Below are 72,089 nucleotides of genomic sequence, written 5' to 3' on the forward strand. Positions count from 1 at the left end.
TGTCCCCCACCCCCATTCCCACTCCCAGTAAAATTCGACAAGCCTATATTCTCCCTAGAGGAAGAAGGCATTGTCCCTGGGAGGTTCCCAGGTCCCCGGTCATTAGAAGAAATCTCCAGGTCTGTCCCAGCACAGTACTTCCCTGTAGCAGGATACTGTGCCCTTCCTGGAGCTGGGCTGACTTTGCCCTAAGGTTACATTTCTACACAAAGAAGCCTTTAAGGGTGCTGTTGCAGGCCTCCACACTGGAGGTTTATGTCTGTCAATCCTAGAAAAAAAAGGAGGCTGTCATAAAACTGCAGGAGCCAGCAGTGGGGAATTATAACGCCAGGATCAGAGGAGGTCTGCCTCACAGCCCCACTAGATGCTGAGGCTGGCCTCTCTGAGGATGGAGAACAATAAAGCGGAAGGAATTGAAGTCAATTGGCCGCTGGATTGCATTAGCAGGACTCAGAGAAGGGGCACTTGCTAAGGGTGGTGCCTGGATTCTTGGCCGCTGCCCTTGTGCCAACTAAGCTGGGAGATCCAGAGTCTGAGGGAATGAGAAAAGTTCACCCAAGTCCAACAAGTTGGGGAGGCCTGCGACGTGCAGACACCCAAATTGGAGACTGTGTGTGCTGCAGCCATTGCAGCTCGAAGTGTAATTTAGTTGATTTACGGCTAATATGTGCAAATATTAATTAAGGTTTCAGTGAGTGACCATGATAGGCAGAAAAACAGGAAATACATCAGAAGGTGTGCTGGAACACTTTGCAAAGAAAACAGGAGGAAAAGCAAAAGTAGTGGCCTCTGGCAACTGGGCAAAGAGAGTATTGGGGGAGTCTCAAAGTGGACCTGCCTGGTGGAAGGCATGGAGGTGGGGGAGGTGTTGTAGAGAATAGAGAAGAGAATAGCTGAGACTAGAGAGGGCATCACTGACACCTGCCCAGCAGCTCTGCAGCCTTGAATTTGGCAGTGTGGTCCCGATGCCTGCATGGAAGGCTTGTTGGACCCAGCTTGAGAGCTTCCTAAAATATCCTTGGGCCTGATGCAATATCACTTTGTGATGGCACTGCATTGCGATGTGGTGACAGGATAACCTGGTGGTGGAGAGGGAAGGCCTTTTATGTCTTCATATAATTTCATCTGAGAGAGGCCAAATGAGTCCAGCACTCCCAAAGGAGAATAGGTGGGTTAGAAGACTGGTTAAGCTCTCTGATGTGGAAGGAAGAGAGTTCCCATCCACCCACCCCCACGACAGAAGGCTAGATGCCTGGGAGATGCTAGTTAGGAGAAGGGAAACTCCGGAGGACAACCCCAAGGGGCCTCTCAGCAGTTCACAGGGGCTCTAAAATGCTAAGGGAAGGAAGGGCGGTGTTAAAATCAGCCTTCACCCCGGAGAAGGCAGCACAAAAGAACAGGGCAGCTTCCCCCTAGAATATGCCCTCTGAGTAAGGGAAAAGGAGTTGGACTGAGAAAGGACAGACCACACAGGCCTGGTGTGGAGAAAGCCACCAGGAGCTCCAGCACTCTCCAAGGTTTGGCCTAGGTCATCTCCAAATAAAAACAGTTTGCCTAGCTCTAGGCAAGCCCTTGTTCTGCATAATGATTTGAATTTTAAAATGTGACTTTAAACCTTGCAAACGAATGCAACTCTTTTCTCCCTCCCCCAGGCCATTCTACCTTTCTTAGAGGGCCAGAGGTGGATCAGAGGGAGGAGGGTTTAAAATTTTAGCCCCTTTACCAAAACATGGAAAGTGTCAACCACTAACTCTCCCGCCATCCCCGCCCCCAATGCTCAAAGTGTTCAAAACTAAAAGCTACAGCATCTTTTCAGCAAGTAATCAGCACAAGTTGAAAGGCACATGCTGTTGCATTTCTGATCAGATTGTATGTTAAGCAAGAAAATATACCCCCACCCCAATCCTTTTTGGCTAAATGCATGTCTGTTTAAAGAAGCCACCAGGCAGTGCCTCTCACTTTGTCTTGGCAGGGCACAACCATCAGACGAAGTGGGAGGAAGAAACATTAACTTCAACAGCTGTTTCTTGACCCCGGCTGTCAGTCTTCCCAAGAATAAATTTTGGAGAGTCCTATTTGAAACAAAGAGGGAGTTTTGGGGGAGAGAAAAGTTGGTTGGTTCCAGGGCGGCCGCCCAAAGAAGCAGGGAACAAGATGTTTGCAGTTACCACGCAGCCTGCAAGCCTCTGCCGGGTGCAGGGATGGAGCAAAGTAACTTGAAAGCTCCCCTCTCGGCGCCCTGTGCCTGCAGCTTCCCCCCCTAACGCGCGCCCAGATCCAGCGCCGGTGGTAGGAGCCGTAGCTCGACTACAGTAATTCCCCAGCTCGGGCGGCTTGAAACTGCTCGGGCTGAATAGCATTTGCTGTTCCGTCCTGCGGCCGCCTCCCGCCGCGGCTGCCGCGCTCCCTGCAAAGCAGCTCTCATTATCCCGGAAGTTGTGCTGACACAGTCTCGCTGCCACCAGAAGTTTGTCAACATCAAACTTCTCCTGTGTGGGGTACGTTCACCTTCCACGAGTATTTAATCGAGCCAACAAGCAAACAAACAAACCCAAATAAACCTGCCCGTGATGTTATGGTCTTTTTTTTTTTCTTTCTTTCTTTCCTGGAAAGCTGGAGCTGTTAGGAATGTGCTGGTGGGGTCTGAGAGTGCCTGTGGGGTTGGTTGGGGGCGGGGGTGGGCGGGTGGCGATAAGGGGGACGGCCCCCCGGGTAGGGAGTGAGGAAGGGGCAGCGAAGGCGGCAGGCGGGCAGCTAGAGCTGGGGGCGAGGAGGGGGCTGGGGCTAGGGGCCGGCGAGTAGGTCCTGCAGCCTCTTGGCTGCCGCTTGTTTGGAGGGTGTACGGACAGGGGCGAAGGTGGCTTTGGGTCCCCCGACCCCGCAACAAAGGTTATTTGGAAGTGATGGCGAGGCAAAGCTGGGAGGGCCGGGACGCCCACTGTGCTCTCCACAGTCCTGCAGGACATTTCTGCAGACATCTCACGGCATCTTTCGGAATAAAGGGCATTGGGGTCATAAAATGTATTCTGAGACTTAAATTGCAACATGAAAAAAAATCCATAGGATTGGAGGGCTGGGATATACCATCATTTCTGTCTTTGAGAGGTCTGTTCTGATACCTTGATTAAGACCATTTGGTCTAAGCTTAACTGACTCCCTCAGCCAGGTCTCGGCATTTAGTTCAAGTTGCAGCAACACAGTTTGATGTTTGTGGTTTCCAGTTGCTCGCCTGCTGAGATGCTCCAGGTGCTCCCCCAGCGCCTGGGGACTCTGATTAACCCTTTCCATTCCATGGTTTTACCCGGACAGGGTCAATCCCGCTCAGATGCTGGAGAGGACAAGGTCGGCCTTGCAGAGTTGAGACACAGGCATTCATGAAGTGGTGCTACTTGGGGGCCACAGGCTTTTGTGAAGGAGCTGGAACTTCAGACACTGAGAATAACTTTGTATCTGCTTTGGAAAGCCACTTGTACTGCACTGAAACAGGGGAGAACAGAAAGGGGGTTGCGGTAATGCCCCACGTGATGTCAAGGCAGATGGGGCGGCTGAGAGAGTTCAGTATCTGTCCACTTGTGGGTGCAGCAACACTCTTCTTTACTCTTCAAAAATAAGTCGGAGTGAGTAAATATCTCTGAAGAGATTAATATTACTCATTATCCCACTATGATATTGTGGGAGTGGGGAGGCAGGTTTCATCCATTTAGGAAGCCAGGAGCTGAATCTTCTCTTCTTGTTGGTCATCTGTTAGTGACTATGTTTTTAGAAAAATTAGGTCTACCGTCATGTATCTTCAATAACAAGAAGCAAGATGCTTTCCCCTCTTTTTCAAACTGCCCTAAACTGGAAAATTGTACTAGTCCCAAGGGGCCAGCTTACCTTAAACAAAAAACAAATCTGAAGAAAATGTAACCGGGGCGTTTCTTGAAACTGGAAGGTACTTTGGACAAACAGAAATCAAAGAGATTCAAATACAGCAATAGAGCAGGCAGTCCTTAAAAGCGCGCGCGTCTGTGCACGCGCGCACACACACACGCACACACGGTGGTGGGGGGTGGTGGGGGTGGTGGCAGGGAGGAGAGAAATGTGTTTTTTGCAAGTTTTGCTATTCACTACAGTAAAATTTTCCCCTTGGCCATGTCTCAAAAATTTCCCTTAATTATTTATTCAGACTCCTGTTCTTCGGGTGGTATTTCTATTTACTTATTTTCTTATAGTCCACAAAGTACTACTCCACATATTGGACCTCAGTGTGGACAGGTGAATGAAGGACATGTGGAGAATTCTATTTCCAACTCCATGTCCATGAATTATTTGCCCTGGTTGTTAATCTGTCATAGTGTAAAAAGCCTGATTTACAAAGACTGGAGGACTTTTGCAGAACAAGGTATTGTATGGTTCCTATGGTTGGGCTTATTTACAAATAAACCTATTTTGCATTTCTGTCTGAAATTTCCTACTTGCACAAGGATAATTTTCAGAGTTTTCAGTTTCTAGTTCCGGAATGGGAGTGGGAAGCATGAGGAAACAATTTCTTTTTACAGTGATGTGAGCTCTGTGCTCATCTGGATTTAGTTACTTCATAAGGTAAATATCACTAAATGTGCATGGGGATCTTCAGAGATCTAAGGTGCTGGACGGGTGAAAATAGTCTACCGTGAAATGCTGAAGAATGTCAAACAACTGAATTCATTTGCAGAACTAATTGGGTCAACTATGGTATTCTTTAAAGTGGAGATTAATCTGAAAAATTTGTAAAGTATTTTCAGTCTAATTTCGGTTGCATTTAGGTTATTTTAGTCAGCATGATTTTTAGAATTTTATCCTAGAAATTCAATTAAAACAGATCTTTCTGAAAAATATATACTTTCCAGTGAATAATGTCCACTAATGAAAACGTAGGTTTTGAATTTCATGCTAATTACATTTTTAAATAATGAAGTTCTTGTCATTATTTTTATTTAAAGGCAAAATATCTGCATAGATAATAGCCAAAGCTAACCAAACTGCTTTAAAAATTAATGAATATTAATGAAGTTCAGGAATAGCACAATACTGCCCCTGCCTGCCTCAGGAAAACAAATGTATTGACTTCATTCTCCTAAAATAACAACCTTTAGTTATTGATGGTTTAAATAATTTTATTGCTAAAAAGATGGTAGATAATACAATTTTTGCAATTCATAAGACGTGGCCCTGTTGAATACACTAAGATCTTCCCCCGAACTAAGGGTTTTATCACTTTACATATCTGAGTGCTATTTCTTTTCATTAATTTGCTATCTTAACATATATCTTAACATTTTTCTAAGTTTTCCTCCTCCCTCGTTTTAGTAGTTCACATGAGCGACTCAGAGTTTTCAGGCCTTCTTCTATATTTGGTATATAGATAATAGCATCATTAGTCAGCGCTTTCATTCATCTAAATTTGTCTAAGCATATTGGAAGCTGCCCATGAAATTTTCCAATGAAAGTGACAAATGGATGTCAATCAAGTGGCCCCACCCATTTCAACCTTGTTTTGTATGATGTGTGAATGTTTGTGTATATTTCTTCCATAAAGATAGGCTAGGCTATTTTTTGATCTGGACATCTGCCTGCTAAGGCAAGTTTCCCAGGCAGATCACTGGTTGGCATTAGACTAAATTTGCAAAATTTAACACCAAATAAATGACAAAAGAAAAGAAATAGTATATGAAATTAAATAATGGCAGAATTCATTCCCTTAAGATAATTTTTGATGCTCTAAATTTCAAGATTCTACAGTTTTACTTTAAATGAATTTGTAATGAGAAAGGTAAAATCATTTCAAGTAAGCCAGCAAATTTGGGTCAAAATGAAAGCAGTTCTGTGAGAGACAGAGATACCTGCTTCCTATAGGGCTGTTAGGGGTTTTCTGTCTACTAAAATATATATGTATTTTAGTACCTATGCATACTATATTCTCTCTCGCTCGCTCTCTGTGTGTGTGTGTGTGTATTTGTATTATGCTATATTCATGCTCTATTTCTATTTTCCTTCTTTGTTTTTAATAACCAGTCCAATCTCTAATGCTATTTTTTGGGTGAATGTGCTTATTAGGACTTGCTGCCAGTTTTAATCTGAGATTACTTTGACTGCACTTGAAATCTGTTGCTGTTTTATAACCTGTAACATGTTTTTACATGTTTGGGAGTGCTACTGCTGCTGCTGTAAAAAATTCTGTGTAGAAATTATAATGAGTTTATGTATTTAGCCAAAAAGTACCGTATGCTAAGATGAGACAGGAAAGATTCTAAAATCCTAAATGGGCTAGTAAACCCTTGATAATAATTGTAGTTTTATGGATAAAAATATCTTTAACGTTTTCATACAACATAGAATAGGCTTTTTTCCCTCAAGTTGTTATAGAATTTCTTTGTCCATAAGGAATATTAAAGAAAAGTTTATCATTTGAAGTTATTCTATTTGGGAATGCTTTGGAGTGAAGCTAATCTTTACACCCAGGACCACAGATTGCAATTTCATTTACCATTATCCATGGCAGGATGTTTAATTTTACTCCTGTGACCCAAAGAATTTTTAGTGACTTTTTAAAAGTGGAATGTGGAAAGTATCTCCAGCTCATTGCAAATGTGGGAATTAGATAAATAATGCTCTAAATGACCATTTATTCTATGACTTGTTATTATAATAAGTAGACATGAAAAAAGTTAACTAAACTGTGGGTTTAAAAGTTGAGAATATCTTTTGACTGTGGCTATAGTCAGTCATCATGGCAATTACATTTTAGCGTTTCATGATTTCTTTGGTCCACAATTGTTTTTCTTTCTGAATGTGCTGTATATAAAGGTAAAATTGAGATTTTTTTTCTAATGGCTTATTCTGCAAGTTAAACTTGTTTTCTAAAAACCTAATCAGACATCTCTTTCTGTTTATATGGAAATAAAAAATCCTGAATTAGGAAAAGAACCTGGTTCTCTTGCTTATGATTTTGGAAACAGCAAAATTTTTTAATATATAGATTTATGTTATAGGGATAAATGCCTTTTTATGGTGGGCGGTGGGGAGTACGGGAAGAAGCCTTGGTTTCGTTAATAAACAATACCAACCTGGCTTGGAACTACTACTAAGAATTAGATATGGAAGGGATCAAGATGTTCTGACTTAAATTTCCAGTAACATGTGCGATGGCCACCCACCTAGTGGCAAAATAATATGTTTACTTTCCTACAATTTTCTGAATGCATCCTACTTTGGAAATTTACATATGGTGGAAATCTCTGTGTTTAGGAGCCTGGTGAGGGAAATCTGACCTGCCAGGATTCTCCAGCCTTACCAGCCTTCCCCCTAGCTGGTGGTTCCTTCTGTTATGCCACATGCCTGATTCTTCTCCTCCAGTCTGTATCCTGTAGTGTGCCCCCATCAGGCCTCCTCTGGCAGAGCACAGATAACAGGTTCAGCCTCACAAGCTCTTTCAAGATAAAATTAGCCAGGTTTATTTCCGCCCCCACCCCCAAAAAACTGTTTTTAGTCAAAGGATCTTAAGGATGAAGAAGTTCTAGAAGAGGCCTGTAAGCGGAGGCTGTTTTCAGATTGTGGTTCCTGGAGAACCCACAGCCCGGGGCCCAGAAGCTCTTTACAATATTTTATGACCACTGGAGGGCTTCAGAAGGAATCCCTAAATGCCTTTCAAAGTCCCAGAACCCTTCCCATTTAGCCCGTGCTTGAAACCATACTGCGCCATTCCCATGACGAGGGCATGAAGAAGATTTTGGGTAGGCTTGGAAAAATGACAAGGATGGATGTGTCCCATCTCACTGTTCCAAGGAGAAGATTGGAGGACAGGCAGCTGAAGGGACAGACACCCTCTCCAGACACTTGACAACTCCTGGGCAGTGAGCCAAGCAGTGGGCCTAGCACTGGGCACAGCTCCAGAGGCCGGGCCTATGCCCAGGGCACTCAGTGATTTAAAGCTGGCAAAAGAGAACACTCCTGTCGGCAGGAAACTGCATTGAACAGATTGGGAAAGAGCAAAAACAGGCTGCCCAGGACGCTGTCTCCCTGGACTCAGTTTTCAGTTGTCAGCGGCAACCTGGGGTAGAGCAGATTCTGCATTTCCTCCTGCCTAGGAAGCTGGTGGAGGTGGGACCAAGTCCAGGGAGTATGCAGCACGTGAGGACCCAGCACAGGGAGGCACAGAGGAGACGCCTGGCACATACCCCACTGGGGAGAAACATTGGCGTGGCAAAGTCATCAATTCAGTATTTTCCAGGCTAGCTTTGCCTGGGCTCTGGAGTGCCCTTTGAAAATGAGTGTTGGGATAAGAACAGGGTTTTCCCTGTGAGTCTCGATGCTTTATAATTTCTGTAAAATGTTAGCACTTCCTTGCCCAGGGATTTATCTCAGAAAGTGTCTTTAAGAGAGTAAGAGGAAGAACAGGATTTTCTCAGCCTTTTATTTCCTTTCTGCTTTTTAGTGCTTACCCTAATTTTATAAGAAAAAGAAAAATTGAAGGCTAGGAGAAATCCCCCCTCCTGTTGCTATAGCATACTCGTGCTTTTGATGTGCCAAACCACTGCGGCTATTTCTCAAAGGTTAAATGTTGGAAAGTCAGTCCTACTTCCCTACTTCTAGAGGAAGGCAAAATAGTTAGTTTCAGAGAATTCTGGACCTGGGGGAACCTGGGCATTGGGTTGGAGCCAAGAGAACATGAGAGAGAATGAAACTTTGGATTTGCAGAAATCCAAATGGGCTTCAGGTTAATAGTGGGGGATTTGAGCTGATGGCTCACATAATTAACAGGGGGAAAAAACCTCCAGATTTGTTTCCCTTTCTCTTTAAGTAAGAAATGACAATAAAACTCAGTAGTCATCTCAGACCTCCTGAACCAGCATCTTGGGTGGGGAGGGAGTGTGTTCAAGAATCTGCAGTTTCAACTGGTTTCCTAAGTGATTTTTATATATGCTGAATTTTGAGAGCTACAACCACACAGCTTAAGAATAATGTCATCCTTCTATGGTCCCAAATCATAAAGGGAAATAAAGACTTCGTCTGAAATCATTTCTCTATTATTTTTGGAAGCTGTAATCATTTCATAGGACGTTTACCTTTCTAGTTGCCTTCATGTAGGGCAGATTTTATATTGGTAGTACTTGGCAGCAAAGGGTTACTGAGTAATTTAGTCTGGCCATTAATAATTATAACAGAAAAAAAATTGTGCTGTAATAATTGTAACAGCAAAAAACAAAAATTTTTTTTTCTGAGTGTTCACATAGAGTATCCCCATTGTACAGATGTGGAAATTTGGGCATAGAGAAGGCAGGCAACTTTTCCAAAGTCAAGATGAGTGGTAGAGCCAGGTTTCCAACTAAGGCATGTGGGGGTTAGAGATTGTTACGTAGTTAAAGCCCCTGACACAGGATAGTCGCTCAGTGAATGATTGGTCTTGTTATTAGTAGGCAATGGAGTACAGCGGATGGTGGCTCATCCACACAGAAATAACCAGGAATTGACTGGACTTTCCAATCAGCTCTATGGTTGCTTTTATTTTGAGACGGAGTCTTGCTCTGTCGCCCAGGCTGGAGTGCAGTGGTGTAATCTCAGCTCACTGCAACCTCTACCTCCTGGGTTCAAGTGATTCGCCTGTCTTAGCTTCTCAAGTAGCTGGGACTACAGGCATGTGCCACCACGCCTGGCTAATTTTTGCATTTTTAGTAAGGATGGGGTTTCGCCATGTTGGCCAGGCCGGTCTCGAACTCCTGACCTCAGGTGATCCACCCGCCTTGGCCTCCCAAAGTGCTGGGATTATAGGCATGAGCCACCACATCTGTCCTCTGTGGTTGCATTTTGTTGGACTTGCCCACCTAATTCATCCTTACCCTGTATTCAGATGTCATTTTGTGGTCTCTATACAGTGCTCTGATTTGGGACCACGATGATTAGGTACTGAGTAAACCACAAGGCTAGAAACCTGTTACCGGGTTTATCTAGTGCCAATCTGGATAAAATTTTAAAATTGTGTCTAAATACCCAAGACAACTGGCTAAATTTTTCTTGACTAACATATACAACATCTAAGGAAAATTTCTTTAAAAGGGTAAATAGCGATGATGCTGCATGGCATCTCCAGAGCTTTGAAGTCAGTTTTAAGAAATTGACTTGGTTACATCGTTGCTTTATGAAGGTCGTAAAGTCTGTCAGTGCCTCCTGGTTCATCTCTGCAGACAGACATTCCAACATGCCTCTCATATGTTGTTCCCTGTGCTCGGAATAGACCTTCTTTTCTCTCTTCCTGGAATGCTCCAATTCATTCTTCAAGGCCACATCTCAAATGTTACGTTCTGTGTGAGGTCCCCTCATCCCCATTCCCCAGAGAAAATTACTGTCCTCTGTGCTCCCACAAAACACAGTCACACTGGGTTACAGCACTGTTACAAAGCACTGAATTGAAATGATTCGTCTTTTGAGTTCTTTCCGGCCAAGAACTTTGATTGACTCATCTTTCTGTGTGTCACAAACTGGCACAATCTATGGCACAATTTTCAGTGTTACATAAATGCTAGTTAAATGAATGAAAAGTTTTAAGTGGTGTAGGTTTTTTATTTTTATTAGCCCATTTATGCCTAGTGTTCCATTATTGGAACACTAAGCATGTGGGAGTTATTTATATCCTGCTGCTCAAGGTCATCGCCAAGATCTGATTGGAAACATTCAAATCTTATAGCCTCTGGCATAAATGGGTTAATAGGAGTTTGATTATACAAAGTTATCTCACTGGTTTTCAGTGGACTGACCTAGAAGTTCTTGGTCATTCACTGTGATAGAATAAATGATCTCGAAGAAACGAGCCTGCCTTCATGCACTTACATACTTTCTGCTGTCATCTGTAGTGGTAGAAGTCATACTTAACAATATGATCTGGGTTAGGCTAAAGAAAACAAACACCAGAAGGAACAATGCTGCAACGGTGTTGCTGGGGATAGAAACCCGGTGTAGATGGCCTTGGTTTAGCACCCTAAGTTTGGAGTTAAAGATGGACTTGGAACATTTTAAAACCAATAATGTCTGAAAACTGAATAATTTTCAGTTCTTCCTTGTTCCAAACTATGCTATATTTTCCCCTCCATTATTCCCTACCTTTATGTAAAAATTCTGCTCATCATGGCAGTCTCGAGCTAATGTATATAGGGAATTAAGAGGAAAGTAAAGTGAAGTAAGGTCTTTCCATCATTTCTCTTTGGCTAAGACCAACACCTTGTCAAGAAAGCTGGTATCATAGTTCCAGTGGTGACCAATGGTAGAATGCATGAAGATTGTGGGCCCCGTATGCTGTGGCCACCACCTTTCTTTCTGGCGTTATCTAACACAACAGGGTCTCTGTATCTTTCTCTTCCAACCACACTTGTCTTATGCTTGATGTGTTTCTTCTTAGAGACACTTTGCATATACTGTTCCCTTTGTCTAGGGAGCTCTCCATTCCCTTTATGTCAAATTAATTTTTTCTCATCCTCAGCTTAATCATCATTTATACAGGGAAACCTCCCCTACCCTCCCTGATTAGGTAATATCCTTTCGGTAGCCTCTCCTTAATGGCAAGCATCACAGTTAGAGTTTTACATTTATTTGTAAGACTATCTCATAAATGTCTGCTTCCCCTTTAGTTTTTGTTTTGTTTTGATTTTGATATGGAGTCTCAGTCTGTCACCAGGCTGGAGAGCAGTGGCGCAATCTCGGCTCACTGCAACCTCTGCCTCCGGGGTTCAAGCGATTCCCCTGCCTCAGACTCCTGAGCATCTGGGAATACAGGCGTGTGCCACCACGCCCAGCTCATTTTTTGTATTTTAGTAGAGACGGGGTTTCGCCATCTTGGCCAGGATGATCTCTATCTCCTAACCTAGTGATCCACCCGCCACAGCCTCCCAAAGTGCTGGGATTGCAGGCATGAGCCACTGGGCCCTGGCCACCCCTATAGTTTTAATGAGGACAAAGACCTCATCCACTTTTGCACCATTATATCCCACTTCATGGCAAAGGGTCTGATGCAAAGTGGGCCTCAAATAATATTAGTTCAGTGAAGTCAGACACAGAAGCAGCCTTTGGTGTGAACTGAACCAGAAGCAGATATGAGAAAAAAAAAGTTTTCCCCAGATACACTAGAGGTGGGAGACTCGTGAAATGGAAAGCAGCGGATGCTTGGGTTGCATATCCATTCAGTAAGTATCTCTGATGTGCCAGGCTCTGAGCTAAATCATAAGGATATATGATGAATGAGACACCGAGCCTTGCCCTCATGCTGTCTTTAAAGCGTCTCTCAACTATGTACAGGCTAATGATAATGATGTTGATATAGTAATAATGTAAGACTGATAATATGTATAGTATATTGAGCTTCTACTATATACTATAAATAGCATCATGTAGGTGCTTTATATTTATCAATTCATTTGATTTTCACACCTGAAGTAGGTATTTTACAATCTCTAGATTATAGTGGAAGAAATAGAAGCCTCAGAGAATTTCTTCCTCAATATTACTCATGTAAAGCTGAAACTTAATGAGAGACTCTGGTCTGGATGACTTAGAAGTTGTATTTTCGAATATTAGAGAGGGGAATAAAAGTTGGGCAGAAATGAATCTGAAATCCCCCTAGATTCTCAAACTCTAATGTTCTATCCTCTGACAACAGCCTCCTGTCCTTCTAGGTCTGACTTTCTCTCACCCCAACCTCAGTCAACCCAGCAGAGATCCTTAGAGCCTCAACATTTTCCTTCTCCTGTCCGCTGACCTCCTTCCAGCCCCACTTCTGTCGTTACTTTCACCAAGTCTTGATCCCATCATAGCCCTCTACTTCCACTGCATCCATCAGTGAAACCTCAATGCTTTGATCAACTTTCTCTGCTCCTGCACAATTTGATCTTCTCATCACCCTCATGGAGTTGTTAGGAGGATTCAATGAGTCAGTGCATGCGCTCTCTAAGAACAAGGTCTAGCATTGTTACATATTATACGTGGCAATATTGTTATTTACCCATGAGTAGCTAATCACAGTTAGACGGAATCTTGGCTGTGCTCTTAGTAGACCTCAGCTGGATCCTAAATGGTTCTGCCTGTCGATATTGTTACTTGGCAAAGTTAAGCTCCCAGATATTTTTGAGGATGATTCCAAATCTCTGCTCTTCACATATTTTCTACTCAGCTCCCAATACCCTTGGTGTCAGCAGATAATCTTGGCATCAGACATCTCTTGTGTATTGTTCTGCATCCATTCCCCTTTTATTCTGGTAATAAAACCACTCATGCACCATTCTCATGCCTGCGGTTTGGGTGAACGATCATATCCTCTTGGCCATAGTGACTGTTTCAGAGATAGGCATTTGACCCAGTGTGAGCTAATGAAAATTTTTCCTAGGACCTTGAAAGTATGACTGCAAAGGAGACACTCTTTGCCAGGTGCGGTGGCTCATGCCTGTAATCCCAGCACTTTGGGAGGCCTAGGCAGGCGGATCACCTGAGGTCAGGAGTTCGAGAGCAGCCTGGCTAATACGACAAAACCCTGTCTCTACTAAAAATACAAAAATTAGCTGGGCGTGGTGGCGGGCGCCTGTAATCCCAGCTACTCAGGAGGCTGAGGCAGGAGAATCACTTGAACCTGGGAGGCGGAGGTTGCAGTGAGCAGAGATCGTGCCACTGCACTCCAGCCTGGGCGACAAGAGTGAAACTCCATCTCGAAAAAAAAAAAAGGAAACACTCTTTCCTCTTGAGATCATTGCTGCTAAGTAGTATAAAAGAATGGAGTTGTAACTGGCCTGGAAATAAAATAAAATCAACAGAAGAAAACAGAGCCAAGAAAAAGGACAGATTCTTTTATGCCATCATTTGAATCTCTGGCTCCAGCTACACCTCATGACAATATACCCCTTTTCAGTTATGTGAAATAATACACTTCCTTTTTTGACTAATATACTTGCCTCATAGTCACTGATAAAATGGAGGGGTATTGCCATTGCTATCATTGATGCCTGCTTCGTCAGTACGTTTCTGTTCTTGGCTCACAGAATGAGTGCCCCCCCCCCCCCTTATTCAAGGCTTACCCCTGTTCCTTTGCACCCATCTCACATTCCTCGGTTCCTTCCAGATTTTATCTCATAATTCATCTCTCTCTCTCTTCTATCTTCAACTGTTCTCTTTCTACTGGTCCTTTACTTTTAGTCTGAAATGTGTTCATTTTCCTTTTTACCCAAACTACTCAGCATTAGCTTACATCATTCTCTTCACTTCCTTACCTTCCATTCTTTTCTCTGTTTACTGCTTTCACCTTCCCCCACATGTAGGTCACCAGTGATTTCATACTGGTAGATCTGATGGCATTTTTAGACTGAAACTAATGGGACCTCTCTTTTACATTGGGCAATGTCAGTCACTTTACTTCTTAGAGCTCTCTATCTTGTTCCTAGGTTCCAAGACACTGCTCTCTCCCAGCCTCTTCCTGGTCACTCTTTCTCTGTCTCCCTTAAAGGTTTCCCTCCTGTCCACTGCTCTTCTCATACTACATATTCTCTTTGGGCAATCTAACTACTCCACAGTTTTATTTTTTTCTCATATACTGATGACACTCAGATCTATATGTATCCAATCCCATGCTCTACTTGGAATTTCAAATATTTGCTGTATGTTTACACTTTGATGTTCCAAAGGTATCTCAAATTCAACATAATAAAAACATGACTTACTATCTTAATAGAAACATAACTCCCAAGTCTACTTTCTCTGCTATGTTCTCTATTTCAGTTTTCAGTATCACAATTTCAGCCATGCAAGCCAAGTTCGTGTGTGTCATTTTTGTCTTCTGATCTTCACTCTTAAACATTGTTGATCTTCCAAAATATTCAGTGAGTTGATTTCTCTCCTTGTAGCAGATGCTGATGGCCATCTACCCAACTAACATTCTCCTTGCCTTCTCTGCTCAAATATCCTCATGACTTGTAAAGTTATATGCTTGAGGGAAAGCTGGCATTAGTCTCAGTCCCAGCTCCAAAGAACGAGTCTTGATCTGTCTACTATAAGTCAATTGTGATCATTCTTGTCAAATTTTTAGTTACTTAGTTATCTATAAATAAATATTTGACTCAGATATGAGGAAAAGAGTCATCAGATTTTTGTCAATTAACAAAGGCAAAAGAACAGGAATTATAAGATTGGGATGAAGAAGGAAAAAAATTCACATTCTGGGAACAGCAAATCTTACTTTATATTTTGGGTAAACTGATTAGCCACCAGCTGCTTTTGTTCATTCTGCTTCCACATTTTGCAAAGTCTTTTACACTCTCCACCTTCAGCTAACTCAGGTATTACATTCTTTAGGAAAACTTCCTAGCAAACTCCCAACCCCTGCTACACACCAGATGTATTAGAAACCCTTTCTTTGTTTAGGAAACACACACACACACACACACACACACAGTTGGCATGCTAGATACTAGATTACTCTTTTTCTAGTTGGGGTCTTAGGGGCTAACATTTAAGGAAGCCAAGAAATGTGCTACCACTAAATGCAGACCTAGTTGGGTATGGCGGGATTTTTTTAAAAGGACAGAAAAGGCCATATTAGTTGCCTCTGATTAGTTGTGACTAGGAACTTTGGTATTCTGTCATTCTAGAAGTTAGATTATCTAATATATATCATTACTAAATGATGTATATGATGTGATTACTAAAGTTGAACTCCTAAATAACTGGAAAGAAACTCTCCTAGGAAACATATACAACTGGATCTGTCATTTATTTAGCATTTTATTCAACTGTTATAAGTGCTTCATAATAGCCTTGTTAATTAATATTTGCCCAAAGGTAAATTAATAATTTACTGGACAGAGTGTAAAGGTTTCCATTTTATTTATTTCCTCTACATATTTTGTATGGAGGACAACAACCCACAGACCTTCCATTTATTTTTTCCTTTTCCTTTTGCAAGTTTTCAAGCACAATGAACACTCATCATACCTTTCACTTAGAGTCACCAATTATTAACATTTTGCCATATATGCTGTCTCTTTCTCTTCTCCCTCTCCCTTTCCCCACATGGACACATACCCCCTGCTTGCTTTTTTTGGCTGAACAAGCTGAAAATAAGTTGCAGACATCATCACTTCACCCCTTCATCCTTAAGCATGTGTCTTCTAAGAATAAGGACTTTCTCCTACACAGCTGCAATATCGTCACACTCCAAAAATTTAGCATTAATACAATAAAATGATCTAATATACAGTCTATATTCAGATGTCCCCCACTGTCCTAAATCTGATCTTTTAGCTGGTTTTTCCCTCTTGGATGTTATCAAATATTGCATTTAGCTGTTATGCTTCTTTAGTCTCCTTTTGTCTAAAACAGTCCCTTCCCTTTAAAGAAAAAAATCTTTCATGACATCGATGTTTTTAAACAATCCAGATCTGTCATTTTGTAGAATGTTAGACAATATATATCTGAGTGTTGCTTTATGGTTGGATTCAGGTTAGGCATTTTTGCCAATACTGCAAAAGTTGTATTATTTTCATCTCAGTGCATAGCATGAGAAGGTTGTTTCATTATTGGTGATATAGAGTTTGAACATTTTTCTTTTTTTGTACATTTACCAACTGAATTATTTATTATGGGAACCTCATAGAGAAGAGACCAACATCTTCGTTTATTGATCACTTAGTAAAATAAAATGGAGAATAAGGTAATTATATTTTTAAAAACCTTAAAATAAAATGGTCGGGTTTCAATTGTCTGGGTATTTTCATTAAAACATTTTTAGAATCTTACGAAACAGAATTATCTTCACAGTTGTCTCAAATCTGCAGTTCTCTTTGTTCACACAGATCTAGCCAGCTAATGGCATCTATTATCTCCAATTCACAGATCAGCACAAAAATTAAATGGCTTAAAGGCAACACAGTGTAGTGGTAAGAAGAGATTAATCCAGAGTCCAGAATCATCAAACTTTTCTCATGACCTTAAGCAAATCATGTGCTTTTCCTGGGCCTCAGTTATCTCTTCTGTGTAATGGAGACACAGGGCTTCAGGATCTTAAAATTTTTTTTATCATTTTAAAGGTTCATTCATATCCATAGTTAACTGCTATATATTCAGAATTGTGTTGACTCCTAATTATAAGCGCTTATGCCTTGTGCAAGATCAAATTAATTATTTTTACCTGGAGAAAATAATAGAATTTTGGAAATAACTAGGAGATATAGAAATGATGCCAGCCTCCCACTTGATGTAGGAATCCCATCTGATTGGTGGCCATTTAGTCTGTGCTTGAACATTTTAGGTGATATGGTGTATGTGCCTGACTCAAAGTCTGCAAGTGTGGATTCTGAAGTTCTGCCTTAGACATATTAGGTCCTCCCTGATGCTCTGTGAGGTCCCTGGTCTCGCCTTCTCTTGACTCCTCAAATCCCTTCCTTCATTCTTCTTCAACAATACACCTGCATATCTATCCCTGGAATTCACAGCTCAGCTCTCCTTTGCCTCTGTTATCTGGGCTTTTGGTCTCCCCTTTGACACCCCTTCTATCTTTCTCGTTGTTCTTGAATAACACTGGGAGATAACATCCCTGGACAATTCCCTTACCTCCTATCTAGTCCACGAGTTTCTTCTGACTGTATTTATCTCTTGCCCAGCATGGGCAATCACTTCAGTATTGCCCTTACAATTTCCTCAACGCCCACAGCATTTCTAATTATACCAGGTATACTTGAACATTTATTTATATGCCAAATACTGCATAACATAGTTGCATAATATAGAACAGCTGTGCAGGGACACACAAAAAAATCAACTTGTGAAAAATTCTGCAAGGTAAGTGTACACTTTTGAGAATGAAAATATGTATTTTACTATATTGTAACCTGACCAAGTACATACCACTGACCAAATCATATACCTTACTCATACAGAATAATAATAGCAACTTTTCCAGGTGAAATGCGATAATTTGCCAGTTTGCTAATGTGAGATCGAAGATGCTACATACATAATCTTAAAGGCCTTAAACTATCAAGGGCTGCAGACATACGAGGTAACAAATATTTCCTCTGATGTGTAGAGATGTGTTATGATTTAAGGTGAAGATGGAATATAATGATTATAGATCATGAAATGTGACCCTGAGGTATTGGAAATTTTCAAGAATAAATAAATACATCATTTTTCAAATCAACATACATTTAGTGCTAATGTAAATCATGGGCATCTTTCTTCATGTTTTACTGTTTACATGTTTTACAAGGACTGCTTTCCAGCTGGGCGTGGTGTCTCATGCCTGTAATCCCAGCACTTTGGGAGGCTGAGGTGGGCAGATCACGAGATCGAGAGATGGAGACTATCCTGGCCAGCATGGTGAAACGCTGTCTCTGCTAAAAATGCAAAAATTAGCTGGGTGTGGTGCTGTGTGTCTGTAGTCCCAGCTACTTGGGAGGCTGAGGCAGGAGAATTGCTTGAACCCGGGAGGCAGAGGTTGCAGTGAGCTGAGATTGTGCCACTGCACTCCAGCCTGGTGACAGAGCAAGACTCTCTCTCAAAAAAAACCCCCAAAAACGAAGACTTCTTTGCAAGCTCTTAATGTGAATGGTTATATCTGGAAATCAGAGTAAAATATTAGTTCTAAGAGGTGAATGATCTGTGTCAGAGATCATTCATTCATTCTATAAGTGAGGAAATTGAGACCCACAGGGGCAAAAATCACTTTTCCAAAGTGACACAGCTCTGATGGAGCCACATCCAGAGCCTGGTTTCAAGGTCAAGGTACTTTTCCCAGTGATTTTCGAACTGTCTTTCTGGGAGTGTTAGAAGTCTCTGGAGGTGCCTTCAGGCCACTTTGGGGAAGATAGTTGATTGTTTCTCACTTTCTTCAACTAGAACCACACTGCTTTTGAGTGTTTTATATATTGTGGTTTCATTTAAAGATTTGAATTACAGAAAAGTTTCCTAGTGTTAAAATATATGCATTTTAAAAAATTGGTAACCATGTCTAACTCATCCAAATGTTGATTGGAAGTTTTTTCCCTATAGTCATTACTCAATATTAGTATGAAGTTCTAAATTATTTGCACTTCATATATTTTTGTTTAAATTGGTTCTTTAAGTAAATGCATCATAAATGGTTTTCACAGATTAAGATGCAGCAAAGAAAATTGAATAAAACTCTCTCTTTGCTATCTTCATAATCAGCAGTCTTCTTGACTTTGCCAGCAGGCTACTTAGTGATTTCAAAATAAAAAGAAATAAAATACGGTAGAGGCCATGAGATGAAATAAAAACCAAGCAAGTTTAGATTTCTATAAACTCACCCAGCACTCACTTGGTGAGAGCATGATGTATTGTGTATAAATGGCTAGAAGACTATCAGATTCATACTCCTATGTAGCAGGAACATTGATTTTCACAGCTCTATTCCTTCTCAAGAATCTTTTACCCCAGGAACACAAATGTTGATGAATATCAGGTTAATAACAGCATACATTTCCCTAAGTTTTCTTGCACGTCACTGTAAATAGCAAGATTCCCCTTTCAAGCATTATGATGATAGTAGCTATCCATGTCTTCTTTGGGTCATGGAATGTCCTATACTTTAGCCCCCATGAACATTCTGATTTTCTAGTTAGCTGATGTTTGTGAAGTTAATTCAGACTATTTAGTGACTAAGATTTTTTATTGATGATGTATCTTCCTTAAATTCTAAAAAGGTTTTGATCACCAAATAAATTTGAATAAACTGCTAAAATAAAATCCAAGCATGTACATTTTTTTGAAGACGTTGCTTTCTCCTTTGGGATAAACCTAGTTTGCACAATGCTAATTCACAAACATTTTGGATTTCAGTTATGGACCTCTTTCCTGTGTAAGAGAAGTTAAGTTTAATGAAAATGCAAGCATATTTCAAAAATACCAGGAACATGGATTGCTCTTTAAAAACACACACACACACACACACCTTTTTCAAACTTTCACAGAAAGTTAAGATTATCTGAGCTATAATTTCACTCTTTTGGCACTTTAATAGGCATATAGCTTTCCTCAATCCAGTTGTTTCCCTTCACTACCTGTGGTGATGTGGTTGCACTATTAAATGCCAAAGATGTGCACTAAACTGGCAATAATGTCTCTAAACTAATCCAGCAAGGGAAGAAAAGTGATTAGAAAGGAGACAGTTCCCAATGGAAGATGGATAAGCTATTTCTGGAAACTACTATTACTACTGAAAAAACTAATTGCTTTCCTCTCATTTGGGGATATTTCCTCCAGTTCAAGAAGGAGAAAGTGTGAAGAAACCTCACCTTGCTTCTACTTATAATGTTTCTTCCTTGAAATTGCTGACAGCCTTGGTTTCCAAAGCAACTTTTTGAGACAATAAACTATCTGTGCTTGAGAGAAGAAAGATTAGAGTGTTTCTGTGTTTATGAGTGATTAGATCAGTAACTCATTTGTTCATTTAATAAGTATTTATACTGTGCCTACTATGTGGCAGGCACTGTGCTATACAAAAATAGCTAAGATAAAGTCTCTTTACTGGGTTAGTTTACGTATTAATTCTACTATGACTCAAGTAATAATAGATAATAAGAAAAATGACTATGGAAGTCCCAGGAGAAGGTGCACCTTTATATATCACTCTGGTGCCTTTTTAGGGCTTTGCAAAATTTGTTTTAAGCCAATTCTACCATAACTTACATTGTTTTTGCTTTTTAGGCTAACAATTTATTATGGACATGGCAAATATATCATATATTTTAAGTTCTGTAAAGTTCAATGTAATATACTAAAAAATGCATCATAAGATCTGGGGATTTTGGGGCTGAAGATGGAAAACAAGAGCCTCACAGTTCTCTAAGTTACTGTTCTTCATGGCATGGTGTTGTGGAAAGAACAGGCTTTGATCTAAATCCAAGTTCTTCTAGTCATTAATTGAATTAGTAAGAGCAATCACTTAGTTTTCCCCAGTGTTGGTGTCCTTATCTGTAAAGCAGAGCTAAAAATAATATCTGCCTCGTGAGGTTGTTGTGAGAAGCAATCGAACTCATATGTGTGAAAGCACTCTGCAGAATTTAAGGTTCAATAAAAAATTACTTTCTTAGACCAAACTTACAACGACGTCCATTCATCCACATGGAAACAATATTGTATTCATAGTATGAACCTTTCCACAGAGCACTTGTCAGAATCCCTAATTGCAAATGACTGCAGTGCTGAGTATTCTTGGTAATGGCCATGGGGCTAGTTAACACTTTTAAGTAATAATGATTAGATTTCACAGAAAGACATTTCTATTTCTTTTCATGAGGAGGTTACCAACTATTTAAAATTTACATAAAACTGGATAAATATGCTACAAACGCAAGCTGAAGAAGAATCATCTCAAGGGACGTGACATGGTAATAAAAACTTTTGTCCTGAAAGGAAAGGAATTGTATTGGTTGAGATGTTTTGGGTTGCAAATATCCAAAGACCGCATCAACATTGGTTTAATTCTAAGAGATATGTATTATTTATTTAACAAGAGTGTAGGCCATTCTAGGGCTTGTTAAGTAGCTTAACAATATCAGGGCTCTAGGTCAACATCTTTGTCATTATCTTCATCTGTCATGCTTGTCGCCTCATGGGTAACAATACAATATATGTGTTTCAGCTCCAAGCCCAGACATCAATGTCTCAGACAGAAGAGGAATGAAAGGGGCACCCTACAAAAAAACTCCTTAAATATGTACCTATTCCTTTTGTCAGAAACCAAAATATTACCCAGAAAGACCCTTGAGAGTTGCTCTAAACTGATTGGCCAAAACTGAGTCATCTGGTCACCACTAACTGCATGGGAAGCTGAGAAAACAAATATCTAGCAAGAGGGATTATGGCTGTACCATGAGGGTCTTAAACATCATGATTTATTTCCAGGGGCTAGGCACACTGTAACCAAACAAAATCAGGGTTTTAGTAATTAAGATAAAGAAGGGTGAAGGAAAACTATTGGATAACTGCCTAATGGTGTCCTTCTGAGATATTTTGTATGTGTGAAAATATAGGTAATAAGCTAGACCCTATAAAAAAGAAATATTGTCCTTACTCTTTAGAAGAGAGATTTTAAAAGCTATAGGCTTAATTGTAAGGTTCTTATAAAGAAAACTTAGTAGGGCAGCAAATACAGTATTATATATGAGAGCAAAATGTATCTGAGTAAAAGCCAGTTGCCTCATACCTCCTCTGAAGCACAATTACTCTATGACATGGTGGTGGCTTTCTTTCCGGAGAAGTACTGATCCTTTGAAATGGTTATTTTCATGTTTTGGCCAACAAGTTCTTATCCATCCAAGTATGAGTTCTGTGATTAATTACAAAGTATACAGCTTTTGTCAACCCATCAGCATTTTCTCTGAAACCGTTTAAAAATTGGCTTTCTAACCTAGACTGAGCTTTGATAATACAAGCAGAAAAAGTTAAGAACCAACTCATACCTGCTAATTCCAGTAAGGGCTGTTGTAATTTGCCCCCATTCATGTTATATTTCACTGATAGCTGACATTATATTGCCCTCTCTTCTATTAAAATTAGATGTAAGTTGTGATAAATTGCGTTTTTATAAATGCCATCTCTTCAGCCCCTGCTGGATCTAGCTAGAGACACAGTATCTCATGATTCCGCTGAATAGCTTCTGAGATGGAATGTTAGTTTCAGACAGAACACTAGCTGAGGAACAGTCTAGGAAGATGATGACGTGTGTTAGTTCAGACTTTGGATTCCTAATAAATGTTAGAGTCATCAGTCCTAAGGATGACCTCTCTCAGCTGTTAAAATAAAAAACTTTGCATTTTACTCCCTCACAATTTTAACAAATTACAGTAATATTTTTGTTACACAAAATGGATGAAATGAGCCCATTGACAAAACAAACAGACAAGACATATATTCAAAAGAATAAGTTCATACAATTACAACTTTTCCCCTGTCCTCCTCCTATTTAGCTTATGCCATCTCTCGGTCTGGTTTCAGATATTAGTAAGTAATGAGATAATACACAGGAAATGAATAGCCCCTCCTCTGTCCTGTAAATCACAAAAGTCATTTACAGGAGCTGAGTGAATGGAGAGAGAGGTCTATGGCAAAAGAATTGAGTCTTAATGGCCCCTCAAGAGCTGTAACTGTCTGTCTCTCTACTTGTCTCTCTCTCTCCCCCCAATCTCTTCTTTCTCAATATCTTCCCATCCTCCTTCTCTTTCCCCCTCTCTCTCTTTCTCTTTAGCTCCTTGTCTCAGCTTACAAATCTCTCAAGCCTGGGAGCCTGTTGCCATAGTAGGAAGTGGTTGGTCAGTGTATTTTAAACATTGAATGAAAATTCTCCAAAGTATTTCGTCACTCCTTGGGGTAAACTTTACTCTTTTTTTATGCCATGGGGCACTTGATGACTGATCCTTCTTGGTGGCTCCTGTGTTTTTTTGTTTTTTGGGTGTTTGTTTGTTTTTTGAGACAGAGTCTCACTCTGTCACCCAGGCTGGAGTTCAGTGGCGTGACCTCAGTTCACTGCAGCCTTGACCTTCTGGGTTCAAGCGATCCTCCCACCTCAATCCCTTGAGTTGCTGGAACCACAGGTGCCACCACCACGCCCAGCTAACATTTTGTATTTTTTGTAGAGGCAGGGTCTCACTATGTTGTCCAGGCTCGTCTTGAACTCCTGGGCTCAAGTGATCCACCCACCTTGGCCTCCCAAACTCTTGGGATTATAGGCATGAGCCACCATGCCTGGCTTCTGTTTTTTACCTGTGCAGCGTTCTGGAAGATGTTAATTGTGTGCTTCAACTCCTTATTACCCATGAAAGAGGTCAGAGTCATGGAAAAACCATGATGACTAAGTTAAAAGGTCATCAAAAACATTACTTTAAAGTGCCTTTTCTACTTACATTTAAATCAGGCCACTATGGTAAACTGGGAGTTTTCAAAACTTCAAGATGGATAATGGATAGCTCTATCAACTTCTAAAGCAAGAGACACGAGGAGTTATTCTTCTTTATCAACTTTACTACTTTCTACTACCTGCTTTTCTTCTTTCAACTTTAGGCTGGAATGAACTCTATCACTTTTTCAAGACACCAGCAGATCATCGCCATCTAAACCTTGTTTAGACATTAGAATCACCTGGGGAACCTCAAAAAAAAATTGATGTTTGAATCTTTCACAGAAATTGTGACGTTATTGGTCTGAAGTAATCCCTGGGCATCCAGATTTTAAAAAACATCCCAGCTTATTATAATATGCAACAAAAATTGAGAACCGATCTAGTCTTAACATTCTACAGTCTCTATTAGCCTGAAGCTATGAAATATGTAACTTATTGGTGCCATTTATTCCAGGGACAGAGAACTAATTGTTGTCTTTAACACTTCCTTTTAAAGCTCCTGCTGTCCCAGAACAAACAAGACCTGTAGTAACCAACTGTGTTAGTCAGGGTTCTCCACAGAAATAGAACCAATAGGAGATACATTATATATTTAATATTTATATAATATAATACTTATATATTTATATATATGTAATTTATTATGAGAAATGGGTTCATTGATTATGGAGGTTAAGAAGTCCCAAGATTGTCAGGCGCAGTGGCTCATGCCTGTAATCCCAGCACTTTGGGAGGCCAAGGCAGGTGGATCATGAGGTCAGGAGATTGAGACCATCCTGGCCAACATGGTGAAACCCTGTCTCTACTAAAAATACAAAAATTAGCCTGGCATGGTGGCACGTGCCTGTAATCCTGTAATCCCAGCTACTCGGGAGGCTAAGGCAGGAGAATCACTTGAACCAGGGAGCTGGAGGTTGCAGTGAGCCAAGATGGCACTACTGCACTCCAGCCCTGATGACAGAGCGAGATTCCATCTCAAAAAAAAAAAAAAGGAAAAAAAAAAAAAAAAAAAAAGAAGTCCCAAGATCTGCAGTCGACAAGCTAGAGACCCATGCCATGAGAGCTGATGGTGTGCTTCCAGTTCAAGTATGAATGCCTGAGAACCAGGAAAGCTGAAGGCGTAAGTCTTAGTCTGAAGGCCGTCAGGCTTGAGAGTTAAGAAAAGCCCATTTTTCAGTTCAAGCCCCAAAGCAGGAAAGGATTAATGTCCCACCTCAGCAGACAGGCATGTGGGATTCCCTCTTATTCACAGGAGGGTGAGCCTTTTTATTTGGTTCAGGCCTTCGACTGATTGAATGAAGGCTACTCATATTAGGAAAAACAATCTGCTTTACTGAGTTTACGGAGTCAAATATCAACCTCATCCAAAAATACCCTCACAGACACACCTAGAATAATGTTTGATGAAATATCTGGGCACCTGATGGCTCAGTCAAGTTGACATATAAAATTAGCCATCACACCAACATAGTACTTAAATAAAGAGGGTGGATGGCAACTTTAATGGGAAATTAAAAGCAAGTTAAGCCAGAGATAACTCTTAATGTGTTTATAATCTGCAGCAGATAACAGAGATAATTGCAAAATTTTCAGCTTGTTCTAGTTCCAATTAGTTGTGCACATCCTGTTGAAGAATTCTACTGAGGCACAGGAAGGGAGCAAATTCCTCTTGCCAATCAGTTAACTAATTATCTACTATTGGTGCCTTCAGCTGCCCCTTAGAATAAGCTGGAAGGAAAGAATAGAGAAAATAGAAGAGCTTAGATTGTAATTATAAGTCTTATGAAATTTCCTTCCAAGGGCTTGAATTATCAATGTGTAAAAGTACTCAATAAATATTTTGGAATGAATGAATAAATAAAATTTAAAAATGGGACTCAACTGTGACTTTTTCAGATAACTTTTAATTTAAGGAGATATAGGACAAGGCAAGAAGGGTGGAAGAAGGCATAAGAGATCTTCATGTGGCCGTATCAGGATAAAATTTGTTAATGTGTAAGTGTTCTCTTCTTCCTCATTGTAAGGTTGAATACTCTGCTACCTTGATTTCGGGATCTTTTGAGCTGCAGAATTGAGAGAGTGCATATGAAGAAAGAAGACTCAGTAGATAGGAAGGAATAAAGGAGAAGGCTATAGCCAAGGAAGTTAGGATGATCATAATAGAAGGAAAATGGACAGGCCATTTTGTGGGCTCTCATGGAGTGGTGTTTTAGGATTTGGTGACTGGAAGATTTTAGAATAGCTGTGGGATGGGAGAGAATTGGAAAGGAAAGCGAAGCTGATCTGGAGACATGGTTCCATAAACTGAGAATTAGTTCTCCTTTGGAAGATTGAGATTAATAACAGATTTAAACAAATTCATTTTGGCATCAGGACTATGCTTCTTTAAATACAGCTCGGTTCAAAGGTAAACCACATGCAGCTTTAGGATTTATTCAGGTTTCGTGTTGTAAGTCTAGAATCCTCTCTATAGCACTTTTCTCCCTTTAAATTATGTGATCTCTTAATGACTCACACAATCCTAGTTTATTTCCCTTCTTAGAGAATGATCTATTCTTAGGGCTTATTTTTAATTTAAAGATGGGGGTTAAGAATCACCTTAAGATAAATGAAGCATCTTTTCTCATTGGTGGTTCACATAGTATGAATATGAGAATGCAAATTAAATAAGAATAATTTATTCTTGTAAATAAAGGTGGAAGGTAGGAGGCTAACCTTAGGTATGCACTGGGGTTCTAGGCCCTTTATATCAATTATTTTTATTTTATTCTCATAGCAGTCATGGAAGACAGGTATTGTTTCTCTTATTTTGCTTAAGGTTACATAGCTACGAAGTAGTGGAATTTGGATCCACACTGTAAAATTTGCTGTTCTACTATACCCTGCATAATGGAATCTTTATTATCTGGCCAGGTATTTATTAATTAATTAATTTATTTATTTGAGACGAGTCTCACTCTGTTGCCCAGGCTGGAGTGCAGGGGTGCCATCTCGGGTCACTGCAACCTCTGCCTTGCAGATTCAAGCGATTCTCCTGCCTCAGGCTCCCCAGTAGCTGGGATTACAGGTGCCTGCCACAACAACCAGCTAATTTTTGTATTTTTAGTGGAGATGGGGTTTCACCATGTTGGCCAGGCTGGTTTCGATCTCCTGACCTCAAATGATACCCACCTTGGCTTCCCAAAGTGCTGGGATTACAGGCGTGAGCCACCACGCCCTGCCTTCTGTCCGGTTTTTTAAAATTCCATTTAAGAAGTCATTGGTCTGGCTGGGCGTGGTGGCTCACGCCTATAATCCCCACACTTTAGGAGGCGAAGGTGGGCCGATCACCTGAGTCAGGAGTCTGAGACCAGCCTGGCCAACATGGCGAAACCCCGTCTCTACTAAAAATACAAAAATTAGCTGGACATGGTAGCGCGCGCCTGTAATCCCAGTTACTAGGGAGACTGAGGGAGGAGAATTGCTTGAACCCAGGGGGTGGAGGCTGCAGTGAGCCGAGATGGCGCCACTGCACTCCAGCCTGGGTGACAGAGCAAGACTCCATTTGAAAAAAAAAAAAAAATCGTTGTAGATTTACTGAGAGTTACATCCTTAGGTGTCCCCTGCTTTCTCTAGTAAAACTATAAGTGAATGAAAGTAATATTTGTGAAAGCCTTATGAGGCATATAGCTACTTTACCCTCCAACAAAACATCAAGCAAACAACTATTTTTTTTTTTAGCAAACCATTTTCCAACTCTTTCATTCTGACCATTTTGGAGGCAATGCCAGTTACTTGGTAAATCCAGAGATGATACAAGCCATTCAGATTGTAGAGGAAGAGACTATCTCTATTAGCAGATGACATGATCTTGAATATAAAAAATTCTAAGGAATACACATGCACAGACAGACAGACACACACCGATGAAAACTAACACGTGTTCAGCAAGGTTGCAGGATATAAGATCGATATAAGAAATTAGTCATATTTCTATGAACTAGCAATGAACAATTCAAAAATTAAATTAAGGAAACAATCCATTCACAATAATATCAAAGCAATGGAACAAAAGTACTGAAAGAGTGTTGATTCATACATTAATGTCAGCCAGAAGAGAGTCTTCAGTAGTACTCCACAGATCTCAGTTCCTGGCTCTCGGCTAAATATTTTTGGTCAAAAAGTTAAATGAAAATATAGCTAACTAGAAGATATTAATATAAGATATCAGATAAGCAAACGAAGCAAGCTGGAAGAAATGAATGGAGTGAATATTTGGAGTGAAATTTAGCTTATACATGAGTATGTAAGTAAGAAAAGAGAAAGGCTGAGTGTGATGGCTCACATCTGTAATTCCAGCACTTTGGGAGGCCAAGGTGGGCAGATCACTTGAGCTCAGGAGTTTGAGACCAGCCTGGGCAACATGGCAAAACACTGTCTCTACAAAAGTTACAAAAAATTAGCCGTGTGTAGTGCCACATCCCTGTAGTTCCAGCTACTCGGGAGGCTAAGGTGGGAGGATTACCTGAGCCTGGGAGGTCGAAGCTTCAGTGAGCTGTGATTGTGCCCCTGCACTCCAGCCTGGGCAATGGCTGAATGAGACCCTGTCTCAAAAAAATAAAATAAAATAATAAGGAAAAGAGGAAAAGAAGAGAAAAGAATTTTACATTCATTTGAAATTAAAGTGAGAATTTCAATGTAGATTTAGGCCGGGCGCGTTGGCTCACGCCTGTAATCCCGGCTCTCAGGGAGGCAGAGGTGGGAGGATAGCTTGAGCCCAGGAGTTTGAGACCTGCCTGGGTAATATAGCGAGACCCCGTTCTCCATAAAAAGGAAAAAAAAAAAAAAAAAAAAAGACATAATGTAGATTTATATAAATTAAACTTCATGCCACAAGTCAACAGTCCTCTTCTTTGGGACATTATGTAAGAATCTTGAATGGACAGAAATAGTTTTTACTCTACAAAGAGTTATTACGCAAAAACTATAAGCTAGGTGCTGAACTTGACAGTGGGATGGAGAACATCTTAGTCCTGGTCTTTGCCCTCAAGGTTGTCATAGTCTAGTGACAGTCTAATGAGGTGTAGTATGGGTTGGGCTCCCAGGAGGAAATAGATAACACTCAAAAAGGTAATTTGAAGAGTATTTAATTGTGGAAACATTTATAAATGAATCGCTAAGATTAAGAAAACCACAGATGTGATGAAACATCCAGAGACCAGCAATAACAAGAAGCTGGTACTGCACCAGCCTGGTGAGACCTACAGCCATGGGCCAGGGCTGCCGGAGAGGAACTGTGGCCTTATCCAGGTTCCAGAAATCCAGAACCTACCAAATTGTGGCCTGGCTGAGAAGAACGTGGGAAAATAAATACCTTAACATCTTTTTCTCCCCACCTTCCCCCATCTCCCGACTTCCATTGGCCACATCCACCTGGAAGCCAGAGGGCAAAGGACTCTGGTTTGGGCTCTAAGGTCTGTTAGACATCAGCCCCTCAGGTTACAGAGCAAGATGGAGAGAGAAGGGTGGAGAGTGAATTTAGAGAGTCAAGGAGAGAATACACTGCATTGACTGGTAAAGCAGGTAATTACAATTATCTGCAATTGTAAAAAGACCAACAGTCCTGTATTTAAGATGGGTCTTGAAAGTTGAATGAGGGCTTGACACATTGAGATATTGATCCAGAAGGAATAGCATGTACAGGCAGGGACATAAAAGAGAGTGCCTTGCTTGGGAAAAGGTAAGAAGTTCCATGTGCACAGAAAGCTGAGTATGAAGGGTGGAGACTGCGGAAGAAGTTGTAAAACAAGGATGGAAAAAGATGTTTGGTGGGCAGGTCACCTTGGGAAGGACTGTCTAAGTTAGGCTATAGGTTTAGCGGCTGTGTCAGAGATCCAAAATAACCGTGGCTTAAACACAATCAAAGTCGTTTCTCTCTCATATTGCAGGCTGAGCTCGTGGGCATCTGTGCTCTGAGAAGTCAGCAGCAGCCCAAACTGCTTTTATCTTGCTGCTTTGCTCTCATCCACATGGTTCAGGACAATGTCACTATGCCCACATTCTGGTCAGCAAAATGGCATACTCTTTCCTTTTATAGAAACAACCTAGAAATTTTATATGCCATTTCTGCTCCCATCTTACTGGTCAGAACTTCATCACAAAGCCACATCTTACTGCAAGGGAGGCAAGAAAATGTAGCCTCTGATCTGAGAAAGTTTTGTGCCCCGATAAAACTTGGGCCCTCTATTATTATGAGGAAAAAGGCAAGGTAGTGAAGAAAACTGGCATTCTTTGCCATAAACATCTTATTGTGTTTTCAAGGTGAGATCCTGCAAGTCATGAAGAGGATGGGTTCAGCGGGAGCTGGGGAATGGTAGGTGAGAAGGGAGTAGTTTCTGTGTTCCAAGTATTGGATTAGGAGTCTGCTTGAGTGAGTCGAGTGGTAGGAGATGAGATACTTAGAGAGAAGGACATTCAAGGGCCACGGGCTCCATGTCTCATATGTGGAAACCACTGAAACATCTAGAAGGCTGCTATCACTTGATCCTGCACTGTGGCTGCTGTTGCTTTTCCCATCCCATGTATGTAATAACTAGAATAAAATGGGAGCTATTCACTATGGTCATATTCTGATCCCTGCATGGGCTTAGAAGGGAACTTTTTTACCGCATAGGATTGCAAAACTTGGTGCTGGATGAGGGATTTACACCTTCCCTTCTAACACGGGCCACTGCTGGTAGGCATAGAACACTGGGTGTGTTGATTGCTAACGTGATTTATGGCAGTCCCTGTGTATTCAGCTACATTCAATGACCTTTCTTCCACAGTGTCCTCTACCTTGATAAAATCACTTCACTCTATGTCAGGTCCTTTTAATCCATTTTCAGAATCAAGTATGAAACAATTTCTAATGCATTCAACTCTAACTTTCTTTGCTCATTGTTTATTCCCTGAAGACGGAATAATAAATTTAGAAGTTAAAAAATTGCAAGCTGCTTCTTTGTACACAGCATCTTTAACTTTTTTTGTCCAGGTTTTCAGTCTGGCCTCAAATGAACCTTTCTTTTTTTCATTTTTTACATGTAACATTTAGCTCCCCAGAGTTAATCACTTGTGTCTTCAGTTAATCATTTACGTCCCCCAAATCATGTGGAATCATCTAATTGGGCACAGGAGGGAACAATTGTACATGGAAGAAAGAATGCTAATGAAGCAGTTATGCATAAAAGTGGTATTTCCAAAAAGGGAGGTGACATAAGAAAGTACCTAGAACTTTGGCCTCTGGTGGATGCATCCATGCATCCATCCATCCATCCATCCATTATTCATTCAAAATTCCGTTCAAAAATCTTGCAGTCAATCTCTAGAGAACCTACCAGGGTTCAAAGATTATTTTCAGATGTTTCCAGTTCTTGAAGAGTTTCTATGTCATAACTGGAGCAGACTCAGTTTTGAGGCATGGCTGAGAATAAATGAAGGAAGAGGGAATATGCACCGACTGTGTCTTAACTACTATGCAAAATATCACAGATTTGTAGTAGAAGAAAGATGCATAAATAACTGTATCCCTGTGTCATCCATGCTATTAGATTGGTATTGTGGTTTAATACAATATAATAAAAGTAGGAGCCCAGAGAGGGGACAAGTTGACTCTGCCTGGGATGGAGGAGCAAAGGTTTTCAGAGGAGCTCAAGTTTCACCCGGGTGCTGATGGCTGATCATGAGTTGCTCAGATAGAATGGTAGAGAAGACACTGTGGGTGAAAAGAGCAGTGTACACAGAAGCATAGAGACAGAAGGAGCAGGACAGTTTTGGTCAATGTCAAAGGTTCCCTGTGTCTGGGTTGTAGGTCACGGGAGATGAATGCTGAGAGGAAAGACCTTAGCATTCTGGTCTTTGGGATTCTGGGTTGGGATTCTGTATGCCAACCTGAGGCATTTTAATTGTATTCTGTAGGTAATGGGGACCTATTGAATGTTTATAAGCATGAGAGTAACATTATCAGATTTATGTTTTGGAAAGATGGCTGGAGAAAATAAACGGGGGAAGAAACTAAATTCACCGTTTTCGTCTAGCAAATATTTATTGAGTACCTACTACGAGCCAGGCATCTTCTAGGGGCTAGGCACACAGCATTGAATAAAACTGGCAAAAACTTTTGCCTTCACGCAGCTTCAAGTGGTGGAGGGAGACAGTTTATAAACAAAAATATATAATCATTCAGGTGGTCGTAAGTGCTATGGAGAAAATGAAGCAGGGAGGGAAGACAGAAACGAGCTTTGCTCCTATGTAACTTCCCACTGAGAAGGAAGGGAACATTTGGGCAAAGACCTGAAGGAGATGAAAGGGCAAGCCACGTACACATCTCTGGGAAGAACATTTTAGACCGAAGGAATTGCAAACATAAAGTCCTCGGTGTATTATGAGAGCCCTGCAAACCCCAAGGTGACAAAAGAGACGGATTAAAGACTTGAATTCCTGTGTTTATATGAACGGGCACTGAGCCAAAGAAATACTAATCACCTTTTATATATCATTGAGAACCTCCAGTCATTTGTTTAAAAGTATTTGAGTATGACAGGCTAGAACAAGATTTTCTTTCATAGGTCATTGTTGGGCCAAAATTTTGGAGAGAGGTAACTATGTTTTCTCCTATCACCATAGACCAGCAGGTTTTCATTTAAGCAGTAAAGCCCAGTTATTATTCTGAAGCCAAAAAAATGTATTTGTGTCATTGTAGTTTTAAGCCATTTGTTTCATTTTTAGATGCTCAAAATCTTACTTGATGACCACATTTAAGGGAAATTGCCTCCAAACATAAGAGATGCACTGGCTTGGATGGCACACCTGGAAATTAGCAAGATGAGTGCAATTGGGAATGTGTCTGCTGATCATGACCTAGCTAAGTGTACTGCACACACAAGAGATAAAAATGAAGCCAGAATCTGGAATGAGATCATTAGTGTATACCATCCTGGTACTGTAGTCAGACCACACACATATTTAATGCACTGAACCCACCTTGAAATGCCCTCAGCCTTAAGAGAACAAAGTACTAGAAAAAATAAGGGGGAGGGGAGGATGCTGAGTGATCCACAATGCTGTCAGTGTCACAATCCATCCTGAACAGCAGAATAAAGTTAATAGGGAAAGTTCTTTAGTGCTTGTTCAGCTGCCTGCCACCCAACTCTGTGGCAGAAAAGCAAGGAGGAGATACATACATCATTATAGAATGTATCAATAATAAATTATAGAAAAGCCTTACATATAAGGAGTAGTTCCCTATATTTATTTGAAGTATCAATCTTTAGGATTGTGTATTTGACCGCTAACTGCCAAAAATGTAGACACAATCTTAAATAATTTTTGAAGACTATTGATATTTTAGTAATAAATTAGGTTAACAATGTGAGTCAAAAATGTTAAAGACAGAAATTGTAAAATGTCAAGAAAAAGAAAGAATATGTTTCCTTGTGTCCAATAAATAAAAATTGCCTTGGAATAACACTAACCCTATTTATAGCATACATAAGAAGCATCTCTGGAAGTCAAATAGTCTATTTGAATTATGTTTCGGCTCAGAGAATTTCATGGTTAGAGTAGGACATTTTCATTCCAAATCTATGTACCTTTTAGTTCCTACAAATATTTCCTAAAGTCTTTCAGCATTACACTACTTGGTTCTAGAGTCAAGAACTTATATAATTCAACTAACAGCTATCAAACATTTATTTAAAGGTTAAACACCTTCTATGTGCAAGGTGCTGACTAGGCAAGGTACTGGAGGAAATTCAAATTGAGCAAAACTTAGTACTTGCCCCCAAAGAGGGTAAGGAGGTTGGCAAAAAGTGGGCACAAAGGGTCAGAATGTGCTCAGTGGGGTTCAAAGGAGGGAAAGATTACCATGCCTTAAAGAAGTCAAAGAAGGCTTCAAGGAAAAGTGATATCAGATTTTAATAGGCAAAAATGAGGTTGTTTTGAGTGGGGTTGGGGAGGCAATTCCAGTAAAAACAAGGGCTTATCTGAGAAGAGAAGCTCCCATTTTGCTGGAACGTGATGTATCCGTATGAGAGTTGTGAGACAGAGCCAGGAAGGTGGACTGCAGGCATGGAGTCTCTGGACTCAGATGTCAGCCTGAGGAGTCAGGACTAGATTCAGTCGGCAGTGGGACTCCACCGAAGTCGATGTGACATGATGTGACATGACACTGCTCTATTCATGCTCTGATGCCCATGCTTTTGTACTCAGTTGCATTTGCCAGCTGAAAGGGCGAGGCTGGTTGTCCAGCCCCAGGGAGGAGAGATTGGTTCTGTACTACAGATTTACTTAGAGGACAGAGCACAGTAGGGGTCATTTGGGTCTACCTCCTGCTTTCCCCCTTGGGCCCGCCTTGCACACACACAGGCAGTCTAGCTGCTGAGTGTGGTCTTTGTGTCCTGGATATTAGATGTCATCTGAGCTCCTTAATATTTTTCCGAAGTGAAGAAAAAAAAGTCACCCACAAATATTTATTTAGTGCCTATGAGATGAACAGCGGCAGTTTGCTCTGCTCTAGATCGGTGGTAAAGTAGCAATTCCAGTCAGAAGCCAAATAAAAGCTGGAGCTCCTGTCAGAAGAGGAAAGGGCTACAGATGTACACCCACTAGACAGGCCATGGACTCTCTCTCTCTGCAGTACTGAACTATTATATGTTGTCTTCTCAGCTAATTTTTTAAAGGTCTGATTTAGGAAAAGCAGGGAACAGTATTAGGTATTTAGGGAGATTCAAAAGAAATGATAGCCATTCCTGAAATACAGAAATTCAACAGAAACTTTAACCTATAAACAATATGCACGATATAACATATGATATAAAAGTAGCATATAGCTGGGCGCGGTGGCTCAAGTCTGTAATCCCAGCACTTTGGGAGGCCGAGACGGGCGGATCACGAGGTCAGGAGATCGAGACCATCCTGGCTAACACGGTGAAACCCCGTCTCTACTAAAAAAATACAAAAAACTAGCTGGGCGAGGTGGCGGCCGCCTGTAGTCCCAGCTACTCGGGAGGCTGAGGCAGGAGAATGGCATGAACCCGGGAGGCGGGGCTTGCAGTGAGCTGAGATCCGGCCACTGCACTCCAGCCTGGGCGACAGAGCGAGACTCCGTCTTAAAAAAAAAAGTAGCATATAAAGTCCTAGAATGTTTTCTGCTGTTCCTAGGGGATGTTCAGCACATATAAACCTTGTTTAGGTGTCATCTTACTGGTGGGCGACTGTTACGATCCATTTGTCTGTTCAGAGCACCAGAAGCTTGGCTGCAGTGGACAGTGGTCAGTTGGATCTTCCTAGTCCAAATACAGATTTATTTATTTTTTACAGAATCTAAAACAATTCTTTAACTTGAGACTTTTTAAAGATACAGAAACCTTAATTAGGAATGATTGTAGAATGAAATCTTTACAGTAGAAGCTCATATTTGATAAGACCAAAACCAGTAATGAGCCAATTAATCAAAATATGTGGTTAAAGTCCCAAATTCTAAAAACTATAATAACATGGCAAATGCAAATTCATTTGACAATATTTAAATGGAGAGTCAAGACCTCCCCTCGAGTCTACTATAAATCTGTATTTTGAAGTGTTTTTTGCATAAATCACATCCATAACACATCTCTCTCCAGTTACAATTTATCTAAAGTTAATCAGACATTTCTGAGACATTCTGAATCTAGACCATGTTGGGGTTTTTATGATTCCTGTTCCAGTCTTTTAAACTTTTCTTACTGACACTTATTGTAATAGTCATTTTTTACAATTGAGACTTTCCAGAGCATTCAACTCTGTTGCAGAGTAACAACTATACTCTTTTCTGCTCGTCTAGTTTCATAATTTTCATAATATTTAATTAAAATATGCTTAATTTAATTAATCAAAATACTACAATCACAAGTCTAATTAACCCAAACAGGCCTGGGAACAAACACAACAGACTCTTGGTTAGTAAATAACAGCAGAAGTGGGAGCAGAAGTCCTTGGATACATTGGAGAGTAGTTACTGCCCTCAAGTGCTCAGCATGCTGTGCATATCAGAAAATTCGGTTCACAGAGGGAACGGAGAGCATCTGTGAATCTGGCAAGTTGGTTAAGTTGAAGTCAGTTGAGAACTTTGGTCTACCGTTAGCTAAGCAGTTAGTGTGTATTTAACTACCCAGTATATGCTGTGTGCTTCTGGATTAACATCACTAAAGGACTGGTTAAATTCACACGGACATACACATACCTAAAAGCAGAAATATTTTTATCAGATATACACAAAGGAAAGGTTAATTCTGGCCCTGTCGGGAGCTTCCTTTTCTCTGTGAATATTCTTGAGTGTTCTATCCTGAATGTCTATTTGTGGTGTAATATCTATATATCAGCATTTTCGTATTAATCACAGAAGTTTAAAATATCCCAATAAAATGTAGATAGTATTTACTTTGTAGGCTTTTATAAGAATTAGTGAAACAATGCTTGCAGAGTGTTTAGCTTTAGCCCTCTCTGTCCATTTTGCTTTTGAGTACAATTATCCAATGTTCAGGCTTTTAGGACAGAGTCTACAACTAATAAATGTAGAAGGAATAATAGAAACAGGAAATTATTATTTCACAACCACCATAATAATTACTTATTTCATCAAAAATGATTAATGGATGCTAAAATCATTGGATGAAAGAACACTGAAAAATGAAATGTTCAAACAATTTTACCCCATAGATTTTTATTTATTACTAAGGGAAAATGTAGGTTTAACAATGGAGAAATCTGTTGACTACTGCCTTCACCAAGAGACATACTTAGCGCCACCAATGAGGTACAAACTCACGTTGAGAGGTCCCTAATTTGATGCACATAATGCCATCTGCCCCTCCTGAAAAAAACCAAGTGTAACCTAAATCTAAGTATGAGAAAACAGTCAAACCAATCAAATTGAGAAACACTTTGCAAAACAAAACATCAGTAACAAAATATGTATATCAATATTGCAAACTAGAGAGAAAGACTGAGAGCTGATGTTAAAAGAGACTGAAGAGGCCAAACACGGTGGCTCACGCCTGTAATCCCAGCACTTTGGGAGGCCGAGGTAGGCAGATCACCTGAGGTCAGGAGTTGAGACCAGCCTGGCCAACATCGAGAAACTCCTCTCTACCAAAAATACAAAAATTAGCCAGGCATGGTGTTGGGCACCTGTAATTACAGCTACTCAGGAGGCTGAGTAGGAGAATTGCTTGAACCCTAGAGGTGGAGGTTGAAGAGACAATTGAAGAAATTTGAATATGGCCTGTAATATGTAATGGTATCATATCAATGTTAAATTTCCAGTCTTATGGTTATGTAAGAGAATGTCTTTATTATTAGGAGAAAAGTGTCAACAAAATAATGTGTATGTGTATAAAAGCATATATATACACACACACACAGACACACACACACACAAATACACACACCTATATATATGTACAGAGAGAGAAAGCAAATGTAACAAAATGTTTACTAATTGGGAAATCTAGATAAGGGTTATATGGAGGTTCATCTTACTATTCTTGGAAATTTTCTGTGGCTTTGTAATCTTTCAAAATAAAAGCTGAGGGAAATAAAGGCATATCTGTAGCTTTAGTACTGCTTTTCTTAATTTGCAGTTACACAGAGCTGTGCAATGTTAGACCAGCCAGTACAGAATCTGCAAAATTTTCCTCTGCTATTATCCAGAAATAGGTTTGCTTTGTGATGTGCAGTCTCTCCCATAGCCACCACCCACCCATACTAGAACTTGCAAAACCAAAAATTGCCTCTTGCAGAATAAAGCAGAAACAGCCTTGACATCTTTAAGTAGATTATATGCAGATTTTAAGAAAACTTGCTAACAGCAGAAGATATAGTAAAACGCTGGACTTCTCTCAGGGCCTCAGGGGTGCTTGCCGGAATCCCCACTAACTGCACGGAATAGCAAGCTAGTCACCGGAGTTCCCTATGCGATGTATCTATACATCGTTGAGAAGATTGGGAAAAATAAACCGACCAAAAAGCCGACATAAGAAAAGACAGGTTGATGGCATTCCTGTGAGACACGTCACCACTCAACCAATGAGGACTCATTCAGGAGAAGGTACCTGACTACACAGGCCAGAAGCAGCTGGCTCAACTGGAAGCTTCTCGGTGGAGATTCCAGTGCCCAGGAGCAAAGGGTCAGCCCTGCCACCCACCAACAGAGTAACAAGGTGTGCACAGTGGTGCATTGCCACCATGGAAACGTAGCATTTTCTCACCTCACAAGCACTCTTGTTGGCAGGATCCAAATATAAGAAAGGGAGTCCTAATAGTCAGGAAAACTACCAAGGTAAACTCCAGATCACAAGATGAGAAAATTCAGACAGGCAAGAGGTAGGAGGGAATGGTGGAAGGCTAACTTTCTGCCTGGAGGGTTGACTGTGACAAGCTCAGTTCTTAAGAAGAATACTTGAGAGCTACTGTCTTAGAGCTTGACAAATTTGTGTTTAGTGATTCTCTTCTTTTTCAACCTAAGGGCATACTTTTCTTTTGGTGGTAGAGAAAAAGAGAAGCTGAAGACAACAAATGATAGTGAAGAGACTGCTCCCCACCTGCAGAGGTTATGCCCTGTAGTCTCAGGATCAGAGCAATGAGAATGGTATAGGAAGGCTGTAGAGCCTCTTGCTTTTGGTGTGTGAGAATGGTCATGTTTGTTTGAGCCAGACTTTAGTAGTCTAGAAGGGGAAGACATTTTGAACAACAATGACAAAAAAGTCAGTCTTAAGGAGAAATGTAGACATAAACAAGCCATGGGAAGTCGTAAACATATGCACAATTGTTGCTACTCCTACTTTATTACGTGTGGATTTTCTTCCTCTAGAATCACGTCCTTCAGGAATCACAAACATTCTCAAGAATAGAAAACATCAAAAAATAAAGGAATGCTTTAAATATGGTAATACACAGGGGATAATAATGTCTAAACTTTTTGAGTATTTACTCTGTCCCAGGCACGGTTCTAAGTACATTATCTCATTTACTCTTGAATTCTGTGTGTTAGGTGCTATAGGTCCCATATTACTGATACAGAAACAGAGGCATAGAGCAGTTAAGTAGTCTACCCATGGCAGAGCCACGGTTTGAAGACAGGTAGCCCACATGCTCTTAACTCACCATGTTTGCTTAGCCTTCTAAGCAATATCTATGAAATCAAGCTTTTGCTAGTCTATAGGGTTTTTTAAAATTTAAATTAAAACAAACGCATAACTATTAAAATCTCTTGGGTTGCAGCAGTATGAATGGCCCACTTTGGGAAAGAATATGAGGCTCCTATTTCTGGCTTCAGAATCACTTGGGTGTAGTAGCGGGAAAGGCAGATTCCTCGGTCACACCATAGATCTACTGAATCAGAACTGTAGGTAAGGGGCTGCCTTTTAAACAGCCTCTCCAGGACATTCTTGTGCAGCCTAAAGTTTAAGAACAATCCCATTATGGGTCCCCCTAAAGGACGTATAATGGTCAAGGGTTCGCTATTGAATCTGAGATAATTAAAGAATTTAAGCAAGATAATGGGGATGAAATCCAGGACCGTACCAGACCACCCTAGGAGAGAGCTGTGGAGACCATTAGAGATAACCTGGATGATGGTGGAGGAGAAAAGCTAATGGCTGCAAAATAAATGAAATCCCTATTTCTTTTGTACCAAGAATGATACCCCAGGAGAGTTGCTTTGTGGTCTTGTTTGAGTGACAGTTTTTACTGCTGGTAAATCTTATCAGAGAATGTATTAAGGTAGCAGTATGTGACGGTCAAGGTTAAGGTGCCTAGAAAGGGAGAGACAGAAGGCTGCCAAAAATTAGAAGTCCACAAAGAAGAGGCGTGATTGCAGCCCAGGGCCCAGTAGAACCTGATGGAGGGAGCCAGTTAAGAATTGGAGCTGTGGGCAAAGCAGAAGTTGGCTGACCCACGGAAATCAGAAGTACAACTGGAGCTGCATAAAGAAAACTTTCAATTTTGTATCTCTGCTAGGAGAGAATTTCCATGTAGGGAGAGGCCCAGCCTTTGTTGAGAAGATGTTTTGCTAAGCCAGCGAGTAAGGAAGCCTTAGGGCTTAGTTTCAAGGTAGAGAAGAAAGCTCTTCTGCATACTAAGCAGGCGGAGTTGGAAAAAGCCTGGGGGAGGGGTAGCTGTCAGAGGAGGGGTTTCTGCAATCTCCTGAGGATAGAGAAGAGGTGTCTATATGGATGTCTCCAGTGAGGTGCTGACATTGTGTGATTTGACCTTTTTGCACAAATTACCAGTAAAGCCACACATAGCAACAATATATGGGTGACTAGATTCCTGGAAGCTGGGGTCTGGGGTGATACGGTTTGGCTCTGTGTCCCCACCCAAATCTCACCTCAAATTGTAATTCCCATATGTCGAGGAAGGACCTGATGGGAGGTGACTGGATCATGGGGGCAGTTTCCCCTTGCTGTTCTCATGATAGTGAGGGAGTTCTCACGAGGTCTGATGGTTTAAAAGTGGCAGTTTCCCCTGCACCTCTCTCCTACTGCCATGTAAGACGTGCCTTGCTTCCCCTTCACCTTCTGCCATGATTGTAAGTTTCCTGAGGCCTCTCCAGCCATGCAGAACTAGGAGTCAATTAAACCTCCTTGGTTTATAAATTGTCTGGCCCCAGGTAGTTTCTTTATAACAGTATGAAAATGGACTGATACAGAGAATTGGTACTGGCAGAGTGGGGCACTGCTATAAAGATAACCTGAAAATGTGGAATCAGCTTTGGAACTGGGTAATGAGCAGAGGTTGGAACAGTTTGGAGGGCTTAGAGGAAGACAGGAAGATGTTGGAAAGTTTGGAACTTCCTAGAGACTAGTTGAATAGTTTTGACCAAAATGCTGGTGGTGATATGGACAATGAAGTCCAGGCTGAGGTGGTCTCAGATGGAGATGAAGAAGTTATTGGGAACTGGAGCAAAGGTCACTCTTGCTATGCTTTGACAAAGAGATTGGTGGCATTTTGCCACTGCACTAGAAATCTGTGGAATTTTGAACTTGAGAAAGATGATTTAGGGTATCTGGTGGAAGAAATTTCTAGGCCACAAAGCATTCAAGACGTGACCTGGCAGATTCTGTAAGTATTCAGTCATATGTGTTCACAAAGAGATGGTTTGAAATTGGAACTTACGTTTAAACAGGAAGCAGAGCATCAAGGTTTGAAAACTTTGAAGCCTGACCATGTGGTAGAAAAGAAAAACCCATTTTTCTGTGGAGGAATTCTAAGCCAGCTGCAGAAATTTGCATAAGGAGCAAACAAGGAGCTGGATATTAATAGCCAAGACAATGGGAAAAATGTCTCCAGAGCATTTCAGAGATCTTTGCAGCAGACCCTCCCATCACAGGTCTGCAGGTCTAGCCCCAAGCATTCGTGGCTTCCACATGGCTGCGCCTGCAGGTGTGCAGAAGACAAGAATTGAGCTTTGGGAGCCTCTGCCTAGATTTCAGAGGATGTATGGAAACACCTGGACGTCCAGGAAGAAGTCTGCTGCAGGGTGGAGACCTCATGGAGAACTTCTGCTAGGGCAGTGCATAAGGGAAATGTGGGATTGGAGCCCCCACACAGTGCCCCACTGGAGCACTGCCTAGTGGAACTGTGAGAAGATGGCCAGCGTCCTCCAGACCCTAGAGTGGTAGATCCACTAACACCTTGCACTGTGCACCTGGAATTGTCACAGGCACTCAATGTCAGCTGGTAAAAGCAGCCGTGGGGGCTATACCCTACAGAACCACAGGGGCAGAGCTGCCCCAGGCCTTGGAAACCCAGCTCTTGCATCAGTGTGCCCTAAATGTGAGACATGGAGTCAAAGGAGATTATTTTGGAGTTTTAAAATTTAATGATTGACCCATTGGGTTTCAGACTTGCATGGAGCCTGTGGCCCTTTTGTTTTGGCCAATTACTCCCATTTGGAACAGGAAAATTTCCCAAATGCCTGTACTCCTGTTGTATCTAGGAAGTAACTAACTTGCTTTTGATTTTACAGGTTCACAGGCAGAAAGGACTTGCCTTGTCTCAGATGAAACTTTGGACTTGGACTTTTGGGTTAATGCTGGAATGAGTTAAGACTTTGAGGGACTGTTGGGAAGGAATGACTGGTTTTGAAATGTGAAAAGGACATGAGATTTTGGAGAGGCCAGGGGCAGAATTACATGGTTTGGCTCTGTGTCCCTACCCAAATCTCATCTCAAATTGTAATTCCTGCGTGTGGAGGGAGTGACATGTTGAGAGGTGATTAGATCATGGGAGTGGTTTCCCCATGCTATTCTCTTGATGGTGAGGGAGTTCTCATGAGATCTGATGGCTTAAAAGTGGGAGTTCCCCTGCACCCTCTCTCTCTCTCTCTCCTGCCACCATGTGAGATGTGCCTTGCTTCCCCTTCACCATCCATCATGATTATAATTTTCCTGAGGCATCTCCAGCCATGTAGAACTGTAAGCCAATTAAACCTCTTTTGTTAATAAATTACCCAGTCTCAGGTAGTATCTTTAGAGCAGTGTGAAAACAGACTAATACAGGGGACTGAGAGTTGCCTTGGTATAGTCAGTGCTTAATCAATTAACCAATGCAGACAAAGGGACAGCTGCTAGGTGGCTTATACAATCAATGGTGAATATGCAGGTTTGTAGACCCAGCTACAGAATGGAGATGGCTTTGTTTGAACACATTGCTGGGGTATGTGTGACAATGCAGGTTTATGAGAGTCCTGAAAGACACCAAATGAGGTCCAAGAAATCGAGTCCAACTGGAGGTGGGCTGGGAGACAAGTATCTTTTAAGGAAACATTTTTGGAGGAATTTCACTCAGAAACAAAAGAAGAAACTTCACGGAGCTACTGCCAGGAACAACCAGGCTACAGAGTTTATAGTTCATAAGTACCAAGGTGATGCAAAGAAAGAAAATTTCCCCCAAGATGGACAAATATCTAAGCAATTGGGAGGTGCATTCTCTGGTAACATGAGAGGTGTGTACAAGCATGAAGCCAATCAATGTAAAGTGATACCTGTCATGGGACAATGTAGAAACCTTGCTTTCATTTGAAGAGGGTTTGATAAAAAAGGCAAAGGGAAAACGTGGAAAGAGGATCTGGCACCCTAAAATGAGTACAAACCCTAACATGTGACCTGGAAGCAGTTCTCTTTCTGTTATGGTGCTGTAGCATGAGGCCTTCTGGACCCATTGACTCAGTTACTTCCTGCCCAGCAGCCCCTGGTCTTTCAGTTTAACTATTTCACACAGATTTTCCAAGTGCCTTTATTTTCTGAAAGTCTGTTATTCCTCCTCTAAAATTCTGAAATGTGTAACTTCTATTTATTTTTAGCCCCCTTTCTACTATGTATGCATCATTTTTAATTTTTATTCCATTCTTAATATTAGGGGTTCTCAAGAATTTTCCAGCCCAACTTGAACTTTGAATTCCCATTTCCCTTAGTTTTTACATGAAATCTTTCAAAAACTATACACCTCCCACCACCCCCAAAAAATTCGGTATAGCTAAAAAGGAAGGGAAAGGAGGCTGGTGTTCTATGGAACTGACTACAGCAAACATCAGGTTTTAGGATGGGTGAGGCCATATACTCTGGTAGATAACACCATGGAATTTGACTTTAGTCTTCCAATTTAAATGATATGGGTGCCAACAAAGATATGAGATGATACCAAATTTGTCAGGATGCAATGAATATGCCTCTGAGGGCTTCCCTAGATTTCCCCATGTAAAGCATTAGGGAGATGATGAAGGTCAGTTCTCTAGGATGTGAAGTTGGCTATGCTGAGGGAGCATCCAAAGGGGACTTTTGCTGTATTTTGTACCTCCTACTATGTCATCCTGAGACTCCAACAAAATTACTTTATATGGTGGCAAAAACTGCTCTGGGCTAGCACTGTCATCTGGATCTAGCATTCAGGGTTCAGGAATGGTTTCTTATGTTACAGAACCATGTTGCCAAACCAGTCACAGATTACAGAATCATCCCTGGGCATGGTAAAGTGAACAGTCACACCACAACACTGTGATGAAGACCAGTCTGTGGGCACATGCTATCACACAGCCAGTGGGCCATGAAGCCTAGGAGGCACTGAGCAGGGCAGGTCTGGACTGGCCACCACCAGTAAGTAGCTCAGTTGTTTGAGGAAGGAGGGCTTGCAACTGAATGTTCAACAGTGAGGAAGAGGAAGGGAGGCAGTGCAGATCTGGTGTTGCAGAGCAGTTCCAACTGGCCCTGACACATTGCTTAGAGTGAGTATGCCACATATTGCAGGGAAACATAGTGATTGATACTCTGAGCACCATAGCTACAAGGCCACGCTCTAGACCCCCTGTGTATTTCTGCTACCATAGTTGAGTTCTATACTTATCCAGACTCAAGAATATTTGTTCCCCAGACTGTTGCATACCAGCTAAACTTATCATTATTCATAAGTAAATTAAATTAAGTATTATATAGATATATGTAATATGAATGCAAAAATCAAGGCTGTCCTTTTGAAACCCTGGTTGAAAATTTTGACAAGATTCAATAAAAGTAAGTTGCTGGGCAATGATTAAAATAAAAAAGCTATTATAAAATTCTGGAAGGATTCTGCATTCAGTTTGTCCAATAGTATCTTTAAGTTTTTGCTTCCCTTTAAATCAGTTATGATTGGAAACAGTAGAGGCTGTATAATGGGTGCACTTCATGCAAGAAAGATGAAGCAGAACTCCAATCAACTCACTGGCATTCAAGTATAATAAAAAACTTGGGCCTTATATCAAAAGCTGAACACACTTACTTTAATTTAAAACAAATATTTACATGTCTATCTATGTTTTTTTCTTATGATTCACCTCTTTAACCATTATCTTTCATTAACAAACCAACTCCCAGTCCTGACTGCATTGGAGAAGAAGCCCTTTGTGGAGCTTCCACTCTCATTATTCTATTGAGATACATGGAATTAGGAATTCCCATCCTCAGTCTCTTCTTGGAGGTACAGAGCAGTAGCATTTCATGAAGGAGGAACTTCAAAAGAGATTGTGTAATTCAAAGCTTCGTTAATTTCAGCCTAATCATGACCAAAATAAAAAAGACAAGTATTTCTATTTATCAGCTGAAAATGGCACCACTATAGCAATAGCATAAACCCAATTACAAATCCCTTACATACAAGCTTTGAAATTAAGATTTTTAAATATATTTAGATGTAGTTTCAGAGTTTGCATTCTTTTGTTTTGCTTACATTCTTTACATTTTGTCCACGAATGCTTTGTTAATTATTTTATATGACATAATTTCAAATGGCCTTAATTGTAATTTGCAAAAATTAGGATTGCCCTGCATCGGAAGCAACCCACTCCTTCTGAGGTAGCATAAGTAAGTCTCTTGAAGAAAACTCTGTTCTGGACAACGCCTCTCTTCTTGATGGATGGCATGGTCTTCTCCCCTGAGCTTGGTTTTGGCATAGAAGCTTATGCTCATTGTAAGTGGTGATCTTTCTGAGTTTTTTCCCCAGAGTGAGTCACTTCTTTGAGCTTTTCTCTTTCCTCATAAGCTATAGGTCTCTAGTAATATCACTTCAGTTTGTTGAAGTTCCTCAATATGAATCTCGTGAATGACTTTGCAGGTTACCTTATTTTTAAAGTACAGAACCAAGATATTTATCTACAAAAGCATTTAACACCTTTAGGCAATTAGATTTCTCCAACATGTCTCTCTTCATCACTAGGTTTCTAACAAGAGTGTCAAACAACTCTAGACCCTTTCCAATATTTTCAGATAACCTGTTATAGTCCTTTAGATTAAATATGAGGCACTGATACAGTTATCTTGGCTCTACCAAATGTCTTTGGCCAATGTTTCTCAAATTGAATTCTAGGACTTAGAAAGGTCAACAGGGAGTTCTAAGGGCATTATAGAAATTAGAGAAGCAGAGACAAAGACTGCAACAAAAGGAACTGTTCGCCTCTCCCCTGGCCCCTTCTGTCTGAATTTCTTGCTTTTATTCAGAAATAGCTCATTTATCTGAAGGTCCCTCATGCAGTTATATCAATCAACTGGTATATTTGTAGCACCCAGAAATTGAGCAAAAAAGGTCTCCAAACTCCGAAACTTTTCAAAATGTCATGCATGATATTTGGACCTTTTACTCTTTTGTATAACAGCTTTTCCTGAATTATAGTTCACATACCTAAAATTCAACTTTTTTTTTTTTTTTTTTTTTGAGATGGGGTCTTGCTCTGTAACCCAGGCTGGAGTGCAGAGGCGTGATCTTGGCTCACGGCAACCACTGCCTCCTGGGTTCAAGCAATTCTCCTGTCTCAGCCTTCCGAGCAGCTGGGACTACAGGCACATGCCACCATGCCTGGCTAATTTTTTTTTTTTTTTTGTATTTTCAGTAGAGACGAGGTTTCACCATATTGGCCAGGCTGGTCTCGAACTCCTGACCTCAGGTGATCCACCTGCCTCAGCCTCCCAAAGTGCTGGATTACAGAAGCGAGCCACCATACCCAGGTTAAAATTCAACTGTTTAAGGTGTACAATTCAGTGGTTTTACACACACACACACAAACACACACACATATATGGTCGTGCAAAGATCTCAACCATGTAATTCCAGAACATTTATATCACCCCCCAAAAAGCTCAAACTCCTTAGCAGTCACTCCCCAGTCTCTTCTTCCCTCAACCCTAGGCAACCACGCATCTACTTTCTGTCTCCATGGATTTTCCTATTCTGGACATTCCATATAAATAGAACTGTGCAATATGTGGCCTTTTGTGACCAGCTTTCTTTCATTTAGCATAATATTTTCAAGTTTCATTAATGTTGTATGTTTACATCCGTGAAGTACTGTATGATATGTCAGTACTTCATTCCTTTTTTGAAATTGTGGTAAAATATATATAACAAATTTATTGTAAGTATACCATTCAGTGTCATTAAGTACATTTACAACATTGCACAACATTTACAACATTGCACAATCAGTACCATTATCTAGTTCTGGAACTTTTTCATCATCTCAAACAGAAACCTATTAAGCTGTCACTCCCCATTTCCCAATCTTCCCGGACCCCCGGAAACCACTAATCTACTTTCTGTCTCTTTAGATTTGCCTTTTCTGGACATTTCATGTAACTGAAATCATGTAATATGTGGCCTTGTGTCTCTGGCTTATTTCACTCAGTATGTTTTCAAGACTCACTCATGTAGCACATATCAGTACGTCATTTCTTTTTATAGCTGAATAATATTTCATTGTTTGGATATATAACTTTTTTTTAATCTGTTCATCTGTTGATGGACATTTGGGTTGTTTTTATCTTTCAGCTATTGTAAACAGAACTGCTATGAACATTGTAAATAAGTTTCTATTTAAACATCTGTTTTCCACTCTAGTATATACAGTGATGTCCCATGCCGCATAACCACATAATGTTCCAGTTAATGGTGATACCTGCGTATACTGTGGAGGTCCTCTAGGATTATGTTAAAATAATAGTATACTTTCACTATACCTTGTCTATGTTTAGATAATTTAGATTCACAAATACTCAAAGCTGTGTTACCGTTGTATAGTATTATACCATATAACCTTGGTGTGTAGTAACCTGTACCATCTAGCTTTGTGTTATACACTGTGTGATCTTTGTACAATGATGAAATCTTCTAACAAAGCATTTCTCAGAACTTTTCCCCTTGGTTAAATGATGTTATGGATACTAGACCCTTATCAAGTATATAAAAATAAAACCTATGTTTGATTAAGCCACTCCAAGTGAGTTTGTTATATGCAGCCATCATATCCTAAATGAAACTCACAAGCTTTTCTGAGGATCTGATGGGAAAACACACGTAAAGCCTGACACATAATTCAATTAATGTTGTTTTTATTTTTACCATATTTGAATTCATTTAAAGAAATGAGCCCTACAGCACTCACTAGGTCTTAAAGATATTATTTAGTAAATGCTTATGAATTCCTATTACGTGCAAGACACTATGTGGACATGATACAGGGTCAACTGCATAGTATGTGGCCTGTGCAATCACAAAGGACCCTGTGCCTGTTTTAATTCTCTGCTGTTGTCATGTTGAAATTCTTAATAAGTTTGCAACAAGAGGCTGCTGCACATTTTCATTTTGCTTTAGGCCCTGCACATTATGTGGCCAATTCTGTTATGATGAATAGGAAATTCTTTTTGTTCAGAATAATAACTGATGTTTCTAAAAATTACCATGTATTATTCAGAAAACAGTAAATTCTGTTAAATAAACTGTTTAAGAAGACTGAGAAATACAGAGTACATTTTAGAAACATCTTACTGAACATGATGTAAATAAAAAAGTTTTGACATTTAACAGGTAAGCTTTAGTTATCTGAAAAAATCACTTATTTAGAACAGTAAGTGTCTGATAAATAAAATGTCAATATATTTTGCAATAACTAGAAAAAGAGAAACTGCAGGCTTTGTTATTAGGGGTTGGAGATTTGTACTGCTAAGGTTTTGGAAATTATGAAGTAAAACTTTTGAAGTAGATATTTTCCCAGCTTATTATTGGTATAACATACAGGAAGGAACTAGTTGTGACACCCTCAATAAGTTACTTAATCTCTCCTAATCTTAGTTCCCCTTTCTGTAAAATGAGGATGACATGTAGCTGACAATCTATGTGGAAGATCAGACTTTTAGCACTGTGTTATATGAGGTACTCAATAGATATCCCTTTCTTGGTGAAAATGTAAGTTAGTGTAACCGTTGGAAAAGCGTATGGTGGTTCTTCAAAAAAACTAAAAATAGAATTACCATATGATCTAGCAATCCAACTTCCGGGTATTTACCCAAAATATTTGAAATTTGTTTGTCAAAGAGAAATCTGCACTTTCATGTTCATTGCGGCACTATCCATAATGGCCAAGTTACAGAATTCACCTAAGTGTCCGTGAACAGATGAATGGATAAAGAAAATGCATATATGCACTATGGAATACTATGCAGCCTTAAAAAAGAAGGAAATGTGGTCATTTGTGACAACATGGGTGGAATTAGAGAATATTATGCTAAATGAAATAAGCCAAACACAGAAAGACAAATGCTGCATGCATGTTCCCACTTATTTGTGGAATCAACAGCAATTGAATTCATAGAAGCAGAGTAGTATGGTGGCTACAGAAGCTGGGGGTGTTGGGAGAATGGGGAGATGATAGTCAAAGGATACAAAGTCTCAGGTAGGAGAAATAAACTGAATAATAGTTTTATTTTTTTGAGATCTATTTCACAGCATGGTGACTATAGTAAATAATTTCAAATGTTCCCACCCCAAAACATGGTATTTAAAGTGATGAATATGTTTATTAGTTTGATTTAATTATTTCACATTAGTTCACAAATCATAACATCACTTTGTATCCCACAAATATATACCATTATGAATTGTCAATTTACATTACATTTTATAAAGAAGTTTTAAAAATTAAATAAATAAATGTCCCTTTCTCCAATCCCTTTTCAAATATCTTTTAAGCACCGACTTTGTTTTATTCGAAGCACTGTGGACACAGCTGAGTAAGAATCCTCATTATCAAGGAGATCATATTCTAGTAAAGAAAGGTGATCGGTAGGCTGAGAGCTAATTATGATCATTTTCGGCGGCAATATGCGTTCATGAAGATTAAATGGACGGGGGCTGCTTTAGTTAAATGGGTGGTCAAGGAGCAGCCGTCTGGGTAGGTGGCAAGTACGTTGAGATCTGAACAGTGAAACTGAGGCAGTCCGTGGGGATCCTGGCCAAAAGTATTCTTAGCCGAAGGCACAGCAAGAGCAAAGGCCCCCAGAGTGGAATGAGCTCGGTTTGTGCGGAGACCTGAGAGGCTCTGGTGCCCAGCACAGCTCTAACACCGAGTCTGTTGGACTGAATTCCATTCTCCTTCCTCTCCACTATGCATTGCTGCTTCTGTTGGCATGATCGATGCAGTCTCAACACTCTGAGGGTCGCAGCAACTCAGTGATCACAACTGGTTCAGATCTGCAGCAAGGGGTGGGGCGGCTGCGAGTACGCTGCAGGGTCCTGGAGGGCTCCCAGGAGCACGGGCACGTCCTGGTGCAGGAAAGGCCTGCAGAGGACTGCAGGCAGGGCAGATATCTGTGATTTACACGTCAGGAAGATTCCTCCAGCTGGCTGCTCTGGGAAGGATCAATCAGATGGACAGGAAGGAAGCAGGAAGGCTGGCCAAGTGACCATTTATGGGGGGGACGTTGCATCTAGAGATAAGGTCTTGGGAGCCAGTAAGCAGGAGTTAGATTCAGAATGGACTCTGCAGGGAGAGCTCACAGGACATACTATTGGATTATGTGTAAGGGTGAGAAAAGGAGAGGGTTTTTTGTTATTCCCTAATGAAAAATCTAATTCATACTCCTTACAGAAAATCTAGAAATCTTAGGACAGTGTCACCAGGATACCTATTTTAATGTGTAAACTTAGCTTTGTTTTTTTCCTTGAACAAGAAGAATTCTACCATTATTGTTACTCTTTTGAAGATTTCAACGTGCCTCATGAGAGGCTTGGAGGATTATTGAAATTTAAAACAACAAAAATTGGAGAGAAAAACCAGTTTCACCCTATTTAATGCAGAATTTCCTAATCACATTGGATCTTAAAATCTTATTTATTTATTTTTTTGGATGGCTGTTTTGTATAACATCTATTACCATCCCTATCAATTACCACCAGAAAACATGATCTAATGCTGCATCGGATCTTTCCCCCTTGTTTCTCAATGTTTTTCTTACAGGCCAAATTAGATCCACAGGTTCCAAGCTCAGACTCATTTATTTGGTGCACCACCGCAGTTCTCCATGAAACTGTGTGAGGATTTAACCTTGTGTTGGCTTTTATCCCTTTTCTTAACAGTCTAAGAGGCAAATGTTGTCTGGTTCTTTGTTTTATACGTTTTGTTTGTTTGTTTTTACCGTGTTCCTGATCTAGAGCTGTTCTATCTACCAGCTATTCAGAAAAAAAGAGGCAGGGAACTTGTGTAAAATTAAGTTTAAAATTTCTATTGTCTCACAAATGTCTTTCTCTTCATGTAGAAAGTGACAGCCAGAGGATTATGACCTAAACTGGTAACATTCCACTAGTATAGATAAGGGAAACTGAGTTTGAAAGCCAAGAATGCACACCTAAGTGTATAAACAAACTCCTTAATTTAAATCTGAGCTTGGTTATTTAATTTGGGAGCAACAAAAGTGGTTATTTAGTGAGGGCCCAAATATCCCAGAGGGGTGGTAGGACAAATATGTATTTTCTTTGTCCTTGTATGACTTGGAATTGTCTAAACTGTCAAGAAAAAAAAAAAAAAAAACTTGTTTTGTTTTCAATATTTTGGTCACATGTTGGTAATAATAATAATGAATTCTTTTATGCCCTGGCAGCAGTTGGCACTGTTTATATCATTAAGGTAGACAAGATGTGCCTTACACTCAGCTTTAAGATTTTAATAAAGGAAAAAATCTGTAGGAAATGTGGAATATTATCACACTTAAAGAAGCCAATTAAATTAGTCTCCTGATACAGCCTACTTTATAAACTCATTTATCACACAAGTTAGCTAGGTCTGACCTTTCCACCCCTTCTTGGATAAGGATGGTAGCAATTTCTCAGTAGCAAAATTATTGATTTTTTTTGACACAGCTTCTTTTCCAGTTTGATTTTCCTTTTCCACATTTCTATTATTGTGTCATCTTCTCAAATAGAGACTAGGGTTCCATTTACACATTGGCAAGAAAAATGATGTTTGGGAGGGTATGGAAAGCTATATACCTTAATGTCCAAGCTAATTATCCATACCCACACCTCATAAATTAACCAATTTTAACCCCATGAACTCTAATACCATTTTCCTGAATTTTAATACTGATTCCTACATGTTAAATGACAATCCATTTGTCACGTGCAATGTTGACATAACACGTTTGCTAAGCTGTTTGAGAGTGTTTCCCTTTTTCAACAATTTTTCCTGGTTTGGGCAAGGCATCTATTTCCAAGGAATAATTAGAAGGTAACTACAGCCTTTTACCAGAGTTGAGAGATTTAAAGAAATTATCTTATTGCAGAAACTTTATCTAAACTCAGTGTTTGTAAAAGATAAAGATTTTCCCAGAAAAATAAGAGGAAAGGGGTCATAGATGGAAAATAACTTACATTTATTGGGTACTCATTATAAGCCAGACACTATGCTGGAAGTTCTATATACATTATCCCCTTTAACACCATGAGGTGGGTCTTTTATCTGCATTCTGTAGGTAGTGAACTGAAGCTCAGAGAGGCAAGAAGCTCATGCAATTAGCTGATGGATGTTTGGCCTGGGCTCTAACACCGAGTCTGTTGGACTAAATTCCATTCTCCTTCCACTCCACTATGTGTTGCTGCTTCTTCTGTTGGCATGATCAATGCAGTCTCAACACTCTGAGGGTCGCAGCAACTCAGTGACCACAGCTAGTTCACATCTGCAGAGTTCCCTTGAATTCTTTCTCAGTACTGTTGATGGAATGGCAGGAGACTGTTTTCTGATGTAACTTGAATCTCTCATTCATGGTCAAAAGTAGGCAGTCTCCTAGTGTGAAGCTGGAACACCAAAAAACTCTGGGTGTTCTCACAAGGACAAGCAAGACTATCACTGCTTCCTAACGATGGCCGGCTTTGTTTTTTCTTAGTAGCTGGGCTTTTGTTCTAAGGAAGGACATTATACATTTTCCTCTGTGCTATTCATGCTATTATTGGTAGCCACGTAGGCCAACTGCATGAATCACTGATAGGTTCAATACCCAGACTACTATTCTCAGTTTTTACAAGACTGTTGGGATGGCTGGTTATCAGAAGCCAAGAAAGAACACTAGGGGTGGCATTCGTCTGCTTTTATACACTTTTATAAACATCAATGCTAAGATGACATTCCTCATTTCTCTGGATTATGTTAAAGTTTTGTAAACATAGTCCATTTTTCCTCAGACCAACTTTCAAAGGACTTATCGAGTTCTAAAACCAATTTGAAATATGTGTATATTAGGATTGAGAGGTAACAATTAGTCTCAGGGCCAGGCAAAGTGGCCCGTGTCTGTAATGCCAGCACTTTGGGAGGCCAAGGCGGGCGGATCACGAGGTCAGGAGATCGAGACCATCCTGGCTAACACGGTGAAACCCCATCTCTACTAAAAAAATACAAAAAAACTAGCCAGGCGAGGTGGTGGGTGCCTGTAGTCTCAGCTACTCGGGAGGCTGAGGCAGGAGAATGGCGTGAACCCGGGAGGCGGAGCTTGCAGTGAGCTGAGATCTGGCCACTGCACTCCAGCCTGGGCCACAGAGCAAGACTCCGTCTCAAAAAAAAAAAAAAAAAAAAAGAAGGAGTTCAAACTAGCCTGGCCAACATGGTGAAACCCCATCTCTACTAAAAATACAAAAATTAGCCAGTTTTTGTGGCACATGCCTGTAATTCCAGCTACTCAGGAGGCTAAGGCAGGAGAATTGCTTGGGCCCAGGAAGCAAAGGTTGCAGTGAGTGGAGATGCACCACTGCATTCCAGCCTGGGCGACAGAGCAAGAACCCATCTCAAAAAAAAAAAAAAAAAAGGAAAAAAGAAAAGAAAACAAAGAAAGAAAGGAAAACAATTCAATTAAAATATAATGGCATTTCTCTCACTCCAATTCCTGTGATTCGCCCAGGTCAAAGTTAAAGTTGTCGGATACCTTATTCTGATAGAAGCAAAAATGGATTCTACTTGAGTAATCAAGTTAATTATTTTCCGACAATTAAAGACATAGGGATCTAAAGAAATCTCAAATTTTAAAACTTACTTTTTTTTCTGACTACTAAGGTAGTATCATTTTACTAAAATTTTTAGAAGATACACATAAGAAAAAAGAAGAAAATTAAAATGATCTATAATCTTTCCACACCTAAAGATAATAATTATTTTTATTGTTTTTTATTTTTTTGAGACAGAGTCTAACTCTACCACCCAGGCTGGAGTATGGTGGCACGATCTCGGCTCACTGCAACCTCTGCCTTCCAGGCTCAAGTGTTTCCTCCCGCCTCAGCCTCCCAAGTAGCTGGGATCACAGGCACGCCTAGCTAACTTTTGTATTTTTAGTAGAGATGGAGTTTCACCATGTTGGCCAGGCTGGTCTCAAAACTCCTGACCTCAGGCGGTCTGCCCGCCTCAGCCTCCCAAAGTGCTGGGATTACAGGCGTGAGTCACTGCACGTGGCCAAGATAATCATTATTAACATTTGTGTAGATTAGGTGCATGGCTCATACCCATAATGTCAGTCTTTGGGAGGCCAAGGCAGGAGGATTGCTTGAGGCCAGGAGTTCGAGACCAGCATGGGCAGCATAGATAGACTCTGTCTCTACAAAATTATTTTAAAATTAGCTGGGCATGGTGGTGCGTGCATGTAGTCCCAGCTATTTGGAAGGCTGAGGTGGAAAGGTAACTTGAGCCCAGGAGCTTGAAGCTGCCGTGAGCTATGATTGGTGCCACTACACTCCAGCCTGAGTGACAGAGCAAGAACCTGTCTCTTAAAAAAAAAAAAAAAAAAAGTTCTTTTTCTCTTAGCATTTTAAATAACATTGGTATATTAAGTCAGGAATCTTAACTGCAAGCAGCATAATGAGCTGTCACTCCTCTAAGTAGAAAGGAATTTATTGAAGGTATTTGGTAGCTCAGAAATTCACAGGAAAGTCTGGGGAACCGGTGCTGAAAAAGAGTGGCTGTAGGAGTGACAAATGGAGGTTGATCAGCCATGGCTAGAGGCTGGAGCGTGTGCCGTGGAATGATTCTGGCATGGCTCCCATGCTGCTGTGATGAAGACCTCTCACTGAAGCCTGCACCTTTGCCACTGCCAGCCTAGACACTGATACTGGCTCTGCCGTTCCTCCTGCCTTGGAGACATTGTTGCTCTCCCTGATGGGATGTAGTTTCCACTATCCTCTCTTCTGTGGGTCACTGATTCTTCATTCAAAGTCCAGGTGAGTCTGGGCATCTGATCAAGTCCAGGCTCCATGCCTGCCCCAGTGTAAAGGAGCTGTGAGAGAAAGGCTCTTAATTTCTTGCCTCTCTAAAGGTGAGGGACCTTCACTGCGCATGAAGAAATCACGTGGTGGAAACTCTTCAAACCTGGGAAGGGAGTTTATATGCTGAGCAGCCAAATCCCACATGATGTTTGCCACAGTGAGCTCATCCAGCTTTATATAGCTCTGCATCCTGCTTTCCCCTCAAACATTAAATCATGACTATTTTCCTAAAACATAAAGTATTTTTCAAAACTAAGATTTTCGATAGCTGTGTAATAAGAGTCTCAACTTGATCAGTAAATAGCATATGTGACATCAATTGTCCTAAATAAGGTTTGAAAAGCGTAGGAGTTACAATGGTAGAAGCATCAATCTCAGCATAGACATTTGTGAATTCTTTTTCCAGCTTCAGTTAGCGCTCAATAGAGAGGAGGCCACCTCTTGAGCTCAAGTCTTCATGTCTTGGGGCACTGCCTAAGATGGCCTAGTTAATCTGAGTGAGGCAGGACAGCCTAGAAGGGGAGGCTCAGGTTCTATCTCTGCCTGCTAGACTGGGGCAGGCGGTGGAGGCACAAACCCAGCTGCAGGAGCTGAAAGGGAGTTCAGTCCAACAGCAAAGGAACTCAATAACTGACCAGGTTGCAGTGCGGTGGAGGCTGTCAGCCTTGGCGTATGATGACTTAGGAAGAACCCAGCACGGTGGACATTTAGGATTGATAGTTCCAGCTTTTGGCCTGAGGTTTAAGAACAGCCTAGGGACTAAAATATAAGAACAAGTTGGGCATTAGTTTTAGATGAACTCATATAATAAATGAATTACCAAGACAAGGACAAGAAATGTAGCAGGGCTGCAGTTAAAAGATTGGTGAAGAGGGTGAAAGCAGGTTTTGCAAGTCCAGGTATTGGAATTAAGGGCCACACTCTGCTAGCTGCCCAGCAGTGTGATACTGGATTTCAGGGTCAGTTTTTAAAAAATTGTTCCTGACTAAGGTTTGGCCTGGGAAATTCAGTTGTGGGAAGGGTTTGACAGAACAGCTTCAGAAGGAAGGATCCTTCTGAAGGATGCCTCAGTGAAGACAGCTTCTGGGGCTGGAGGAAACAAGGCCATGGGAGAAAAGCTATGTTCACCAAGGTAATGCATCTGTGTGTCAGGAAGGCAGGCTGGAAACAAGGTATGAGGTGCAGAGTGGGCTGGAGGAGCTCTACCTGATGGCGCTGTGGAAAGCTGTCCTCCTCCCTGTCTTGGCTCCTCTGAGGCAGTGGAAAGCTACCTCTTTTGTTCTCTCTGGGATACCATGAAAAGGTCAGCTTCTCTTGTTCAGTTTGTATCTAGTGTTCTGACCCCTGTGGATTTCCTGAACATAAGCGTTTCCAATATCCCAGCAACCATTTATAAAAACCACGGCTCAACTCCTTTGCTCTGGAGACTCATCTTTTAGATCATCTGCAACTCGCTGAATGCAGAAGGATCCAGCGAACCCACATGGAGCCAAAACCACACATTGAGTTACAGCTCTCAGGTACAATGGAATTAACTGGAATAGAAATTGTCATTCTACTTCATGTAACAGTATGTTCTAATACCATGGAATTTTAGCCACAGAACGTGTCAGTAGCATGTTTTGCATTGACGAAAAAGAGAATACTACGTCGGCCACAGTATCATTACACTTCCTTCTGCATAACTGCGTCCGTGCCTGACGTGTGGCGTCTGCAGAGGACCGGCTGTGAACCCAGCAGACCCACGTTACCATAGATGATCGTCATCAAACCTCAGGAGGCTGCACCACATTTGCCCACAACCATTGGACGGACCTACCTTTTAAAAATAGATGTGTTTTTGCACTCTTGAAACTACTTATTTTCTTACTCTTTGTCACAGCCAGCCTAGTTTAAGCTGATGGTAAAAAGAGGTTTTGGAGGTTTTCCACCACAAGGTTATTTAAAGTTCTTTGAGCTGCCGCCAGACCTTCATTTAGCATTTTAATAAACTTCCTGGGCCAAGGAGTAATTTTCCTGTATCCTCTTTGTCCTCAGCATGAAGTAATAGTACAAAAGAGGGTCATCATTTTTAGGCCAGTCATCTGCATCAATTATAAAATTATCCTCATGAATAACCAGATAGAAGGTCTAGGATATAGAAAAAGGGGAGCAGGTTTCTTTCTGTGATTAATGTTAAGAAGGGGGTTCATAGACACATCAAGGATTTAAGAAAGTGCCAACAGAAACATTTTTTACACAGATAGAAAGGACCTTTTAAAAATTGCACATACAGTCGACTTATAGCACGATAACTAGAAGTAAATTGCCTAAACATTTGCTTACTTGAGGTGTCCTTATCTGAGCCTCTCTAAAAGCAGAAGCAACAATAGGCTCACATGTTTACACAATGATCTGGAAATCGACCTCCAAGACAGTTGTACCCATCCCCAGAGAATTTTTTGGAATCTACCTCTCTGGGTGCAGTGTGATGTCACTTTTCAATGTTTCTAGGCATTGGGCCAAAACTCAGTTTCAGGAAAATAATTGCAAAAATGTTTAAATAATTTGCATGAGGTTTGTGAAAGCAAAGGAAAGGCTGCCTACTCCATTCCCAAAGGGGATTTCAAGACACAATCGATGTTAGGCCGCAAAACACTGTTTAGACAGAATAATTATCAGCCCTTTCCTTTCTCTTTCATTATTAAACTGAGGCCTATTCCCTCTGAGGGTTTCACCTGGCATATGGAAATGCTGTTGTTGTTAAGTCTCCTTTATGGATGTTCAAATAAGCTGAGTAAATTCAGTTTGCTGAATTGGCTCATTCATTGGCATTTTTTGACGTGAAGTTGTCTCTATGTCACGATTAACTTTTTTGTTTCTCTTCATGTTATAATCAAGTATGATGGAATTATATAGGATGGCTTCCAACTATGTGGAGAATTCTTTGAAAATATATTCCAGTGCTGTGTTAATTTCATTAAGTGTTGACTTCTTAAAACTGAACTCAAAGAACCCTAAACAACAAGATCTTTAAAACAATATAGAGAAGGATGCTACGGATTGGGATGGTATTAAGACAGAAGTGAAGCCATGCTTAAATTGCATTAGAGCTATCAATGCTCAAATTACAGTACAGTTGTTTCTTTAGGGGACTACCTAAAGTATTACTAGAATTGAATCAAAGTTATTTTTACAAAGATTCTTGAAGTGGCATTATTTAATTTAAAGAGACCTGGCTCCCTTTCATACTGTATTTTATTCATTTTGATAGCTCAGGAATGGAAACATTGAATAAGTGGCACTGTGAGAGTGCAAACAAATACAATTTCACTTCCCCATCACCACCACTTACCATACTCCCCCTCCATACCACATACCACACACACTGCCTGTTCAAACGCATTCTGTGAAACTAGTTTTTCCACTGCTTTTGGGCATAGGCTATCGTGTGTGTGTGTGTGTGTATACACACATGTATATATATGTACACACACACACACACACACACACACAGCTGACCCTTGAACAACACAGGTTTAAACTGTGTGGGTCCACACATATGTGGATTTTCTTTTCCCTCTGGCATCCCTGAGACAGCAAGTCCAACCCCTCCTCTTCCTCTTGCCCCTCAGCCTACTCAACATGAAGACAATAAGAAGGAAGACCTTCGGCCCGGCGCCGTGGCTCAAGCCTTTAATCCCAGCACTTTGGGAGGCCAAGACGGGCAGATCATGAGGTCAGGAGATCGAGACCATCCTGGCTAACACGGTGAAACCCCGTCTCTACTAAAAAATACAAAAAACTAGCCTGGCGAAGCGGCGGGCGCATGTAGTCCCAGCTACTCGGGAGGCTGAGGCAGGAGAATGGCATAAACCTGGGAGGCGGAGCTTGCAGTGAGCTGAGATCCCGCCACTGCACTCCAGCGTGGGTGACAGAGCCAGACTCTGTCTAAAAAAAAAAAAAAAGAAGAAGAATGAAGACCTTCATGATGATCCACTTTCGCTTAATGAATAATAAGCATATTTTCTCTGCCTTTTGGTTTTCTGAGTATCATTTTCTTTTTCTAGCTTACTTTGTTGTAAGAATACACAATATATTACCTATACAAAATATATATTAATGGACTGTTTATGTTATCTGTAAGGCTTTTGGTCAACAGTAGCCTATTAGTAGTTAAGTTTTCGGGGAGTCAAAAGTTATATGGACTTTTGACTGCGTTGTTCAAGGGCCAACTGTATATACACATACACACACAGGTAGATTTAGATCTAGATATAGATTCTTAGCTAACAAAATATATTGTGGACACTTAATTATAATAAGAGACTTAGGCCAATAATTGTTTAGGTCTATGTAATAGTTAAAACTTGAAACATAGATTTAAAGTTAAAGTGTCTCTTCCTACTTGGGCATGCAGTGGGAAGTGGAGAGAAGTTGGCTGCTTGTCTCTTTACCCTGCCTTTTCTTCCCTGCCACCCTCTGCGGGGAAGTGACTTCTAACCCATGTAGAGTCAGGAGGTGGGTGAGGGAGAAAACAAGAGATAAGGAAACAGACCAACCAAGTGACTGGTACAGTCCTGACTAGTGCTGGCACTCTTCAGATGAGGTGGAGTTTAAGCCTGATTGTTTTCTCTCATGAGCATGTCTACATGAATATGTTTATAGATTTCTTTCTTTCTTTTTCCCTTTCTCTTCTTCTCTCTCTCTCCTCTTTTTTTTTTTTTTTTTTTTTTTTTTTTTGAGATTCCCACATCATTGGAGATCTCTCACACAAAAGGTCCTTTGAAAAATAGAAATGTATCTTCTCCAGCTGGTCTTTTCTGATTCCTTTGGTAGCACCTGAGTATCTAGCAGAAAACTTTTACCTCTCTATGCTGAGGTCTCCTCACCCTTTCAGATGAGGCAGGATCTTAGACAGCTCCAGCCTGACTTGCTCTTTCGTGGCTCAATCTGGTCCACGAAACACTGACCTGATGTCCCCTCGACTATAAGTCGTTTGAGCCATTATATATTTTTTCAGCTCTGTGTAAGACTCCAGCCTCCTTATCATATTATAGAGAACATGTAAGATACTTTCTAGAAATGGTGCCCAAAGAGACCTTCTCACATTCGAGATAAAGAAGAAGTGTCCCCATCCCTACCTCCTTTAAGGCAGTTAGACTCTCAGCACAACTCTCTCCAAGGATATCCTCTATCTTGCCTCTCCAACCTTTTCTTAGAGTAGAGTTGTGTAGTTTTTACCAACTCTTTTGTAAGTCCTGCTTAGATGGCCTCACAGCTCACTTTGGAATGTTGCTGAAGATGGAAACCAGGACCACTGCAAATGATTAGGCAGTGTGTACCTTATATAAAGATGCCAGGGTAAGGGGATGAAGGAATGCTGAATTCCAGCCCTTGTTCCCCTAGCACCATATGGGGCTAGAAGAGGCACTTTATTATAATTCATCTGCCCAGCAGAGGTACTTGCTTGCTAATTTTTACAAAGGCACCTATTGCCCTGGAGCCCCCATTGAAACTGAGACAAAGTCTCATTTAAAATCTCATTTCAGTTAGATGAGTTGTAAGATTGGTACTTTCTCTATATAAAAGCCATCTACAAATATCAATGACACCTGTGACAACTGTTCAACATCATGTCAGAAAATTGCCAAGAGGCCAAAGCATGCCTCTTGTCATCCTACTTCTTATTAGAGCAAAGCATCAGATTTTTCAAAGGAGAGGTGTCTTTTCAACAAAGGTGTGAAGACACTTCAGTGGGTAGCGAATAGTCTTTTCAACAAAAGGTGTTTGTAGGACTGGATATTCACATGCAAAAGAATGGCCCCTATCCTATACCGTGTACAAAAATTACCTCAAAATGGATTATAGACCTAAATGTAAGAGCTAAAACTATAAAAGTCTTGGAAGAAAAACTAGGAGCAAATTTTTGTGGCCTTGGATTAAGCAGTGGCTTTTTAGATATGTCAAAAAAGCATAAGTAACCAAAGAAAAGGTAGACAAATTAGACTTAATAAAAATAAAAATTCTTATCCTTCAAAAGACATCATCAAGAAAGTGAAAAGATGACCCATAGAATAGGAGAAAACAGGCCAGGCGCGGTGGCTCAACCCTGTAATCCCAGCACTTTGGGAGGCCAAGACGGGTGGATCACGAGGTCAGGAGATCGAGACCATCCTGGCTAACACGGTGAAACCCCGTCTCTACTAAAAAATACAAAAAACTAGCCGGGCTAGGTGGCGGGCGCCTATAGTCCCAGCTACTCGGGAGGTTGAGGCAGGAGAATGGCCTAAACCCGGGAGGCGGAGCTTGCAGTGAGCTGAGATCCGGCCACTGCACTCCAGCCTGGGCAACAGAGGGAGACTCCGTCTCAAAAAAAAAAAAAAAAAAAAGAATGGGAGAAAACATTAATAAATCAACTATCTGATAAAAATATATATTCGATCCCAGGTTTTAGCACCAAAAAAAAAAAAAAAAAAAAATAGAATATATAAAGAACTCTTAAAACAACAAAAATATAACCTAACAAAAAGACAAAAAGGCCGGGCGCGGGGGCTCAAGCCTGTAATCCCAGCACTTTGGGAGGCCGAGACAGGCGGATCATGAGGTCAGGAGATCGAGACCATCCTGGCTAACACGGTGAAACCCCGTCTCTACTAAAAAATACAAAAAACTAGCCGGGCGAGATGGCGGGCGCCTGTAGTCCCACCCAGCTCCGGAGGCTGAGGCAGGAGAATGGGGTAAACCCGGGGGGCGGAGCTTGCAGTGAGCTGAGATCCGGCCACTGCACTCCAGCCCGGGCGACAGAGGGAGACTCCGTCTCAAAAAAAAAAAAAAAAAGACAAAAAGACAACTGGCAAATAATCTGAATAGATATTTCTCCAAAGAAGGTATGCAAATGACCAACAAACACATAAAAAGATATTCAACATCATTGTCCATCAGGAAATGCAATCAAAACCACAGTAAGACACCATTTCACACACTAACTAGGATGATTGTAATTTTAAAAATATATAGATATTAAGTGTTGATAAGGGTGTGGAGAAATTGGAATCTTCATACTCTGCTGGTAGAAATGTAAAATGGTATGTCCACTTTGGAAGACAGCTCAATAATTCTTCACAAAGTTAGACAAAAAGTTACCATATGACCCAGAAATTTCATTCCTAGGTATAAACGCAAAAGAATTGAAATGTGTGTCCACACAAACATTTATATATGAATGTTCATAGCAGCAATATTCATAATAGTGAAAAAGTAGAAACAACCCAAATGTCTATCACCTGATGAATAGGTAGATAAAATTCATACAATGAATAAATATTACATTCATACAATGTAGTGTTATTTGGCAAAAAATGGAATGAAGAACTGATTCATGTTACAACTTGGAAAAATCTTGAAAACATACCAAGTCAAAGTCACAAATGACCACATATATAATAGCTTCATTTATATGAAATGTCTGGAATAGGCAAATCCATAAAGGTAGAAAGTAGATATTGGTTGCCTAGAGCAATTTTATTTTATTTAGTTTTCAAATAAATAAATACTTAATTTTACATCAAAATTTAAATATTTTTAAAAAATTAAATATTTACTTAAATATTTAAAAATGAAATATCTATTTTGACACAGAGCCTCACTCCGGCACCCAGGCTGGAGTGCAGTGGCGTGATCTTGGCTCACGGGCAACTTCTGCCTCCTGAGTTCAAGCGATTCTTCTGCCTCAGCCTTCTGAGTAGCTGGGACTACAGGCGCAGGCCACCACACCCAGCTAATTGTTTTGTATTTTTAGTAGAGACAGGGTTTCACCATGTTGGCCAGGGTGGTCTCGAATTCCTGACCTCAAATGATCCACTTGCCTCAACCTCCCACAATGCTGGGATTACAGGAGTGAGGCACTGCACCCAGCTGGCAATTTTATTTTTGGATTGTTCATTGCTAATGTATAGACATGAAATTGATTTTTGTATAATTGAACTTGTATTCTGCAACCTTGCTGAACTTATTGATTAGTCTTTTACTGTATTCCTTGGGATTTTCTGTATCACATTTCATCTGCAAATACAGATAGTTTCACTTCTTCCTTTTCAATTTGAATGCCTTTTATTTTTATTTTTTCACCTTCCTTCACTGGCTAAAACCTCCAATCCTATGTTGAATAGAAGAGATGAGAGCAGACATCCTTGCTTTATTCCCAGTTAGGGGAAAGGTGTTTAGTATTTCACCATACAGTATGTTCTTTGCTGTGGGTTTTTTGTAGATGGCCTTTGTTGGACTGAGGAAATTTTCTTCTATTCCAAGTCTGTTAAAAGTTTTTTTTATGTCATGAATGGATTTGGAGTTTTGTCAAATGCTTTTTCTGTGTCTATTGAGTTGATATAGTTTTTGTCATTTATTTCCTATTCATATGGTGTATTTTGTTGAATTATTTTCATATGTTAAACTCACCTTTTATTCTCAAGTATATTTCACTTGGTCGTGATGTATAATAATTTTTATATGTTGCTGGATTTGCTTTACTGATATGTTGTTGAGGATTTTTGCACCTACATTTATAAGACCTTTTAGTTTTTAGATACTTTATTTTGGTCTGTTTGTCCTTTTAACTTTGTTCACTATATCTTTAGCTGTACAAATTTTTCCAGTTTTTAGGTAAACAAAGTGGTTAGCATTTTTCCCTATATCTTCATAATTTTTTTTCTTGTAGAGAAAGAACTTTCCTTCCGCCAAACCATGAAACTCTTTGCCCATATTTTTATTTAATGTGATCATTGGTTTTCTTTTATGTTTAGAGAGTTAGTTGACAATTTATCTTTATCTAAGCTATACAGTGAAGACCCAATAACCTGCATTTCTGGATTCATTCCATAACTCACCAATTTATTAAAATTCATTCAGTAAAATTATGAAACACCTGCTGAGTGCTCAGCATCTTTTTAAGCATTGTAAATACAACTGTAAAAAAAATTGACAAGGTCCCTGTTTTCATATAACTTATACAGAGGAGACATTAAACAAAAAATTAAACAAACAAATAGTATAATTTTAGAGAGCTGGAAGTGTTATGAAGAAAATAAAATAGGATGATATGATGACAAATAACAGAAGTTTGTTAGATATGATAGCCAGTGAAAGCCCCTCTGAAGTGGCACATTGAGGTCGAGTTCATGATAATGAGGATTCAGCCATATGAAGAGCCAAGAAAAGAGTGTTCTAGGCAGAGGGGTGAGCATAAGCAAAGGCTCTGAGCTGGAGTAAGGTTGGTATATTCAAGCAACAGAATAAAGCCACTATGGGTAGAGTGAAGTGAGTGAGCAGGAGAATATTACCAGATGAGGTCAGAGAGTTGGGTAGGGCCAGTTCATTCAGGGACTTCCAGTCCATGCTAAAGAGGACAGAGGAAGTTATTAAGCAGGAGAGCATCTGTCTTAGTCTGTTTGTGTTGCTATAACAGAATACTTGAGGCTGGGTAATTTATAAAGAAAAGAGGTTTATTTGGCTCACAGTTCTACAGGCTACACAAGAAGCATGGCACAGGCATCTGCATCTGGTATAGGCCTCAAACTCCTTCCACTCATGGTGGAAGGCAAATGGGAGCTGGCTTGAGTAGCCATCGTAAGACAAGAGAGGAGGCAGGAGAGACAGGGAAGGTACCAGGCTCTTCTTAACAACCAGCTTTCAGAGGGACTTCCACAGGAATGAATACAGCAAGAAGTCACTTAGCCCCACTCCCTGGGGAGGGCACTAATCTATTCATGAAGGATCCACCCCCATGACCCAAACACCTGCCATTAGGCCCCCCTTTAACATTAGAGATCAAATTTCAACATGAGGTTTGAAAGGCTAAATATCCAAACTATAGTAGTATCCAATCCAAGTTATACTTTTAAAGAATCTCTTTGACTACTGTGTGAACCAAGTTATACTTTTAAAGAATCCCTTTGACTACTCTGTGAACCAAGTTATACTTTTAAAGAATGCCTTTGACTACTGTGTGAAGAATGAATAGTAGTGTCCCAATAGAGAAAGTGGAGAGATCAATTAGAAAGGATGACGGTGAGTTGAACTATGGAGGTACATATGAATATGGAGAGAATTGGGCAGATTTGAGATATATTTTGGAAACAAAAATAATATCTGACATTTATTGAACACATAATATGTATCGACTATTGTTCCCATCTCTTAACAACACACTAATTCCCCCCATTACCCTATGAATTAGATAATAGTGTTGTCTTTGTTTTACAGATGAGACAACTTGATCAAATGTAAGTAACTTGCCTGATATTACAGAGTTAGTAAATGATAGAGCCAGGATCTGAACCCAGATAGTTTGATTCGAGGGCTCATGTTCTTAACCAGCCTCTTATTCTCTCTTCCATGGATGTACTGGTAGAGTGAATGTTGGAGGTTGAAGGAAATAGAGAAATTACTAAGAGATGACTTAGGTTTTTGGACTGAGCACCTTGGTAGACAGTTATTCACTAAGATAGAAAATTTTAAAGAGGCTACTAAATCTAGGGATGAGGGTATGTGTTTGGTGATGAGATGTGGTAGTGGAAGAAGATTCACTTGCTATATTCTAGAAATGTTAAAGTTTAGATATCCCAAATGGAATGTCAAGTAGGCAGTTGAATGTAGGAAACTAGGGTTTAGGAGTTAGGTAAGGACTGGTGAGAGAAATTTAAGACCCACTAGTACAGTTGGTATTAAAGCCAGAGTCTTAGATGACGTCGATCTAGAAAAGAATAAGGCCCGTGTTCAAGTTCTGATGCACTTAGTTGGAGAAAGAGAAGCAAATAAACGAGGCAGAAAAAGAGTAGTCAGCAAGATCAGGTTGAAGCTAGCAGAGTGTGCAGCTTGTGAATCATGAGGCAATGATTCCAACACACAAATTATTGAACAACCGATTCCTTTCCCCACCAATCTGAAATACCCTTATCATATTTACCCCATATTTATTCAGGTTTGTCTTTAGACACTCCCTCTCTGTCTATTCTCAGCAAAACAACGTTCTGTGCCAATCATTGCTTTACATTATGTTGTACTTTTCAGTTTCTGCTGTTCTTACATATTATTTTTTTCTAGATCTGAACCAACTTGTCATATCAGAAATAATCCCACTGTACTGGCATTGAATTTATACAATTATTTGGGGGAATATTAACATCTTCGTAACACTCAGTTCTTCTGACTGAAAAGAGGACAATAGTATGTTCCTCTTCCATTCAGGTTTTTTTCCTATAGCCTCAGCAAAGATTTATAGTTTTCTTCCTGAAGGTCTCCCATGTTTGCTTGTAAGTTTATTCCCAGATACTTTATGGTTCTGATGGCTAACGTATATCAGCTTCTTTTTATTGCCCTCTTTAATTGATTACTGCTGGATTTATCAGAGTTCTTTGTTGTAACCCACAGATACCAACTCTGACCAACATAAGTTAAAAGGAAACTGAATGGAAACAAATGGGGGCATTCGTTCAATTAAAAGGAATTGAAGAATCAGATTCAGAATATGTACTACTTTTTTTTATAATAATAGGAAAAGCTATTTTCATTAATAAACTTTAGAAATCTAATAAATGAAATTAAAGTACATTAGTTAGGAAATTTAAAATAGGAACATATTAATATCCTTATTATATAAATAACTCCTACAATTGGTAAAATTGAAAAACACTATGATCCCAAAAGATAGGGACAAAGATAAACATTTTACAAAGTTGAAAAAAGAATTAACAAATATATGCAAACTTATTCAGAATCACTAGTAAGAAAAGAAATGTCACATAATGAGATACTGGTTTTTCATCTGTCAGACTAACAAAGTTTTTCCTTTGTTTGTTTGTTTGTTTGTAAATGATCCATTCTGTCAAAGGCATAGGAAAATGCTATTCTTATTCATTGCGGGTAAAAAATGTAAAATAATATATGAAGTGTCAAAAGCCTTAGAGGTATTCAGCAATTACACTCAGTAATTGACTTGGTAGTTACATATTTAAGGGCTCTAGTTTTTGAAGGTGATCCCAAATATAGAATTATGTGCATTATGTGCAAATATGTTCAGTGCTATTTTATTTATAAAATATAAAAAAAAAAATTGGGGGCCGGGCATGGTGACTCGTGCCTGTAATCCCAGTACTTTGGGAGGCCGAGGTGTGGATCACTTGAGGTCAGAAGTTCAAGACCAGCCTGGCCAACATGGTGGTACTACACGGTATTTCTATAATATAATAAAAATATGAAAAAATTTCCAGCGGTGCCTGTGTCCACTTTGAACTGACTGCATTTTAAATTATTATTTCCTAAAAGCAAGGACCTCAGACATGAATTTTCCCATTTCCCTACCCTCTGCCCCTAAACTCAGTCTCTCTGTGCCCTTTTTGGTGTTACTTCCCTTTTCAAGGCTAGCCTGCCTTCTCTGGAGTTCTGCTCTGTCAATTTCTCCCAGTCTCTGGCATCTTTAATTTCCTCCTCTTCATTGCCTCCTTCCCCTCAAGCAACAATATACACAGTTCTCATCTGTCTTGGAACAATGATTATTTGACCCTGTTGCTTTTAATGCTCGTGATCCTTTTTCTCACCTTTTTACCGACCAACTTCCTTTCTTTCATTATCATCTTTTTTTGTTTCTTTCTCACCCTCTACTCAAAACATATCCTTGGAAGGTCACTAGCAACCTTCTAGTTTGTAGATATTAAAATGACGAAACTAGCAGGTCCTTCTATGCCAGGCAAGCCACTTCTTGGGACAGATTCTGGCACTGCCATATACTGACTCTATCACTTTAGGCTGTCCTTCACAGGTCTTTGTGCTTCAGTTTCCTTACCTGTAAAATGGGGATAATACTGGAATTCTACAATGAAGGTACTGGGGGAATAAATGAGTTAATATATACAGTGCTTATAGCAGTGCCTGGCACATAGAAACATTCAATAAAAGATGATTACTGTCTCCGTAACAATTTTTATTACTGCCACAGATGAGAAAAAGCTTCCCCGAAGTAAGGTGCCTTGCCCAAGGAGTAATCACACCAAGACTCAGGACCTGATTCCTCTCTTCCAGGTCAGTCTTCTTTGCACCACATTCCTTTAAATTATTTTCTAGGTTCTCTCTTCCTTGACCCTTTTGTAGCATTTGAGGTTATTGATTTTTTCCTCCTTGAAATCCTACTTATGATACTACTTCATATGTCTTTTGAGTTTCTCTTCTGCCTCCTTACATTTTCCCCAAAGTGTGGTCCTAACCGTGCACTCTTCTGGTTTGCTCTCAGATTTATTACATCTTGGCTTCATTTATTTCCTTCCCGTGATATTTCCCTGCCCTGACCAGGGTTACAGCTTTGTACAACTCCAGGGGGTGCCTTTTACGTTCTAGTCTATGTGAATGCCACTCCCTAGAGTTATGCAGTACACAGCCTGCGTGTCTGTCCACTCTGACTCTGGTCCCGACCTCCCTGCTGACTTTCTATCCAATGTGTCAGACTTCACGTTAGACAGTTAGACATTTGGATGGCCCGTTATACCCTCTAATTTGTGTGTGAAAAGTGATTGCCTCACCTTACCTCTCAGACTAGTGGCTTTTTCTTACCTTTTTACTTCTATATAGAAAACTCCATTCCCCTAATTCTGAACCCCAGGATGATATCCTCCCTCCTAATATCTTATCACTCATGCTTGAACAATGTCAGGCAATAGAGGTCTACCTTTTAAAAATGTTCAAATTCATTATTATTGTTATTTTATTTCAATAGCTTTTGGAGTACAAGTGGTTTTTGGTTACATGGATGAATTCTATAGTTATGAATTCAGAGATTTTAGTGCACCCATCACCTGAGCGGTGGACACTGTACCCAATATGTAGTCTTTTATCCCTCACTCCCCTCCCAACCTCCACCTCCTAAAGTTCATTACATCACTCTGTATGTCTTTATGTCCTTGTAGCTTAGCTCTTGCTTGTAAGTGAGAACATACAGTATTTCATTTTTCATTCTGGATTTACTTCACTTAGAATAGTGGCCTCCAGCACCATTCACCATTCAAATTGCTACAAAAGACATTATTTTGTTCCTTTTTGTGACTGAGTAGTATTCCATGGTCTATCTATCTATCTATCTATCTATCTATCTATCTATCTATCTATCACATTTTCTTTATCTACTCAGCCAATGGGTACTTAGACTGGTTTTTATATTTGCAATTGCAAATTGTTCTGCTATAAACATGTGTACATGTGTCTTTTCATATAATGACTTCTTTTGTTTTGGGTAGATACCCAGTAGTGGGATTGCTGGATTGAACAGTAGGCCTACTTTTAGTTCTTTTAAGGAATCCCCATGCTGCATACTTTTTTCCATAGAGGTTGTACTCATTTATATTCCCACTGGCAGTGTAACAGTTTCCCTTTCCACCACATCCATGCCAACATCTATTGTTTTTTTACTTTTTTATTATAGCCATTCTTATAAGAGTAAAGTGGTATCTCATTGTGGCTTTGATTTGCATTTTCCTGGTGATTAGTGATGTTGAACATTTTTTCATATGTTTGTTGGCTGTTTGTATATCTTCTTTTGAGAAATGTCTATACATATCCTTTGGTCAATTTTTGATGGGATTGTTTGTTTTTTTCTTGCTGGTTTGTTTGAGTTCCTTGTAGATTATGGATAGTAGTTTTTTTTTTTTTTGAGACGGAGTCTTGCTCTGTTGCCCAGGCTGGAGTGCAGTGGCCGGATCTCAGCTCACTGCAAGCTCTGCCTCCTGGGTTCCCGCCATTCTCCTGTCTCAGCCTCCCGAGTAGCTGGGACTACAGGCGCCCGCCACCTCGCCCAGCTAGTTTTTTGTGTTTTTTATTAGAGACGGGGTTTCACCGTGTTAGCCAGGATGGTCTGGATCTCCTGACCTCGTGATCCGCCCGTCTCGGCCTCCCAAAGTGCTGGGATTACAGGCTTGAGCCACCGCGCCCGGCCGGATAGTAGTCCTTTATCAGATGCATAGATTGTGAATATTTTCTCCCACTCTGTGCATTGTCTGTTTACTCTGCTGATTATTTCTTTTGCCTTACAACTTTTTAAATTAAATCCCATTTACTTATTTTTGTTTTTGTTGCATTTGCTTTGGGGTCTTAGCCATGAATTATTTACCTAGGCCAAAGTCCAAAAGAGTTTTCCAATGTTATCTTCTAGAATTTTTATGATTTCAGTTCTTAGATTTAAGTCTTTAATCCATCTTAATTTGATTTTTTTTATAAGGTGAGAAATGGAGATCCAGTTTCATTCTTCTACATGTGGCTTGCCAGTTTTCCGAGCACCATTTATTAAATAGGGTGTCCTTTCCCCAATTTATGTTTTTGTATGCTTTGTCAAAGATCAATTGGCTATAAGTATTTGGCTTTAGTTCTGGGCTCTCTATTCTGTTCCATTGCTCTAAGTGCCTATTTTTATACCAGTACCATGCTGTTTTGGTAACTATAGCCCTACAGTATAATTTGAAGCCCAGTACTGTGATGCCTCCACATTTGTTCTTTTTTTTTTTTTTGAGACGGTGTCTTGCTCTTGTTGCCCAGGCTGGAGTGTAGTAGTGATGTAATATCTATCGGCTCACTGACACCTCCGCCTCCCAGGTTCAAGTGATTCTCCTGCCTCAGCCTCCTGAGGAGCTGTGATTACAGGTGCCCACCACCATGCCTGGCTAATTTTTGTACTTTTAGTTGAGACCCGGTTTTGCCATATTGGCCAGGCAGCTCTCAAACTCCTGAGCCCAGGTGATCCACCCACCTCGGCCTCCCAAAGTGCTGGGATTACAGGGGTAAGCCACCACGCCTAGCCCCTTTGTTCTTTTTGCTTAATATTGCTTTGGCTGTGCGGGCTCTTTTTTAGTTCCATATGAATTTTAGGATTGCTTTCTCTAGTTCTGTGAGAAATGATGGTGGTATTTTGATGGGAATTGTATTGAATGTATAGATTGCTTTTAACAGTATGGTCATTTTCACAAGATTGTTTCTTCCCATCCATGAGTATGAGGTGTGTTTCCATTTGTTTGTGTCATCTATTATTTCTTTCAGCAGTGTTATGTATTTTTCCTTCTGGATATCTTTCACTTCCATGGTTGCGTATATTCCTAGGTATTTAATTTTTTTCTGCAGCTGTTGTACAAGGGATTGAGTTCTTTATTTGATTCTAAGCTTGGTCATTGTTGGTATATAGCAGTGTTACTGATTTGTGTATGTTGATTTTTGCAAACTGAGACTTCACTGAATTCGTTTATCAGATCTAGGAGCTTTTTGGATGAGTCTTTAGGGTTTTCTACGTATACGATCATATCACCAGCAAACAGCAATAGTTTGACTTCCTCTTTTTCCAGTTTCTTTCTGTTTTTGAAGCCAGTACAAACCTAGAGAGAATGCTGGTTAAAGTCGCCTGAGCTGAGGCTGGGGTCTGGGAACAGATGCTTGGCTGGGTGAGACAAGCATCATAATCAAGGGTACAAGGTGAACCGTAGTGACAGAGAGAGTCAGAGGTCAGAACCAGAGCCGCAGTGTCAGGGTCAAATCTAAGGCATGAAGAAGAGGTGTATGAAGATAGTGAGGCAAGGAATTGCTACAGGAACAGGTGAGAAAATGGTAAAACTTACTGAAATCTCAAGCTATGGCAGAGGTGGGGTCTAATCATGAAAGAGGCTGCTTATGTGGCATGGGGACACCCTGGGTCTTCCTTTAAAATGTGCCTTACATTTGTCTCTACCCATTCCCACTGCCATTACCTTAATCCATTGCCTGGTGCATTTGCTTCCTTTCATGTCTCCTTGTCTCTAATTACATCCCTCCCCACCTCCATTAGATTAATTTTCTGAATTCCCTTCTTTGAGCATCCAGTTGTTACATCCTGGAGCAAAGAAACCCAAAAGAAATGCAGTCTGTGATATGGACTGGAGTAGTGTGTTTTTCCACTTTAAGGTTTGTTTGTTTGGGTGGCAACAGCTCGGGCAGGCAGTGGGGCCCTCTGTGGGTGTTTGTATAAAAAGGACTCCCAAGGCCTCCCAGATGGGGATCTTAAAGAGGAAACTAAGTAAGGAACTGGAGGCTTTATTCAAAGAGAAGCCAGTCAGAAGAC

Source organism: Piliocolobus tephrosceles, chromosome 4, assembly GCF_002776525.5.
Source record: "Piliocolobus tephrosceles isolate RC106 chromosome 4, ASM277652v3, whole genome shotgun sequence".
NCBI classification, from domain to species: domain Eukaryota; kingdom Metazoa; phylum Chordata; class Mammalia; order Primates; family Cercopithecidae; genus Piliocolobus; species Piliocolobus tephrosceles.